Source organism: Plecotus auritus, assembly GCF_963455305.1.
Source record: "Plecotus auritus genome assembly, chromosome: 2".
NCBI classification, from domain to species: Eukaryota; Metazoa; Chordata; class Mammalia; order Chiroptera; family Vespertilionidae; genus Plecotus; species Plecotus auritus.
Window position 1 is genome coordinate 648,255 of NC_137771.1, and position 66,778 is coordinate 715,032.

The 66,778-nt window shown below is 64.2% G+C and overlaps 4 protein-coding genes across 11 annotated transcripts in view; 2 read left to right on the plus strand and 2 right to left on the minus strand.

The window, feature by feature from the left end:
* The first annotated feature begins 10,460 nt into the window (after positions 1 to 10,460).
* On the plus strand, positions 10,461 to 11,582 carry CALML6 (calmodulin like 6). Of its 2 annotated transcripts, XM_080656058.1 has the most exons (4): positions 10,461 to 10,956; positions 11,054 to 11,198; positions 11,280 to 11,380; positions 11,459 to 11,582. In XM_080656058.1, exons 1-4 carry the CDS (start codon positions 10,833 to 10,835, stop codon positions 11,503 to 11,505), a joined length of 417 nt encoding a protein of 138 aa, XP_080512184.1. In that variant the 5' UTR covers positions 10,461 to 10,832; the 3' UTR covers positions 11,506 to 11,582. The 2 variants fall into 2 exon arrangements, with proteins under 2 accessions (XP_080512184.1, XP_080512183.1); XM_080656057.1 differs by having other exon boundaries at positions 11,280 to 11,512.
* Positions 11,583 to 12,321: 739 nt separating this feature from the next.
* On the minus strand, positions 12,322 to 14,351 carry TMEM52 (transmembrane protein 52). The gene is made up of 5 exons (XM_080656059.1): positions 14,220 to 14,351; positions 14,095 to 14,138; positions 13,964 to 14,005; positions 12,995 to 13,170; positions 12,322 to 12,904 (listed from the first exon to the last, which is right to left on the minus strand). The coding sequence occupies exons 1-5, from the start codon at positions 14,286 to 14,288 to the stop codon at positions 12,726 to 12,728; spliced, it is 510 nt and encodes a 169-aa protein (XP_080512185.1). The 5' UTR covers positions 14,289 to 14,351; the 3' UTR covers positions 12,322 to 12,725.
* Positions 14,352 to 16,137: 1,786 nt separating this feature from the next.
* On the minus strand, positions 16,138 to 53,071 carry CFAP74 (cilia and flagella associated protein 74). 7 transcript variants are annotated; one of them, XR_013959925.1, is made up of 39 exons: positions 52,938 to 53,071; positions 52,399 to 52,578; positions 50,377 to 50,458; positions 48,075 to 48,156; positions 47,811 to 47,945; positions 46,649 to 46,744; positions 45,336 to 45,509; positions 44,715 to 44,825; positions 44,388 to 44,490; positions 43,684 to 43,841; positions 42,284 to 42,488; positions 40,971 to 41,138; positions 39,786 to 39,959; positions 39,263 to 39,381; positions 38,459 to 38,525; positions 38,084 to 38,173; positions 33,115 to 33,279; positions 31,770 to 31,890; positions 30,643 to 30,713; positions 30,032 to 30,154; positions 28,371 to 28,492; positions 27,532 to 27,660; positions 26,703 to 26,790; positions 26,054 to 26,227; positions 25,166 to 25,299; positions 23,107 to 23,383; positions 22,027 to 22,125; positions 21,039 to 21,175; positions 20,424 to 20,558; positions 20,141 to 20,250; positions 19,976 to 20,031; positions 18,953 to 19,072; positions 18,383 to 18,538; positions 17,977 to 18,106; positions 17,530 to 17,684; positions 17,202 to 17,330; positions 16,942 to 17,072; positions 16,626 to 16,760; positions 16,138 to 16,517 (listed from the first exon to the last, which is right to left on the minus strand). XR_013959925.1 is itself a non-coding variant. In XM_080656008.1 (39 exons), exons 2-39 carry the CDS (start codon positions 52,402 to 52,404, stop codon positions 16,416 to 16,418), a joined length of 4,773 nt encoding a protein of 1,590 aa, XP_080512134.1. In that variant the 5' UTR covers positions 52,405 to 52,578; positions 52,938 to 53,071; the 3' UTR covers positions 16,138 to 16,415. The 7 variants fall into 7 exon arrangements, 5 of the variants coding, with proteins under 5 accessions (XP_080512134.1, XP_080512135.1, XP_080512132.1 ...); XM_080656008.1 differs by having other exon boundaries at positions 17,202 to 17,334; XM_080656009.1 differs by having other exon boundaries at positions 16,140 to 16,517; positions 16,981 to 17,072; positions 17,202 to 17,334.
* Positions 53,072 to 66,221: 13,150 nt separating this feature from the next.
* The window catches only part of GABRD (gamma-aminobutyric acid type A receptor subunit delta), a 12,254-nt gene continuing 11,697 nt past the window's right edge, over positions 66,222 to 66,778 (plus strand). Inside the window, exon 1 of the mRNA XM_080655115.1 lies at positions 66,222 to 66,399. Coding sequence (XP_080511241.1) covers positions 66,332 to 66,399 — 68 coding nt within the window. The 5' untranslated portion in view covers positions 66,222 to 66,331. The remainder of the gene's footprint in view (positions 66,400 to 66,778) is intronic.

Genomic DNA, 66,778 nt, shown 5'->3' on the forward strand with positions numbered 1-66,778 from the left:
GCTCACAGCCACAGCCTTTGTGGCTGTCACTGTGCTGGGACTTGCACGTGGCTTTGCCACGAGAGGATCGCGGCCTCTCCTTAGTCCGAGGCTTGAACCTGTCCAAACGCTCGAGCCGCTCTCCGCAATGAACATCTGTTTTCAGTTCCTTTGAGCATTTGCTCAGGGGTGGGGTTGTGGGGTCTTTGGGAGCTCTAAGCCGAGGGACTGGCACACTGTCTTCCACGGCAGTCCCACTGGCCTACCCCCCAGCAGCCACACACTCGGTCCAGGTTCTTGCCAACACTTATTACTGTCTGCCTTTTATTTTTTTATTTTTGCATTCTTTTTTAAAAATATATATATTTTATTGATCTTTTACAGAGAGGGAGAGGGATAGAGAGTTAGAAACATCAATGAGAGAGAAACATCGATTCAGTTGCCTCCTGCACACCCCCTACTGGGGATGTGCCCGCAACCAAGGTACATGCCCTTGACCGGAATCGAACCTGGGACCCTTGAGTCCGCAGGCTGATGCTCTATCCACTGAGCCAATCTGGCGAGGGCTACTGTCTGCCTTAAAAATATATATTTTTATTTATTTATTTCAGAGAGAGATGGGAGAGAATCATTGATCAGCTGCTTCCTGCACACCCCGCCCCCCCACCACTGGGGATCGAGCTCACAACCCGGGCATGTGCCCTGACTGGGAATCGAACCGTGACCTCCTGGCCCAGCCACCGAGCCACACCGATGAGGCTGAATCTGTTTCTGATTGTGGTGGTTGTGGGCTGTGAGTGCTCTTGTGTACTCGGGACACTAGACCGGTGTCAGGTATGTGATTTACAAATATTTTCCTCCTGTCCCACCAGCTGTTTTTTTCACTCTGTTGATAGCGTCCTTGAGGCACAGACTTTTAATTTTGATCAAGTCCCATTTACCTCTTTTTCGTTTCTGTGTTGCTGTGGTTTGGGTGTTATATCTAAAAGAGCCATTGCCAGATCTAATTCTGGCTCCTTCATTTTCTTCTAAGAGTTTTATAGCCTTAGGTCTTACATCTGGGTCCCCGGTCCATGTCGAGTTGCTTCTGTGTGTGGGGCGAGGCGGGTCCCACCTCACCCTGTGGCGTGGCCGTCAGTCCTCCCAGCGCCATCCGACGAGGACGCTGTCCTCTCCCCGCCTCGGCCGTGGCACCTGCTTGGAAACCCTGGGCCCACGGGTGTGAAGGCTGATTTCTGGGCTCCGTCTGTCCCTCCGGCCTCTGTCCGTCCGTCTGTCCGCAGCGCCACGCTAGTGCCACACCGTGGCTTTGCCGCCGGTTTAATCAGGAAGCGTGGGGCCGCCAACTATGTTCTTTTTCAAGGTTGCTTTTGGCTGCTCAGGGTCCCTCGAGATTCCACGTGACGTATAAAATAAGCTGGAACACTCACTCTCCAGAGCTTTTTCTCAATCCTTTGAGAATTTGCTTCCCCAGCAATTGTTGTCAGTTTGGTTCAAATAAACTCATAAAAACTCTCACCTGGCTGGCGTGGCTCCTCGAGGTTGTGGGTTTGAGGTACGCACAGGAGGTAACCAATCGATGTTTCTCTCTCTCTCTCTCTCTCTCAAATCAATAAACGTATCTTTGGGTGAGGACTAAAAATAAAAATAAATAAAAATTATCTAGAGACTTGAACATTTTTTTGGGGGGGGATTTTTTATTGATTGATGGATTGATTTTTAGAGAGAAAGGAAAGCTGCATGGGGAGAGAAAAGACAGAGAAACAGACAGACATGGATGTTTGTTCCACTCACTGCTGCAGTCGCTGGCTGATTCTCGCAGGGGCCCTGCCTGGGGAGTCAGACCTGCCTTGGTCTGCGGGATGATGCTCTAACCAGCTGGCTGCCCAGCCAGGGCCGAGGTGTGGACGTGTTTTTTTTTTTAATATATATTTTATTGATTTTTTTTTTTTTTTTTTTTTTTTTTTTACAGAGAGAAAGGGAGAGGGATAGAGAGCTAGAAACATCGATGAGAGAGAAACATCGATCAGCTGCCTCCTGCACACTCCTTACTGGGGATGTGCCCGCAACCAAGGTACATGCCCTTGACCGGAATCGAACCTGGGACCCTTGAGTCCGCAGGCCGACGCTCTATCCACTGAGCCAAACTGGTTAGGGCGGTGTGGACGTTTTTTAAGTCCACATCACTGAGGCACATCTTGGGGTGGCTGGTTCTGAACCCCGACAGAGTCATGCGGCCAGGGCAGCAGGGACCAGCACGAGGTCCAGGGCTGGACTGAGGGGCACGTGCATCGTGGCCAGGAGGCAGGACAGGGCTAGGCCTTGAGTGCCGGGCCGGGGGCACCTCAGAAGGAAGGAGGGGGCCCTCTCTGTCCCTCACCTCCGCCCCAGGGCTCCTCCCCCAGGCGCCCCTAGCAAACAGAGCACCTGCTCACCCCACATGGCTGCCATCTTCCACTTCCCAGAGCCTTCATAGCTACCGGTGCCTGGTTTTGTCTGCAGAGCAGAGACACCCGCCCCCGCCCCCCCCCCCCCCCCCCCCGGCTCTGGCGCAGCCTGGAGAGGCTCTGGATATGGGGGCCGTGCCAGCTGCTGGGGGCACACGTATTGCAAGGGGTCTCGCTCCTGGAGGCCCCCGTGTCCCATCCTGCTGAGCGCCCTTACTTCCGTCGGACACCCAGGGACACTGTTCAGCCCGGGGTCCCCTCCTTCCGCTCCCTGCCTGGGGCGAGGCAGGTGACCTGCACCCTCTTGCCTTCTGAGCCTGCCTTCCTTCTGCCCTTTGCCCCACTCGGGACTCCAGCCTGTCAGGACCTAGGGCAGCCGAGCACCTCCATCCACCTTCGGAAATGGAGGTGGGGCCAAAACTTGGCTCAGTGGATAGAGCGTCCGCCTGCGGACTGAAGGGTCCCAGGTTCGATTCCGGTCAAGGGCACATAACTTGGTTGCGGGCACATCCCCAGTGGGAGGTGTGCAGGAGGCAGCTGATCGATGTTTCTCTCTCATCGATGTTTCTAACTCTCTATTCCTCTTCCTTCCTCTAAAAAATCAATAAAAAATATATTAAAAAAAAAAAAGTGGAGGTGGGTGCCAGGGGGCTGAGGGAATGTCTGGGTTCTGGTGTGGGCTGGGGGGGAGGGGAGACAGCAAATACCGGGGCCCCAGTGCACCCTGCAGTGTCCCTGTCCCCAGTCCCGGGGTTTGATCCTGCAGGGCCTCCACAGGGGACCTCCATCTGGACTTCGGCTCTCCCTGTGCTCCAGGGCCTGAGGGCTGTTTGTCCGGGATCCTGCCCCTGAGGCCCAGCCCACCTGTCACCTGGGAGATGATGCAAGGTGTGCCAGGAAGGCGCAACCCCAAGCAGGCAGGAATGGGGCCAGCCGACCCTGAGAGGGTGGAGCTAGAGGGGGTGGTCTCAGAGCTCGGAGGCTCTGTGGGCAGGAGGCCCGAAGGTGAAGGAGGAGGTGGGCCGGGACCCCAGGCAGCGGGGTGCTGGGTGGAGCTCGAAGCACCCCTGGTTCCTCCTGGGTGGCCGGGCCTGCAGGCCTGGGTGTTTTGGAAACCAGCGGTTGGGACCCAGGGGTGCTGCCTGGAGCCAGGGCCCCTGCAGTTCTCACTTTGACGTCAGCCTGGGACTGTGTCTGCTGTTCTCTCGGGGCTCACCCCCAGGGCTCACCTGCCCTGGGTCCCCCTGGGGGCGCCTGAGCCTGCCAGTCAGACTTCTGATTGGCCCCATTGCCTCCAATTGGCCCCTGGGGGCTGTGGCCGGGGTTGGGGTGGTGTCAGATCTTGGGTGGGCACTGAGGTGGGAAGACCTCTGAGGGAGACCACGGGGAGAAAGACCCGCAGAGGGTGCGGGGCTGAGGGTCACCGCTGAGGCGGGGGCCATGGTGCCCGCCCCTGCTGCCCGGCTCTGCCCACCATGGGCCCCGAGGCCAGGCTCTGCACAGAGGCAGGACAGGCAGCACCCCCCTCGGCGAGGGCTTCACCTTTTCCAGCCTCAGTTTCCCCTTTGTGCAGGACCGACCTCCTGGCTCCTGCCCCTGGAGCGGGGCTGCAGTCAGGCCTGAGGTTCTTGGTGCATTTAGACCAGCCGTGGGCAAACTACGGCCCGCGGGCCGGATCCGGCCCGTTCGGCTGTTCTATCCGGCCTGCGGCCTGCGGAGCCGAAAGAGCAGAGGGTTCTCTTGCTCTTCCCTCCGCTCCTTCACCAGCAGCAGTGTTAACATGGCAACGTCGGGAAACACGGCCGCAGCTCCTTCTTCTGAGTGGGCGGATTTATATCCCCATTCAGTAGAAGGAACAACCTCTCCATCTTCCAGAGGCTCCTTGGAATGCCCGCGGAGGCGTCCCCGACATCACCCTGGGAATGCGTAGACACGTTATCGTGGTGATGTAGGGAGACACGCCCCTGGAGAGCACAGTATCAGAGCATTAGCTAAAAAGGAGACCAACAACACTGTTCCCACTGAAGTGGATGTTTTAAAGACCAAAAACCTTTCAACCCAGTCTACATGGCCATCTACATCTACGTCCCGGGCATAATTTGGAAGTTGCACTAAAGAAAATGTTTAATTTACTGTTTACACATTTTGTTCTTTTCTATTTGTTTTGGTTTTAAATTATTTTATTATATTTAAGTTTCATTTGAAAGGCTTTTGTACCTTTCCTTTGTTAGGCAATTTTATTTTGCCTTTGCCATCTTCAATATAAGGTATGTTATTGTACTATGATTCCTCCATTTGTTGAAGTTTCAAATTATAGTAATTAGTGTTTACATTCTTCTTGTTAAAATGCTTGAAATGAATAAAACTATTGAAATAAAAAAAGAAAAAGACCGTACCCTTTTATGTAATGATGTTTACTTTGAATTTATATTAGTTCACACAAACACTCCATCCATGCTTTTGTTCCGGCCCCCCGGTCCAGTGTAAGAACCCATTGTGGCCCTCGAGTCAAAAAGTTTGCCCACCCCTGGTCCAGAACATGAAAGCCCCGAGACTGCGGAGGAGCAAGGGGCCCGGGGCCGGGCTGCTGGGGGTCCGCTGTGAGGGGCTGGGCCTGGACGGGTCGGGCGCAGCGCGGGTCCCACAGGCCCCTGGGCAGGCGGCGGGGCTCTAAGCACGCCCGGCCGGGGCCCCTGCAGCACAGCCGCCTCGGATGCAGCCGACCCCGGTCCTGCTCGCACGGGGTCCGCACGGGGGCCTCGGGGCGCACAGCGGGGTCGCCCGGGGGCTTCTCTGCGGGGTCCGCGAAGGTTCCGCACCTGCGCCGTCGGGCCCGCCCGCCCCCCCGCGTTCTGCGGAACCGGAGAGGGTAGTTGTTCCTGTTTTTCGGTCCTGGCGATGGTGGGAACCCCAAGCGCGGCTCAGAGGGCAGGGCTGGGAGCCGAGGCACCGGACGCGGCCGGGGCGGTGGACTCCGGACGGAAGCCCCGCCCAGCTCCGTCCCAGGGCGGCCGGCCTCCAACCGCAGACCCGGAAGTGCTGCTGGCTCCGCGCCTGCCCCGCGCCGCCCCGCCCCTGCCGGCTTCTCGCGGCCCACGAGCGCCGCCTGGTGCACATGCGTGGAGTGGCCGCCCGGCGCGCCGCTTTCGGGTTAGGGTTGAGTGACGGGGCGGGACCAACGGACGGAAAGGGGCGGGGCCTCGAGGGGCGGAGTCTAGCGAACCTGGGGGGCGGGGCCTGGCGACGGGGCGGGGCCGAGTGCCGGGCAAAACCTGAGACCGATTGACAGGGAATGAATGACAGGGAGGGGGCAGGACCCAGCGGTGGGCCGGGGCGGGCCGGGGTCAGGGTCAGGGTCAGGTGTCCAGAGAGGGAGAGGGCGGGTGTGGGTGAGGGCGCCTGGGGGAGACACTCGCCTTTGCCTCTGCAGGCGGAGGGCGGACATCGGCCCGCTCTGGAGGTCCCAACGGGACTCAAAGGCACGGGACGCCCCACGTGCGCTGCCGGAGCTGAGCCGGGGTTCCCTCTCCTGCCTTCGGACACGTGCGCTCTTGGCTCTGGGGCCATCACCGCCTGCTCACCTGGGCCTCCTGCTCGCCTGGGCCGCCGGCAGGTCCTGGAATCTCTTGGACTCCACAGTCACGTGAGCCAAGTCCCTAGGACAGTGGTCGGCAAATCGCGGCTCTTGAGCCACATGCGGCTCTTTGGCCCCCTGAGTGTGGCTCTTCCACAAAATACCACGGCCTGGGCGAGTCTATGTTGGAGAAGTGGTGTTAGAAGAAGTTGAAGTTTAAAAAATGTGGCTCTCCAAAGAAATGTCAATCGTTTGTACTGTTGATATTTGGCTCTGTGGACGAATGAGTTTGCCGACCACTGGGCCCTAGGATAATGAAATCTGTATGTAACTGGCTGCCTGTCCGTGGAGAATCCTGACTAGTACCACCTGCAATGATATTATCATCCAGCCTTAAAAAAAGAAGGCAGTGCCGAAACCAGTTTGGCTCAGTGGATAGAGCGTCGGCCTGCGGACTGAAGGGTCCTGGGTTCGATTCCGGTCAGGGGCATGTACCTTGGTTGCGGGCACATCCCCAGTAAGGGGTGTGCAGGAGGCAGCTGATCGATGTTTCTCTCTCATCGATGTTTCTAGCTCTCTATCCCTCTCCCTTCCTCTCTGTAAAATATCAATAAAAAATATATCAATAAAATATATATTAAAAAAAAAAAGAAGGCAGTTCTGACCCTGCGACGTGCCTGGATCTCGGGGTCCGTGACATTAGCCAGACTCAGAAGGACAGAGGCTGTGCGACTGCACTCCCAGGGGCCCCTGGAGGACCCAGGCCCAGGGACAGAGAGTAGACGGTGGTGCAGGGCTGGGGGAGGCGGGGTGAGTGCTGGAGGAGGACAGTGTCAGTCTGGGAAGATGGAAAGTTCTGGAGACGGTACCAGCTGCACAGCAATGTGAATGTGCTTCAAGTCCCTGGGCTGTGCACGCAGAAGTGGTCAGGAGGGTACATTTTATAGGGCGTGTTCTTTGGTTGTTGTTAATCCTCCCCCCAGGGAGAGGGAGGAGGAGAGGGTGAGAGAGAGAAACATCCATGTGAGACACAGCGTTTGGTTGCCTTCCAAAGGGGCCCCTCCCAGGGCCCAGGATCGAACCTGCATCCCAGGTACATGCCCTTGACTGGAAATTGAACCTGAGACCCTTTGGTCCTCAGGCTGACACTCTAACCACGGAGCTCACCGGCCAGGGCTATGTGGTGTGTTTTTATCACTAATAATAATAATAATCCTACCTAATAAAGAGGGAACATGCTAATTGACCATCACTCCATCACAAAGATGGCTGCACCCACAGCTGAGGCCAAGTTCCCATAAGGAGCCTTAACGAGCAATCAGCAGGGACCTGAGGCTACACCCTCCCCCACCCCCATGGGGCTTGATGGGGACCTCAGGCCACGCCCCCTGCCATAGCATCAGGCTGGGGGACCTCAGGCTGCTCCCTCCGCCCCAGCTCCAGGCTGGGAGACCTCAGGCCACACCCCCCACCAGGTGGGGCTTGACAGGGGACCTCAGGCTGCACCCCCCGCCCCAGCACTGGGCCAGGGGACCTGAGGCTGCACTCCCCTGACTGGCAGGGCTTGACAAGGGTGGGACTGGCTGGGTCTGGTACTAGCCCAATTGGAGGGGGGTGCTGGCCAGGTCTGGGTCTCACGCGATTTTGAGGCGCATGTGGGTGGGCGGGGACTTGACTCTGGGTCCCGTGGTGAGCCCCAGACTCTGACAGGAGGAAGGTTTTCATATACATTTTACTAACTTTCTTTCATCTCTGACACTTCTATTATAGAGAATGGGCAAATAGCAATATTAAATTATTTCCTCTAATTAATCCCCTTTTAATGTGCACAAATTTTGTGCACCGGGCCACCAGTAATAATAATAATATTGTTGTCCTGGTTGGTGTGGCTCAGTTGGTTGGGCCTTGTCCTGTGCACCAAAGGTCACTGGTTCTATTCCTGGTCAGGGCACATGCCCAGGTTGCAGGCGTGACCCCCAGTAGGGGGCGTGCAAGAGGCAGCCAATCAATGTTATGCTCTTGCATTGATGTTTCTCTCTCTCCCTCTCCCTTCCTTTCTCTCTAAAAAGAAAATAAAAATATTGTGGTATGTAATTAACGTTCAAGGTCCCTTCCCTTCTTGGGGTAATATTTTATGTCAATGTCACCACCGAATCAATAAATATGTGGGCAAACCCTGCACAGCTAGATCCAGACGCGTGCTGGGGCCAACGTCTGGGCGCCAGAGCCCCGCCAGAGTGAGGTGACGTGACCCCCACGTGTTTTCTCCTCGCCCGCAGCGCCCGCCCCGCCCGCCCCGCCGGGCTGTCTGCCCTTGGACTTCTGGATGCGGAGTTTCCCTGAAACCGGCGTTTCACTTCGGATTCCTGTGGTTTGGGGTTTTCAAGGGAGTGAGGTGGGAACGTCCTCTCAGCGTTGGGACGAGGGGACTCAGAGCAGGACTCCTCCGGCCCTGACCGCCTGTGACCTGGCGCCCGCCGGAGCCATCCTGTCCCGTCAGCACAAATCTTGTGGCCTCAGCAGTTGGCCTGGGCCTCGGTGGGAAGCCGGAGGCTGGAGCCAGCGTGGGGAGGGTGGGGGAGGGGAAGACAGGGCATGGCTCACCTGCTCAGATTCATCAGGCGGCCCCAGGCTGGGGCAGGTGTGTGTGTGCGTGTGTGTGTGTGTGTGTGTGTGTGTGTGTGTGTGTGTGTACGTGCGCGTGAGACTCTGGGGACCACACACCAGGTGGGATGGGGGACAGTGATGGGAACTAGGGTGGGGGCGCTGTCTGGGACTCTCCCTGGGGGCAGGGACTGGAGATGCGCCCTTCACAGGTCTTGTGCTCAGTTGAGGGGGGGACGGGAGACCTGGGCTGAGTTGTCGGGAGGCGGGTGGGTGGGTGCCTGTGACTCAGGGCTGAGCCCATGTATGCAGGTGTGTGTGCAGCTGTGACATCTCGTCACTGAACAGCCTGGCTCCCAGCTCCCTCGGGAGCCAGCTCTGCTGTTCTGTGTGGGAAGGAGGTCAGGTTTCCCCGAGAAGCCCCAGAATAGCCCCCGAGTGCCCGGAGGAGAACTGGCCTGGCCTCCTGGTGGCCGGTCTGGCCCCGGTCCCGTCATCCTGGCCCCTTACCCCCAGCCACGGGAAGCTGCCTCCTGGGCGGTGGGCCTCAGCCCCTGCTGCACGCGCAGCGGGAGGGGGGGGGGGGCGGGAGAGGCCTTCCTGCCCTCCCCATGTTTAGAGCACCTGCTGGCACCAGCCGGGCACGAGGGGGATGCTGACCGGGGGGGACACCCAACAGGAGCCCTCACAAATAGGTGACCACAGCCGCCGTGAGGGTCCTGCCACGGAGGGGGAGGCGGGTGACACCCAGGGAGGGTGGGGGCCTTGGCTGGGACCCAGGGTCCGAGGGGGGCTCCAGGGTGAGGGCATGCCCAGGCCGAGGAGAGCCAGGAAGGGGCCATGCGGGGAAGGGCCAGGCCTGTCCCGAAATAGGGCAGCAGGATCTCCTGGCCATAAAAGGATCCTGGAACCTGGGCCCCAGGGACCCCAGGCAGCCAGGTCCAGATAAAGGCGGCCACCACCTCTGCCCACAGCAGCTCTGGTGACCCTGCAGTGTCCTCTCGGCCGGCACAGACATGGTAAGGCCGCTCCCGGCGGGGTCCCCGGGCTGCTGGGTGGGGAGCGGGGCTGGGAGCAGTGCCTGGGGCAACCATGGACAGAGCCTCCAGGCGCAGGGATGGTGGGACCTGGAGCTGTGAGGGTCTCTCTGGGACCCGAGGAAGAAGCCCAGCGGGGCTGGAAGGGAGGGCAGAGTGGGGGGCTGGGACCGCGCCACCCTTTCAGAAAGCCGCCACGGAGGTGGCAGGCAGATGGGGCCAGGACCGGCTCGGCCATAAACCATGTCTGTGTGCGGCCGGAAGCCTCCCCCGCCCCCCCCCCACCCCCGCAGCCTCCACCCTGGTCAGGCTCCTCCCCACGCTGGTCCAGGTGCCCTTCCCCTGGTCTCACCTGTGTCCCTGCTGCAGCCCTGCTGTTCCCTCAGGTGCTGACCTGTGCGCTGGCCCCAGCCCAGGGCCTCCCCTAAGCTGCCTGGAAGCCACGCCCATCTCTCGAGACTCACCACTTGCCCCTCTTGTCTGGGAGCTGGCTCTGGGCTGGGGCCTCCTTTTATTTTTATTTTTATTTTTTTTCTTATATTTTATTGAATTTTACAGAGAGGAAAGGGATAGAGTTAGAAACATTAATGAGAGAGAAACATCGATCAGCTGCCTCCTGCACACCCCCTACTAGGGATGTGCCCACAACCAAGGTACATGCCCTTGACCAGAATCGAACCTGGGACCCTTGAGTCCGCAGCCTAACACTCTAGCCACTGAGCCAAACTGGTTAGGGCTCCTCCTTTTTACTTTTAATATTTTATTATTTTTATTTTTTAATCCTCACCTGAGGATATTTTCCATTGATTTTTAGGGAGAGTAGAAGAGAGAGGGAAAGACAGAGAGAAACAGCGATGTGAGAGAAACACATCGATTGGTTGCCTCCCGCACGAGCCCCGACCACGGCCGGGGTGGACCCTGCCACCCAGGTACGTGCCCTTGACCGGAATTGAACCCGGACCCTTTGGTCCGCAGGCTGGTGCTCTATCCACTGAGCCAAACCGGCCAGGGCCGGGGCCACCTTTCTAAACCACACCCTCTGAAGGGTGTCTGTGCCACGTGTCCTGGGGCCCCAAACCTCCCTGGACCGAGGGGCAGAGGCCCCTGTGAAGCTGGTGGCCTGTCCCCATATCCCGGCAGTCCGAGCGCCTGACAGCCGAGCAGATCAAGGAGTACAAGGGGGTCTTTGAGATGTTCGACGAGGAGGGCAACGGGCAGGTGAAGACGGCCGAGCTGGAGCGGCTCATGAGCCTGCTGGGCATCAACCCCACCAAAAGCGAGCTGGCTTCCATGGCCAAGGACGTGGACCGAGACAGTGAGGCGGGGCGGGGCCTGGGGCGGCTGTGAGGGGGGAGCGGCTGCCCCCCAGGCCCTCACGGGAACGCCCTGTGTGTGTGCCCCGCTCCCTGCAGACAAAGGCTTCTTCAACTGCGACGGTTTCCTGGCCCTGATGGGGATCTACTGGGAGAAGTCCCAGAACCAGGAGGGCGAGCTGAGGGCCGCCTTCCAGGTCTTCGACAAGGAGGGCAAGGGCTACATCGACTGGGACACACTCAAGTAGGGCCCGGCTGGGGGTGGGCGCGGGCGCTGCCCTGCGGGCTGCCACTCAGTGCGCGGGGGGCTTGGGGGGCCCTGCAGGTATGTGCTCATGAATGCGGGCGAGCCCCTCAATGAGGTGGAGGCGGAGCAGATGATGAAGGAGGCGGACAAGGATGGGGACGGGACCATCGACTACGAGGGTGAGGGGGGGCGGTCAGAGGGGGCCTGGAAGCCCATAGCCGGGCAGGCTGGGCACTGACCTGTCCCTCTGCTGCCAGAGTTCGTGGCCATGATGACCGGAGAGTCCTTCAAGCTGGTCCAGTAGGAGGGATGCCGGCCGGACCAGGAGCAGCTACCCCCAGCCCCACCCCCACTGCCACGCCTTGCCCCACCCCATCCCACCCACCTGCCAGGCCCTGCCCCACCCCACCCCATCCCACCTACCCACCCCACCTGCCCTGCTCCACCCACCTGCCACGCCCTGCCCCACCCCCATACCATCCCATCCCACCTGCCCACCCCACCTGCCCTGCTCCACCCACCTGCCATGCCCTGCCCCATCCCCACACCATCCCACCTACCCACCCCACCTGCCCTGCTCCACCCACCTGCCATGCCCTGCCCCATCCCCACACCATCCCACCTACCCACCCCACCTGCCCTGCTCCACCCCCACCCCATCCCACCTACCCACCCTACCTGCCCTGCTCCACCCCCACCCCATCCCACCTACCCACCCCACCTGCCCTGCTCCACCCACCTGCCGCGCCCTGCCCCACCCCACCCCATCCCACCTACCCACCCCACCTGCCCTGCTCCACCCACCTGCCCCGCCCCGCCCCGCCCCTCCTGCCCCGCTCAACCCAGCAAAGTAGCCAATAAAAGCGACCGCAGGACTTCCTGTGGCTTCACCGCCCAGCCTGGCGCAGAGGTGGGTCTGGAAAGGGGAGGGGTTTTCCAGAGGCACCCAGGCTGTGATACCTGACCCCACCCACAACCGCAGCCAGAGATGAGGCTGCGTGCAGGTGGGGCCCAAGCACTCACCCTGTCCCCCTGCCGGGGTTGCGGGGCGGGGGGGATGGGGGGGTGGCGGCCCGAGAGCCCCTCCCTGAACAAGCCCTTTCCTGCAGGCAGAGGCCACTTAGATACAAATTTTATTCTCTCCAAAAAGCTGTGGAGGCTCAGACCGGTGGGACTTCCTTTGGGCAGAGGGCCTGCTGGGCCTGGGCCAGGGGCTGGGGCTGGATGTAGCAACCTGTGTGTGTGTGTGTGTGTGTGTGTGTGTGTGTGTGTGTGTCTGCCTGGAGTTGCATAGCAACGAGGCCAGGGCTGCAGCAATGTGCTGGACGTCTGGCCTTCCCGGGGGAAGGATGGGGAGGGTGGCTGGGGGTCTCCTGGGAGCACAGGGTGGCTGGTGGCATTGGGAGACCTTCCCCACCCCCTCTGAGAGACACCAGGGTGACAGCTGGGGGTGCTGGGCTTGGAGGCTCCGCTCTCCCGCCCTTGGGGGGTCCTGGGGCCTGAGGCCCGAGGGAGTGGGGGGGACTACAGAGGAGGTGGCTCTTCCTGTCCGGGTTTGGCCATCCTGACAGCCTCGTCATAGGAGGGAGGCAGCTCCAGGGTGTAGACCGGGCTGTAGGCGGGAGGGGTCATGGCGTCCAGGTCCAGCTCCGGGAAGGGCAGGGGCAGCCGCATGCCCAGCGGGTGCTGCACGGAGCTGTAGGCTACGGGGAACCAGAGTGCGTGCGTGGGCTGGGCTGGCCCTCCCTGCCCCACCCCCAGCAGGCGGGGGCGCCCGGGGGTGCGGCACTCACAGGTCACGGTGCTGTGCGCCGGGCTGTCGCTGTCCCCGGGGAAGAGCGTCAGGTCGCAGGCCGGAGGTGCCGGGGGCAGGTGCTGGGCGTGGGCCCGCTTGCGGAGGCAGCAGAAGCGCACGCAGCTGGCCGTGACCCCGCACAGCAGCAGCAGCAGGACGGCGAGCAGGACGAGCCTGGGCAGGGGAGCGAGACCCTACCGCTGGACGCACCCCGCCACCGGCACCTGCTCCCCGATGGCCCAACCACGCGAGGCGGGAAAGTGGACGGGAAAAGGGAACCAGAGCCCGGCCGGGGTGGCTCAGTGGTTGGACCTCCTATGAACCAGGAGATCCGGGTTCCGATGCCCGGGTTGCAGGCTCGATCCCCAGTGTGGGGCGTGCAGGAGGCAGGCGATCCATGATTCTCATCATTAACGTTTCTCTCGCTCTCCCTCTCCCTTCCTCTCATCAATAAAAATATTTTTTAAAAGCATTAACAAAATCTATATCATTAAAAACACACACACACAAGCAAACAGAGAGCACGCCCCTCCGGCCAGACACCTCCTTCCTGGCGAGAGCAGGGCCGAGGAGCTGGGCCTGCGTCCGGGGCTGGCCTGGCTGCCTCCAGGCTCCACAAATGGCTTGGGCTCACTCCCAGGACACACTGTCCTGGGCCGCCTGCACGATCCAGTGCCCAGGCCGGTGACCATGTTCCAGGGGCCTCCCCCGGGGGTGGGGGGGGCGGGAAGGGGGAGTGGGACGCGGGCAAGCTGGCCAGGAAGGGGCAGTCCGCGCAGAGCTGAGGGTCCTGGGCGCTGGGCGGGGCCGGGCAGGACCCCAGGGAGCGCGCCCCCTGTGCGGGAGGCTGGAGGCAGGTCAGCTTCAGGGCTGCGGAGGCCCCGCGCCTGACCGCCAGCGCTGCGGGACCTGGCGCGCTTGGCCCAGGGAGACCGTCGGGCCGGCGGCGCGCCCGGCCTCCACTTACCCCACGTGCCACAGGCTGCTCCAGCGGGCGGGGGGCGGGCACCTGCGGGCACGGGCACCTGCGGTCAGCGCGCCGCCCAGCCTCCCCCACGGGGGGGGCCGGCCGCTGCCCCTCGCCGCCCCTGCACTTACTGGTCCGAGGGGTCGCAGCTGCCGGCCGAGGAGCCCGGCGTCACCTGCGGGGACAGGGGGGAGCTGGGCTCGGCGCGGCGCGCGCAGACCCGCCCGCGGAGCCCCGCCCAGCGCCAGCGACCCACCTGAGGCAGCGGCAGGAGCGGCAGCAGCAGCCGCAGGAGCCCGCGGGCGGCCGGCGCCCGGGCGAACATACTGGGCGCGGACGCGGAGCGCAGGCCCGGCCGCCCGCCGCTATATGAGGCCCCGCCCCGCGCAGGCCCCGCCCCGACGCGTGGCCCCGCCCCCAGCTTCCACCCAGGGTCCCGTGACCACTCCCCGGACTCCAGCCCTAAGGGGCCGCCCTCGGCGCGTTCTGGCCCTCGCCCGACCAGTCTGGCATCCCGTGGCCTCAGGGGGTGGGGGTGGTCTCGCTCTCGGCTCAGGTGCGGAGCCCTCGGCCTGTCCTGCCGCCGGGCTGGGAAGTGGTGGCCAGCGGGGATGGCACCCAGGACAAAGGAGGCCAGACCTGGCAACACCCCACAGCGCCTGCCGGCGACCACCTTGCAGGGGCGTTTTGCCTGAAAGCCATGCTCAGTCTGGGCCTGGAGGGCCCGCTGTCCAGTGGGCTGGGGAAGGCTGTGTCATTCCTTCCAGGAGGTCCCCCTAGCTCTCACCCCCCCCCCCCCGGACCAGGCGAGGCCCCCTAGCCTCATTGTGCCCCCTGCTCCCCCATCTGGTGACCAGGCTCAGGCGTCAGCAAGTGAGAGCAGCTCCTGGCCGGTCCATCGGTCCATCGCTGCACTCAGCTCATGCTCCACGGGCGTCACTCCTTCTGCAGGGGAAGTGCGGCCCCCTTGGGCAGGGTCTCGCTGGGCTCCCTCCTGCCAGGATCTGCCAGGCACCTGCCCCTTGATCTCTGACCTCTGCCGCACTGTCCCAAAGCTGTCCTGCACCCCGGCTGTAATGCAGCCCCCAGGGCCCCTCCAGCCAGGTTGCCCCGCCCTCTTCCCCCTCCTGCCTCACTGCCTTCCAGGCCCTTGGGTTCAGGCAGGACCTTGGCACTGAGTCCCAGGGCCCAGCAGGAGGGCCACACCAGGAGGCTTCAGGAGGGTGGCCTGCCCCTCTCGCGGGCGCCCTAGGAGGAGGCAGGAACTCACCTGCAGGGAGAACCTCCTGGGGCCATGCCCGGCCTGCAGGACCCCGGCTTCCCCTCTGGCCACCCCCCCTCCCCAGGAGGAGGCAGCTGGGGCTCCAGCTGGTTAGCCCCGTGACGGGGAGGAAGAAGCCTGGCTGTGCCCACCGGACAGGAGTCCTGCACAGTGTCGCTCTCGGGACACTGTCTCAGGCTTGGGTGAGGGAGGCGGCAGGGTTAGGGTGAGGGAGGCGGCAGGGTTAGGGTGAGGGAGGTGGCAGGCTTCCAGGCCCAAGGGCACCAAGGACCGGGCGAGGACGTGCTCCAGGCTGGCGCCCTGAGCCTCTGCCCGGGAAGGCTGCAGAGCCCTCCTGGTGCCCGGCACGGTGCTGGGCGGCGGGCACCATCTGGAGCTCCCGGGCACATCGCCTGGGCCAGGGTTGGGGGGCGGCTTCCACCTTGAAGGGCAGTGGTCCCCGGAGGCTGAGTCTGGACCCAGTTCAGAAAAGGGAACCCAACTCATGTGCTGGCTCCCCGGCCCTGGCGGGGTGTCTCCCCCATTAGCTCCCTCCTTGCTTGGGGTCACCTGGGATCCTGGATTTGGTGAGGAGCAGAGCGGCTAAGCTAAGCCCCCCCCATCCCACCCCCTCCCCGGCTTTGGCATCTCCTCCCCCTTCTCGCTCCCCCTGGGCCTCTCTGGGTCTGGTCCAGTCTGACCGCCAGCCCAGCCCTGCCCGGCCACTTGTCCCCCGAGTGCTCCAGGCACCACCCTCCAGGAGGCCCCCCACCCCCCCGCCGAGGCCCCTGGGAGCCGGCAGAGCTCAGGACTTGTGGGCTGCCTGCTGTGGCGGGCAGGGGCTGCCTCCCCAGGGCTGTCCCCCCTCACTCTGTGCTCATGTGAGTCGCCCCCACACACACCTGCACACAGTGTCACATGGAGGGTTTATTGACAGACCTGCCTCCCACTGGGCAGGTGTGGGCGGGGCTGGGGGCTGATGGCTCAGGCAGGAGCAGGCCGTGGGCAGGACCCGCCCAGCTGCAGGGAGCAGCCGTGCTGTGGGGCTGGGTGCCCTGAACATGGGGTCACACAGGGCTGCCCAGCAGGGGATACCAGTCCCAGGCCTATGGGTGGTCTGGTCTGGACCACAGACGGGGGGCTGCGAGGATGGGCAGGAGGGTTAGGGGCTCCGCAGACAGCCCTGTGGCTTCAGGGACCGGCCAGCACCTGGGCCACAAAGAAGACCTTGTACGTCTCCTTCACGTCGCCCCTGAGCTGCAGCAGGGCGGACGCCATGAGGGGGTGGTCGGGCTGGAACGAGAGGGGCGAAGGGGGACAAACAGCCAACTGAGGCGACACCCAGCGGGCCCAGGCCCACCCTGCAGCCCTCCCTGGGCCCCCGCGGTCGGAAGCACCTACATCGAAGTCGGCGGGCGGCACCCAGGAGATGCTGAGGGTCCTGGTCTGGCCGCGCTCCACGGAGCCCCTGGAGGGCTCGATGGTGAAGCCCTTGTGCTGCAGGGACGCCAGGCTGTCCAGGCTGAACTCCACCGTCTGCGGGCAACGGGGCTGCTGGGCCCGGCAGGTAGGGCCAGGGCTCGGGGGAGGGCGCCCAGCTCCACCCGCCCTCCCAGCCTGACCAGCAGGCGTCCACCCGCCCATGCAGGGCGAGGTCATGAGGGCGGGGCTGCCCAGCAGGGGTGCTGCAGGGGGGGCTGGCGCAGTGCGGGGTCACCTTCTTGGGGGACAGCTGGGTGGTCCGGATGCAGCCCACCTGCAGCTCGCGGGTGGCAGGGGGGGGCGGCGTGTCAGTGTCCAGCTGAACGTAGTCCAGGGTCACCAGAATGGGCTTCAGCTCCTCAGGTTCTGGCGACGGAGGCGCTGGTTGGGGGCTGGTGGGGGGTGCAGCCGCGGGGGAGTTGGGGACAGAGGGGGAGCCCTCCTCCGTGTAGCAGGCCCCCCCCCCGGCGGGCGGAGGGACCCTCAGCGGCTCACCCTCCCTGCGCTCCGGGCTGGAGGAGGGGATCGTCGTCAGCGACTCCACGGGCACGTCCAGGGGGTCCCCGCCCTCCACGAACATCATGTGCTCGCGGGCCGCGCCCCTCAGGAGCATGTCCTGGGACACTTTCTGGGACAGAGCACAGCAGCCGCGCTCGCTCGGTCGGGCCGCCCAACGCGGCAGGACGGGGTGCGGCCAGTGGGACAGGCCGCTGGTCTCCCCCCCTGACACCCCAGGCTCGGGGCCCCCTAGCTTAGCCCCCGCCTCCCAAGTGGGGCAGTGCCGGGAGGTGGGGGGCCGGACCGAGGAAGGGCCACCGCGCACCTTGTCGAAGAGCAGGACCTGCAGCCGGTCCGAGAAGTACAGGCTCTCGTGGTCGGGGCTGAAGGTCACGGTGAAGTCCTGCGCGGTGCCCGGGTCCATGACGCCCGCCACCGGGACCACGCTGAACACGCTCTGCCCGTTGTGATTCTGGGTGCCTGCCGGGGAGGGGGCGTGGCCGTCGCGCGCCCCGCCCACAGACCCCGCCCCCAGCAGGCCCCCGCCCCACCCCGCAGTCCCATGCCCCGCCCCGCGCGCCCCGCCCGACAGGCCCCGCCCCAAACAGACCACGCCCCCAGCAGTCCCCCGCCCACCCACGCGCCCACCCCCGCAGGCCCATGCCCCGCCCCACGCGCCCCGCCCCCGCAGGCCCCCCCACCCAGGCCCAAGTCCCACCCCCGTGCGCCCTGCCCCCGCTGGCCCCCTGCCCGCCTCCCCCCAGCAGCTCACCCACGACCTCCGTCCTCTGGGCGCGCGAGGTGAGGAACCGCGGCAGCTGCTGCAGCTCCTCGCGGCGGGAGCTGGAGAGGCTGGCCAGGCGCACGGAGAACTTGATGGGCAGCGAGGAGTTGTTCTGCAGCTGCGGGGACCCCAGGGCAGCCTGTGAGCTGCCCCCCCCCCCGCCCCAGGCAGTGTCCCAGGGGGCCGCTGGCAGAGGCCCCGAGGACCCGAGCCCGAGGCGGCCAGGGCAGTCAGGGCAGGGCCGCCTTCCAGCCTCCTGGTTGGAGGGCAGTGGAGGTGGGGCTGCGGGGTGGGGGGCTCGCACCCCCCTGGCTCCCTGACCCAGGCGGGCCTGACCCCGGGGTGGCCCTCTCCCCCCCCACCCCCCCATCCTGGGCCAGGGCAGGGCGGGCACCTTGAAGGTGGAGGAGACGGACTCCCTGGCGATCACGTAGCCCATGTTCAGGACGTCCCCTGCGATGGAGCACGTGATCATGGAGGCCACGCCGGTGCCCAGGAGGGTCAGGGAGAGAATGCCCCTCTTGGTGATGATGTCCAGCGTCTCCTGGGCCTGCGGACACCGGGTCCCTCAGCGGGGAGCAGACACCGGGTCCCTCAGCGGGGAGCGGACACCGGGTCCCTCAGCACAGACACCGGGTCCCTCAGCAGGGGGCGGACACCGGGTCCCTCAGCGGGGAGCGGACACCGAGTCCCTCAGCGGGGGGCGGACACCGGGTCCCTCAGCGGGGGGCGGACACCGGGTCCCTCAGCGCAGACACCGGCCAGGGCCCTCGAGGCGGGCGGCCTGTGCTGGAGCCGAGACTGCTCTGACGGCCCTGGTCACTGCTGCCCGCCCGGGAAGCCGGGGCCCGAGGGTCTGGCTGGCCCTGGAGCCCAGCGGCAGCTGCAGGCCTGGGCACAGGGTGGGCTGGGGGGGCGGGGGGCATGGCGTGTGGAGAGGGGGCGAGGGGCGGCCAGGACTCACCAGGGTGCTCTCGTGGGGAGAGAAGGACAGCACCAGGTCCTGGGTCTCCCCGGCAGGCAGCTTGCTGATGGGGTTCAGCAGGTGGAAGGGGCCATTGGGGTGCAGTACAGAGAAGTCCACCTGAGGGCCCAGAGTCAAGGGGAAGCCAGAGGCCGGGCGCAGCCCCCCACCCACCCCCACCCACCGCATAGGCCCCCCTCTCCCACCCCCGCAGGCCCCCCTCTCCCACCCCATAGGCCCCCCTCTCCCACCCCCGCAGGCCCCCCGCTCCCACCCCATAGGCCCCCCTCTCCCACCCCATAGGCCCCCCTCTCCCACCCCATAGGCCCCCTGCTCCCACCCCATAGGCCCCCCTCTCCCACCCCATAGGCCCCCCTCTCCCACCCCATAGGCCCCCCTCTCCCACCCCCGCAGGCCCCCCTCTCCCACCCCATAGGCCCCCCTCTCCCACCCCCGCAGGCCCCCCTGCTCCCACCCCATAGGCCCCCCGCTCCCACCCCATAGGCCCCCCTCTCCCACCCCCGCAGGCCCCCCTCCCACCCCCGCAGGCCCCCCTCTCCCACCCCCGCAGGCCCCCCTCTCCCACCCCATAGGCCCCCCGCTCCCACCCCATAGGCCCCCCTCTCCCACCCCCATAGGCCCCCCTCTCCCACCCCATAGGCCCCCCTCTCCCACCCCATAGGCCCCCCTCTCCCACCCCATAGGCCCCCCGCTCCCACCCCATAGGCCCCCCTCTCCCACCCCATAGGCCCCCCGCTCCCACCCCATAGGCCCCCCTCTCCCACCCCCATAGGCCCCCCTCTCCCACCCCCATAGGCCCCCCTCTCCCACCCCCGCAGGCCCCTCTCCCACCTCTTAGGCCCCCCTCTCCCACCCCATAGGCCCCCCTCTCCCACCCCCATAGGCCCCCCTCTCCCACCCCCGCAGGCCCCCCTCTCCCACCCCCATAGGCCCCCCTCTCCCACCCCCATAGGCCCCCCTCTCCCACCCCCGCAGGCCTGCGCTGAGCGTGGACAAGGATACGGACATGTCCTCGGAGGAGATGTTCTGGATGGACACCTTCTTTGTGCTCCGGTGACCTGAAACGGGGCCAGTCACAGCCCCAAGCCCCAGGGGGCATGGGGGCAGGTGGTTCCCGAGGCCTGGGATCCTGTGGGTGTGGGGGGGCTGGGCCCAATGAGGACTCACCTACAGCGACGTCACCGAAGTTGGAGATGGTGTTGCCTTTGTCAGACACCACGATGATGGACGGAGCCACCGCCGGGCACCACAGCTCCAGGAACAGGGTGTTGTGGGGGCTGGCGGGCGGGCAGGCGTGCTGATGGCCCTGTGCCCCGGCCCCCAGTCCGACCCCAAGCCCTGGTCCCACCCCCAGCCCTGACTCTGGCCCTCCGGACCTGGGTCTGGGTTGGGAGCGGAAGAGGAAGAGGGACCTTTGACCGGCCACCCCCCCCAGGCCAGAGCACCACACCTGAAGCTCAGGGGCTCCGTCCCCTTCCTGTCTTGGATGTCGCCACTGGCAACGACACAGGGGACCACGATCTTGTCAAACCGCCCCTGGAACGTTCTGGCCAGGGTGGCCCGGGCCACCTGGTACTCCTCGGAGCTGGAACAAGGCCGGCCGATGGCGCCTGCGCCAGTGCCCCCCCCCCCCCGCGCCCCCAGCCCCACCCTCCCCACACGGGGCACCTGCTCGTCAGGGCTCGGGCCACGTGGGGCCACACGGGCTGTGCCAGTGTCGTCCGACCAGCTGACTGCCCACCGTCCCTGATTGCGGTGGGGTCTCCCCTGACCCCCAGGTCCTGCTCAGGCGCCTGGCCAGAGAGCAGGTTCCTGGAGCCGTAGGCAAAGGCCAGGCTGGCAGGGGAGCCAGGCCCGCTGAGCTCTCTGGGGCTCACTCTCCCCGGCTCGGCACACACCCAGGGAGGCAGCCCGGGGCCGCGGCAGGGCCTGGACGCAGCGGACGTAGGCCCAGGCCTGGACTTCCAGTGTAGGAGTCTGTGGGGGAGTCTGAGGGGGCAGCGCGGGGTCCCCTCGCAGGGGCCTGGAGGAAAGCGGGGGGCGGGGGGGGCGGGCTCATGCCCACCTGAACTTGAGCTCCTGCTTCTGCTGCGGGGCGGTGTGGGCGGAGGCCCGGGAGGGCCGCTCCCGGCTGTGTATCCGCAGTAAGGACATGGACAGCCGCCGCCGGTCCCTCCTGGGGGTGACCGGGTCCCTGTGGGACTGGGAGGTAAGGGGCCGGCTGAGGGGCTGCCCCACCCTCAAGGCTGACCAGTGTTTGAACCCGGGGGGCAGGAGGGGGATGGGCGTGCGGGGAGTGGCGGCCCACACCCCAAGTGGCTCCCTCAGGAGGACGGGCAGGGGCTGGAGCAAGAAAGACAGGCGAGTGTCCGGACCACGGCCCCGTGCAGAGCCCCTGGCCTGTGCACCAACCGCCCGCTGCCCAGGGAGCCTGAGGCTCCATGAGGGCACAGCGCCGCCAGGAGGGGTCAGAGCCAGCGCTCAGGACACAAACAGCGCCAGGGAGTGCGTGCGCCCAGGCCCGTCAGAGCCCTCGGGCAGGTCCTCCTGCACCCCTGCAGGTCCGCTGGCGGCCTGACCCTGCGCTGGACCCCGGGGGGCGCGTCCCTCTCTCAAGGTCACTCTCAGCCGGCGGCCCCTCGCCTCGTGCTGTCAGAGGCTGCGCTGTGGACCCTGCTCCTCTGCTGTGTCCAGGCCTCCCTCTGGTCAGACTCGCAGGGGAGGCCCCACCTGCTCCGAAACCACCTCTGGGGGTCCTCCCTCAGGGGGTGCTTTCTAGGGAGGAGGGAGGAGGGAGGAGGGGGGAGGGGGGAGGAGGGAGGGAGGAGGGAGGAGGGAGGGAGGAGGGAGGAGGGAGGAGGGAGGAGGGAGGAGGGAGGGGAGAGGGGGGAGGAGGGAGGGGAGAGGGGGGAGGGGGGAGCGGGGAGGGGCCTCCCAAGGACAAGTTGTAGCCCCTGGGAACCGCAAACATCTGCCCAGCGCTCCTGGCCTGGGGGCCTGGCCCAGGGCCTCGAGGGGAGCGGGAACGTTCCGGAGCCTGAGTCCCCACGCACCACTTTGACCTCCCCGTCTTTACTCTGGGCGTGGAAGGCTTGCTGGCGGATCAGTTCGTTGGACAGCACGGGCCGGAAGGCCACCTGGACCAGGCATCTCTGGGGGGAGAGGGTCGAGGGCAGAGCCGGCCCTGATGGCACCCTGCCCGCCCCAGCACCCGCTGCCCGCCTTGCACCCGCTGCCCCAGCTCCCTGGCTCCCCTCCGAGGTCCTGCGACACTCCTGGTGTGCGCCCATCTCCCCCTGGGGTTTCAGGGTGGCACGCCCCTTCCGGGAAGCCCTCCCTGACCACTCCCTCCTCGAAGGCAGGGTGGGCTCTGTCCCTGTGGGTCGGACCCGGCCCCCCACCCACGACATGGATGAGGAAGGAAACTCTGTCTCGGCCTCTGAGATGTGGGGTGAGTTCCTGCACCCTGACCTGCCCATGGCCAGCACAGCCGGCTTTCCAAAGCTCAGCGGGCTCCCTGGGCCCTACAGCAAAGGTGCTCGGCCATGTCGGGCGGGGGGTGTGGCGTGTGGGGGATGAGAGAGAGAGGGGGAGAGAGGAAGAGACCGGGGAGAGAGGGGGAGACAGGGCGGGGAAAGGAGGGAGACGGAGGGGTGCCCTGTAATAACCCCTTGCGGGCCACTCCTTAAGCAGTATTGTACAGTTAACGCAACGCGTTGTACATAACCCTCCTTTCTGGAACCCGGGGGGCCCTGCACCCCCGCACCTCCATGTGCCCCTCACGCAGTCCTCTCAACAGTCCCCCTACCTTCCTGAGGTCAGGAAGTAACTCAGAGAGGCTGTGAGGACCTGGGGGGCGGAGTCTGGGGGAACCCTGGACCAACCCAGTGGACAGACAGACACCTGTGCTCCTGGTGACCGGGCCTCTGGACCCACCTGGCTGCCCTGCCCGAGCCCAGCCCGGTGCCTGGGGGACAGCGTGGTGCCCCTGCCGGGCAGGGCTGGCCTCTTCCTGGCCGAGCTCGCTGGCCACCGCGGCCCCTGACCTGCCTGGGTTGCAGGGGGCAGAGCCGACCCCACCCCTGCTGCGTCAGGGCGGGCAGAGCCAGGCTGTGGTGCCAGCCCACACCCACCTTTCCTGGCAACACAGTCCCCACCGAGGGCGAGATGGTGATGGGCGAGTCGGGGGGCAGCAGGAACTGGAAGGACGTGGGCCCCACGGGGCAGGTGTCCTCGGAGCCGATGCGGGGCACGGAGTGCGTCAGCGAGTTCATGCTCAGGTGGGAGTTGATCACGTACAGGGCGGCCACCGACATGTCGTACAGGGCAGTGGCCGAGAACCTGACCTGGTAGTGGGACAGCTGCAGGGGCGGGTGGACGCCCACGGCCCGGCACGTCATTTTGAAGCACCTGCAAGCGACCGGGGTGCGCAGGGTCAGCCGGGCACCCGGCTGTGGCGTTGGGTCCCTCTGCGCCTGACCAGGTGGCTCTGAGTGTGGGTGGCTCGGCGCAGGGCGCCCAGGACAGACGCAGTGTCACAGGCTGCGCACGGCCCCAGCGTGAACTGTCATGCACTTAGAAGCCGCCGTGCAGCTCTGCCCGCCCCCCCAGTCCCCCCCACCCCGGGCTTCCACACAGAGAAGCCGCCATCTGTGGCTCCCCTCGGCCTGGCCTCACTGGCTGATTCGGGTCTGTGCCCTGACCAGGGATTGAGCCCCACCCTTGGCGTTCCGGGAAGAAGCTCTAACCAGCTGAGCTACGTGGCCAGGGCTCTGTGCGCCGTCAAGTGGACAGTTAAATGTCAGTCACAGGGTACCGAGGCGGCCACTGCTGGCTTATTCGGTTCAACGTTTGCTGACGTCGAAGGCAATGAGGCCGAGAACCGCTCCTTGGGTATAAGCCAGCCGTGGGCAAACTACGGCCCGCGGGCCGGATCCGGCTGTTCTATCCGGTTCTCTTGCTCTCCCCTCCGCTCCTTTACTTTGAATTTATATTAGTTCACACAAACACGCCATCCATGCTTTTGTTCCGGCCCTCCGGTCCAGTTTAAGAACCCATGGTGGCCCTCGAGTCAAAAAGTTTGCCCACCCCTGGTAAGCACAGGGACCTGTGCGGCGCAGCAAGCGGAGAGGTGCGGGCACTTGGGGCTTTCACCCCGGAGCTCCGTCCGCATTTCCCCTGCGCGGCGCCCACCGCCGGCCCGGCTTCCATCCGAGCGCGGAGCACCCGATGCCCGTGCGAGGGCGATGCTGGCTGCCCGTCGCCCTCGCGGTGACGGGGACGCGTCACCCACCAAGGCATTGCCACGGGGCCTCTTATGCCCACAGTCCCGCTCCCCGAGGCGCTTATTCGGACCCAGGCCGCTGAGAAGCGGGGTGAGCGTCAGAGCGCCACGTGTGACATGTTCTCCTTCCAGGAAGGCGGCCGGCTGCTGCCCCCCGCTGGTCCAGGTCCCGTGACTGACGTGTGGCCTCATTCCTCCCGGGGAACAGGGTGCCCCCGGCGTCACCCACCCTGTGAACGCCTTTCTTTCGCCAAGAGCTCACATGCAGCACGCCTCCCGACAGGATTTGGGTTGTCCGCCGCTGGCAACTCACTCAGGCCCTCCGTCATGCCCACACGTGCACTCACACGCACCACACACATGACCACATACACTCACATACATGTGCATAAACATGCACATCACACAAACTCACACACGTCCACACACACATGCCCACCACACACATACGTACACTCAGACACATGCACACTCACATGAACTCACACGTGTGCTTACACATGCATGTCACACAAACTCACACACATGTCCACACACTCACACATGCCCACCACACACATATACGTACACTCAGACACATGCACACTCACATGAACTCACACGTGTGCTTACACATGCATGTCACATAAACTCACACACATGTCCACACACTCACACATGCCCACCACACACATATACGTACACTCAGACACATGCACACTCACATGAACTCACACATGTGTCTACACTCACATGCATACAGGCACACCAAACACTCATACACATGTCCACACACGCACACCCACACTTACCCTCAAAGGCCCCTGGGTCCCAGGCGTCTGTGCCAGGTCTGAGGAGCCCGCAGCCCCAGCCCCCCTCGGCCCCTCGGCGCCCCCCCGACCCCCCCCGCCCCCCCGGCCCCGGCTCACCGGTTGATCTCCGACTTGCAGACGAGCTCGAAGCTGTACTCCTTGGCCTTCGTGGGCTGGAAGATCAGGTCGAGCTCCACGGTCTCCAGGGGCAGGATCGTGCCGAAGCCGTCGTTGGGCTGGATGTCCACAAACTGCACGGCACCCCGCACCGAGGAGAACACACAGCGTCTGCTGGAGCGTCATGGGGACGGCGGGCACGCGTGGGGGTGGCGCGGCAGTGGTGATGTGCATGTCAGTGTATATGTCAGTGTGCGAGCATGTGTGCGTGCATGTAAGCACATGTGTGTCTGTGTATATGTGAGTGTGTGTGTGCATGTCTGCATGTCTGCGAGTATATGTATGTCTGTGCATGTGAGCGCATGCTTGTGTGTAGGTGAGTGCATGCATGTGAGCACATGCTGTGAGTGTGTCTGTTGCATGTGAGCACATGCTGTGTAGTGTGCATGTGTCTGCATGCATGTGAGCACATGCTGTGAGTGTCTGCGTGCATGTGAGCACATGTGTGTATTGTGAGTGGACGGTGAGGTCTACAGAGGGGCAGCTCCAGGAGGGGACGGGCAGCCAGGGAGAGGCCTTGTCTTGGCTGCCCTGCGGGGCCAGGCAGGCCAGAGCTCTGGCAGGAAGGGGGGCAGAGGGGTCTGGAGTCCGTGGGTGCAGCGGCCAGAGAAGGGGAGAGAGGAGGGGCTGAGAAAGGCGGGGCGAGGCAGCGACAGGGGCAGGAGGGACGGAGAGAGGGACGAGCAGAGAGAGCCGGGCAGAGGAGTGGAGAGGGAGGCGGGGAGGGGGGTGCGGCTTGGACTCTGGGTCAGCAGTCACCTGACCTGTGCCCAGAGCTTCCTGACTCAGTCCCCGCCCCCACGCCCTCCCTGCCCCCACGTGACGCACCTTGGGGACCCCGACGAACCCGAACTCCTGGGGCAGGAGGGAGAGGTTGCAGACGCTGATCGGGGCCCTGATGGCCTCGTAGATGGTGCAGTAGCCGAAGTCCACCTCCAAGGGGCTGAGCTCCAGGTCTGAGGTGGTGACGGTGGCGTGGACGGTGAACTCCACGGGCTTGACCTGACGGGCAAAGGGCCAGTGCCTCCGGTCACGGACCACCAGGAGCCTCGCGGCGGCCGCGGGGCCCTCACGGACACGGCTCGCCCTTCGGAGAACCCCCTCTCCTGCCACCCAACCTGCAAGGACGTGGATGCAGCTGTAACCGAGGTGCCAGTGGGAGACGTGGGACTGAGTACACACGTGTGCACACACGTGTGCGTGTCCTGAGGATGTGCCTGCCGCGCTCTGCGGTCTGAGTGTGAGGTCAGTTGCGGGTGTGAGCGTGAGCGGTGTGTGAGTGTGTGGCACATGGGGTCTGGGTGCTGGGACCGCCCGCAGCCTGGGGAGCGCCGAGCCCCACTGACCACACGCCCCTCCTGCATCTCCTCTGCAGGGGCTGCCTGGTGACGCCTGGTGACTGAAACCTGCCGGGGGCCCAACTCCCGGGGCAGCCCCTGCTCCCCAAACACCAGCATTCCCGGGGGTCCCCACCGACCTGGTCAGCCACGCGGATGGTCAGCGGGGCCTCCAGGATCCTGCTCTCCCTGTCGAAATACTTGCCTGCGTCCTCGGGGAGAGAGTGTCTGCAAGAGACCGCGCCACTCGCATGAGCTCCTCTCGATTATATTTCGGGAAACAACAGTGAGGCTGACCTGAGTGGTGCGCACACACACACACACACACACACACACGCGCACACGTGCACATGCGCATGCACGCTCTCTCTCTCTCTCTCACACACACACGTGCACATGCGCTCTCTCACACACACACACACGCACACGCACACATGCACGCACGCACGTGTGTGTATAATTGATTCCGGAGAGGAAGGGAGAGGAAGAGAGAGAGAGAAACATCAGCGATGAGAGAGAATCACCAATTAGCTGCCGCCTGCACGCCCCCAAAACCCGGGCCTGTGTCCTGATGGGAACTGAACTCGGGACCCTTCAGTCTGCAGGCTGATTTATTTATTTTTTATGTAAATATATATATATTTTTAAACCTGAGTGGTGCTTTTCAGTCCTGCAGTTAGCCCTGACTGGTAGCTCCGGTGGTTAGAGCATCGTCCCCATCCGCCAGGGGTGCAGGTTGGAGCCCCGTCAGGGCACAGACCAGAAGCAGCCAGTGACGGCAGCAAGAAGGGGAGCAACAGCGCCCTCTGCCCTGTCCTCTCTAAAATACAGTCAACAAGCCGTGCAAGAGCCACGGGGCGCAGGAAACAGGGCGTGCGGAGCGACGGGGCACCCGCCCCTGCTTTCTGCCTGGGACCCCCCGCCCCCCCCGCCCCCCCCCCCCCACCACCAGCCCGTGCCGGCGCTCACCGCGGCAGGAACTTGAGCTGCACTGAGTAGGACGACAGGGCCTGGATGTAGCCCGTCTCCGGCAGGAGCTCCATGTGGCCCCTGAGCTCCTTGCACACCTCGAACTTCAGACGCAGGGCTGCCTTCGACCTGCAGCCAGGAGCGGGGCCGGGACCGTGGGGTTAACTGCCCGCAGGGCCTGTTAGCCCTCACCACCCGGCCCCGGGGCGCTCGGGGCACCTCCACGCCAAGCTGCGCCTTGACGTCACTGCCAGGGTCTCCCCAGCCCTGCCTCTCGGGGGCTAGCCTTCCCGCCCCGCAGTCAGGTGAGAAATCTTGTGAATGAAAACACCACGAAGGTTCTCAGACACCTGAGGGCAGGCGCTGGTGCAGGGCCTGGAGGCGTCGGGGTGATGGGGGGACCCTGTCTGTCTGGCCTCTGCCCCCCTCCCGCCCAGGCACAGGCTCGGGGCAGGCTGGCCCTGCATGCCCGCTGGCAGCTTGGGACTCCTGGATGGCCAGGCCGTGGTCCGTGGCTGCAGGTCCGTGAAGTTCTGTCCCTCCTCCCAGCTCAGGACCAGCCAGAGGGGCCGAGCACGCCCACCCCACCCCACCCCGCGGGCGCCATGCTGCGCGACGCCCCTATCACCCCCCATCACGGCTGGTCCCTGGAGCCCCCTCTCCCCAGGGCTCCCCGCCCCTGCTCCCCCACGGGCCTCTCAGCTACAGGAGGAGGGGCTGTCCCGGTGGGCGGGACCTGTGACCTGGCCCTGGGACCCCTGGGCCCTGGAAGAGCTTCCAGAAGCCTCCCCAGGCTTCTCGCCGACCCAGCGGGCCCTGAGCCCACGGCGCACACTCACCGCGTGTGGACCTGGATGGTGTCCTGGTACAGCCGGTCGAACATGCATATCTTTAGGTCCACGATGGCCTTGGGCACCCAGACCGGCACGTCGACCGCCACGCCGATGACTCGGAAGTGCAACTGGACGGGAGGGTGAGAGTTCAGCACGCGGCTCCAGGGCAGCGGCACCGGCCCACGCGGGGACAGGCGGCACTGGCCATGCCTGGGTCCCGGGCACTTCCCAGCGTGCGATTGAGAGAAGTCTCTCTACGGTGAGAATCCCGACCAGCCCGGCCGGCGCGGCTCAGGGGCTGAGCGTCGCCCTAGGAACCAGGAGGTCAGGGTTCGATTCACAGTCAGGACACAGGCCTGGTTGCGGGCTCGATCCCCATGTGGGGCGTCAGGAGGCAGCCGGTCAATGATTCTCTCTCTCGTTGATGATTCTCTCTCCCCTTCCCTCCCCTTCCTCTCTGACATCAATAAAAACATATTTAAAAAAAGATTCAAAGGGATGACCACAGGGTGGCTGTGCTGGGGGGACAGAGGGGGGGCAGGGCCCCAAGGACGGCAGGCGCAGCACAGCACGGCGCAAGAGGGAGTGGGTGGGCCTGGGAGCGGCACAGCGCGTGGTAGTGAGCGAGCTCCCTCGCACAGGGCCTACCGGAGCCGGGGGCCGCCTGTGGAGATGCGGGGCCGACACGGGGAGGGCAGGGAGGGAACCGGGGAAGGGGAATGGGAGTAACCGGCCAACAGATCTGCTCGTCGTCTTCACAGTCAACCTCACCTCTCGTCACAAACAAAAAACTTAAACAAATTAAAAGAGAGCCCTGACCGGTGTGGCTCAGTGGATAGAGCGTCGGCCTGCGGACTCAAGGGTCCCAGGTTCGATTCCGGTCAAGGGCATGTACCTTGGTTGTGGGCACATCCCCAGTAGGGGGTGTGCAGGAGGCAGCTGATCGATGTTTCTCTCTCATCGATGTTTCTAACTCTCCCTTCCTCTCTGTAAAAAAATCAATAAAATATTAAAAAAAAAACAAATTAAAAGAGAGAGCGAGTGCACGTTATATTATCTGAGCGTAATTCCATAGACGTAAAAACAAATGATGAAAAGTAATGAAAGAAAATTTAACCACTTGGAAATTAAGAAAGACATTTCTAGTGAGTGAGAGCAAAGGCTGTGTGCATGAACACACACACGTGTATGCATGCATGTGGACATACATACACGTGGACACATGCACGTGACTGTGTGCCCACAAACGTATGTCCATATGTGTGTGGACATACACACATGTGGACACATTCACATGACTGTGTGCCCACAAACGTATGTCCATAGGTGTGTGGACACACATACACACATGTGGACACATTCACATGACTGTGTGCCCACAAACGTATGTCCATAGGTGTGTGGACACACACACACATGTGGATACATGCACGTGACTGTGTGCCCACAAACGTATGTCCATAGGTGTGTGGACATGTGCGTAGGTGGACGTACACCCATGTGGACACGTGTATGCATATGCTCATGGACATGCGTGCAGACATGTGTCATAGTTGGCTATGGGTGCCAGCTGTCCGTGCCACCACCAGCCGCCTGAGTGTGGAGGCGTGCTGCCGCATGGCGTGGGCAGGGCGCCCCGGGAGGCGGCTGTGCTGCAGGACACTCACCGTCGGGCACTGCTGGTTCTTGAACGTGACCTGGAACCTGCTCTGGACGGTGCCGGGCGTGACCGGGGAGAAGATGACGGGCACTTTGATGGAGCTGAAGGGGCCGATGTAGCCCTCTGTGACCTGCACGGGGACGGACGCCGGGGCTCGGGCTCCATGTCCACGAAGGCACCTCCCAGGCCTCCTGTGGGCGTCCGAGGGGAGTGGGGGCAGCACCACAAAGCCTGGCCCTGCCCTGCCCTGCCTTACGGGCCCAGATCCCGGCCGAGGGGTGGGAAGGGCTGGCAGGACCCCCCCCCCCCCCCCGCCGCATGCTCCCCCAGCCCAGCACTGTTCCCCTCGATGACTACAGGCCTTGCACACGCTCACACACCCACACAGACATGCACACGCGCGCACACGCCGCCACAGCTCAGCAGGCCCTGCACCCACAATCCGGCCGTCGCTGCCCTTGTTCTACCAGACCCGCTCGGGACGGTGCTGGTGGATAGCACTGCCCAGGGGCTCCCCCCCCTCCCCCGCCTCCCGCGGCCCCAGAGAAGGCCGCCTTCCTGGTGGGCCCGCAGACCGGGAGGCGGCTGGAGGCGGTGGCTGGGCGGGGCCTGGCTCACCTCTCCCAGCGTGATCTCCGTCTGCTCCTCGTTGGAGAACATGTGCAGGACGGTGGTCACATCCTCCGATTCTGGAAGAGGAGGCGCTTCAGATGTGAGGACTGGCCAAGCGGAGGGGACAGCTGTGCCCACCCCCGAGACACGGTCACCCCGACCCTTCCTGCTGACGCCGGGGGGCCACGGGGGCTGGTGTTGAGGTGAGACCCTTTCCTGCTCTGCGTCACCTGCTGCTCTGAGCGTGGGGGGCCCGCCTTGGGAGCAGGAAGGGGGCGGGGAGGCTTTGCCCAAGGCCCCAGTGAGGGGGAGGTGGGCGCAGCAGCCTGAGAGGAGAGAGCACCCAGTCGGCCTTGGGGGTTCACTTCAAGCAGAAGGGGGGGCAAGGACTCGAGGGGGTTTGTGTTGAGATGAGCGAATAGCAGGGTGTGTGCTGAGGAGCATGGCCGGCCGAGAGGGACGCTAGAGCAGGGGGAGGGCGGGCTGCGGGCTGCGGCCAGGGGCAGGGGTGCCGCCCAGGGCCCAGGCGGGGCAGCGGCTGCCCACCATCTTGGAGACCAACCCCCCCGCCCCCGCCATGCCTGCCATTGCCTGGTGACCTGGTGGAGCGGAGGGACTGCTGAGTCGGGAAGAACTGTGAAGGGAGGGGGGGGGCCACTCTGCAGGGTCAGCCTGCAGGGCGCTGTCCTTCCTCAGCGCAGGGCTGGGCCCCGGGCCAACGCCACGACTCCCGACCCAACTGCCACGTGCTCTCTGCACCGAGCCCCCAGGGGCTGTGCCTCCAGCGACCCCACCAGAAGCCCCGAGGCCTCCCCTCTGTCCCCTCCTTCCCCTCCATCCCCTCCGTCCCAGGCTGCACACCCCTGGGCAGGGCTCCCCATATGTGCCAGCGAGGACCCTCCAGGGAGGTGAGGAGACAGCTACAGCCACTTCCGTCCTCCCACCGCCACGGCTTCCTGTGGCCGAGAGCTAACCCTGCACATTCCACCACAGGCCTCCGGGGCGGCTCCCCCGAGGGGGTCTGCAGTGCTGCTGGCGGCCACCGACCTGCCCGCTCCCCTGGGCTGCACCACGGTCCCGCCCCCCGCGTCCCCCTCCCCCCCCCCCCGCCACCCTGTGCCCACTCCCCTCACCTGGGCTGCGCATCGGGTCCCGCTCCATCAGGGAGGGCTCATTGCCCTCCGCCCGCTGCTCGGAGATGTTGGGGAGGCCTTTCTCGTACATGCTCCTCTCGTCGTAGGTGAAGACGCTGCTCTACGAAGAGTGCAGACACCCGTGCTGGCGCGTTGCCCCTGCCCGGCACTCACACAGGAGCCCGGCCCAACCTGGGCGGTGCTGCCGGCTCCTGCTGTCCGATGGCGTGGCTCGTGCCAGCCCCAGCCCCCCACGCTGGTCCCGGCTCCTCCTCGGAGCCCACAGGCACCGGTGCCCATCCTGGAGCCACTGTGTGCTCCCCCCGCTCCCCGCCCCCCACCCCCAGCTCAGGCTGCAGGCCCCTCTCCTGGCCCAGCCCCACCCCTGCTTCCCACCCCCAGCTCACTGCCCCCGCCCTCGCTGCTGTGCGTGCAGCAGGGCGACAGGGCGATAGACAGAGGGGCACCACTGGGGGGAGCTGCTGCCAGGTAGACAGACACCCGCTCGGAGAGCACAGAACTGGTGCCAGGAGCACCCCGAGGGCTGGGCACGTGCCCACCCAGCAAGCTGGCCTTGTGCCCTCATCACCCACCGTCCCGGGGCCTTGCTCGGGCGGGGATCACACCCGGCGCCTCCCACCTCTGCCCAGCAGCCGTCCACATCGCTGCCTGGACATCCCTCCCCGCCCTCCCTGGGGAGACTTCGCGGGGACCCCTCCCCACGGCCGACAGAGCTGCAAAGTGGGCGCACGCTGCTGCCGCTTTCTGTCTCTCGTTACTCCGCACACGAGGATGTCTCTCCCACTGATTTCTTACAAGGAGCGGGAAGGAGGCGGGAGAGAAGCATCGAGGTGAAACACATCGGTCGGTTGCCCCTCCCACACGTGCCCAACCTGGGCCGGGGATCCAACCTGCAACCCAGGTACGTGCCCGTGGCCGGGAATCGGACCCGTGACCTGTCAGCGCCAGGGCCGGCGCGGTGCTTCTTGTAGGAAAGTGTAACTAATCCGGACGAGTGTTTTAGAAAGGCAGTTCCCCTCCCCCATCCGCACCCACCATGCGCCCAGGGAGCTGGGGTGCTGGGAGCTGTCTGTGGCCCCCACTGGAGGCCCATCTGCACAGCCTCTGGGGCAGGGAGGCCCCCACCGGGACTGAGAGGCGCACGTGGGAGGCTGGGCTCTGGAGCCCTTGGCCACCGCAGTGCTGCCCCCTGCTCGAGCGGGGACTGGCCCTGTGACCCCACATCCTTCACGGGGCGTCTCCTGCTCAGAGCAGGAGGCCCCGCCCCTCCAGCCCCCCTGCACCCCGCTGCTCTCCCGGGTGCCCGGGGCAATGGGACACTCACCACTCTCATGACCGACTGGCCCAGCTCCAACTCGCAGGGCTCGGACTCCAGCTGGACCCGGAACCCGGTGCCCAGGGCCCCGGTGTTGGACAGGGTGATGACCCGGGATGCGGTCTCACCCACCACGTAGCTGCCAAAGTTGATGAGCTCTTTGTCCAGAGACAGCTGCCGAGAGACGCCAGGGGGAGGGTGACTGGGCCAGGCAGCAGCCCGGGCTGAACCCACCTGTCGTCCACAGCCCTGGGGGAGCAGCCCTGGGGGAGCAGCTCTGGGGGAGCAGCTCTGAGGGAGGGAGCAGCCCTGGGGGAGCAGCTCTGGGGGGAGCAACTCTGAGGGAGGGAGCAGCCCTGGGGGAGGGAGCAGCCCTGGGGGAGGGAGCAGCCCTGGGGGAGGGAGCAGCCCTGGGGGGAGCAGCCCTGAGGGAGGGAGCAGCCCTGGGGGAGGGAGCAGCCCTGGGGGAGCAGCTCTGGGGGGAGCAACTCTGAGGGAGGGAGCAGCCCTGGGGGAGCAGCTCTGGGGGGAGCAGCCCTGGGGGAGCAGCTCTGGGGGAGCAGCCCTGAGGGAGGGAGCAGCCCTGAGGGAGGGAGCAGCCCTGAGGGAGGGAGCAGCCCTGGGGGAGGGAGCAGCCCTGAGGGAGGGAGCAGCCCTGGGGGAGGGAGCAGCTCTGAGGGAGGGAGCAGCCCTGAGGGAGGGAGCAGCCCTGAGGGAGGGAGCAGCCCTGGGGGAGTGGTCCTGTGGGGAGCAGCCCTGAGGGAGGGAGCAGCCCTGGGGGAGTGGTCCTGTGGGGAGCGGCTCTGAGGGAGCAGCCCTGTGGGGAGCGGCTCTGAGGGAGGGAGCAGCCCTGTGGGGAGCAGCTCTGAGGGAGGGAGCAGCCCTGGGGGAGCAGCCCTGGGAGAGTGGCTCTGAGGGAGGGAGCAGCCCTGGGGGAGCAGCTCTGAGGGAGCAGCCCTGTGGGGAGCAGCCCTGAGGGAGGGAGCAGCCCTGAGGGAGGGAGCAGCCCTGAGGGAGGGAGCAGCCCTGTGGGGAGCAGCCCTGAGGGAGGGAGCAGCCCTGAGGGAGGGAGCAGCCCTGAGGGAGGGAGCAGCCCTGAGGGAGGGAGCAGCCCTGGGGGAGGGAGCAGCCCTGAGGGAGGGAGCAGCCCTGAGGGAGGGAGCAGCCCTGGGGGAGGGAGCAGCCCTGAGGGAGGGAGCAGCCCTGGGGGAGGGAGCAGCCCTGAGGGAGGGAGCAGCCCTGGGGGAGGGAGCAGCCCTGAGGGAGGGAGCAGCCCTGAGGGAGGGAGCAGCCCTGAGGGAGGGAGCAGCCCTGGGGGAGCAGCCCTGGGGGGAGCAGCCCAGGACGCAGGCCCTGCTTTCCTCCTGCTCAGGGTGTCTGGCTCTAGGCAGGAGCGGGGGTGGGGAGCGGGGGCGGTCTGCACACACCAGGGACCTGATCACTTCCTGGAAACAGGTCCCGGGCTGGCCATGACCTGGGGAGCCCGAATCCACCTCCTGAAAAGCCAGGCCGTCCAGAAAGAACCGCGCCCTCACGGCGGGAGCCTAAATGCATCTCGTCAGGAGGAAGAAGCTGACCTGAGAGGCCACAGCCTATGCGCCCCCAAGCACGTGACTTTCTGGAGGCGGCGAAACTGAGATAAGATCAGTGGCTACACACTAATGACAGGCCCAGCACAGCCGGAGGGGCCGCGACGCTGCCTCCGCACCTGAGCAGAGACCACCCACCTGCGCACGCCACGTGACACTTGACGGAAGCGAAGGGAGAAACAGCCCTAGGACCCTCCTCTCCCAGGAGCCGACAGGGCCCTGGCGGAGCCCAGAGGACACCAGAGTCGGAGGAGCTGAGCAGCAAGACAGACAGCGAGACCTGACAGACAGACAGACAGACAGACGCACAGCCCACACCCAACAGCCGCCTGTCCTCCAGGACAGACCACACGTGAGGTCACAGACGTGGAAAACCTCCCACGTGGAGAGATGGGTGTCCGCCAAGCGCGTCTCCACCCACAGCTGGAGTCCGTAACAAGCACAAACCGGAACGTTCACAACATCGTGGAAAGGAAGCGGCACATCCTTAAGCCGCCGCGGGACAAAACGCGGAACGAGGAGACGTAGGGACGGAAGAAAACGAGATGCGGCGACCAGAGCTCGCGGGAGGCGGAGGAAGTGGCGCCCACGGGCGACTCAGCCGGAAACGCGGACGGTGGCGAACGAGCCGGCAGCCTCCCTCCGACCTAGCAGCCATCGCCTGCCCACAGGCTGGGTCCCGGGAGGAAAGGGGCTCCCTCCTGCACGCCAAATCACACGCAGAAAGGAGACCCACGTAGACCTGCGCGTGGTGAGGAGGGGATCGGAAGTGAACGTGTGGGTGCGTGCGAGTCCGTGTGCAGGGGTCAACGGCTGCGCAGGGGGCGGGCGGGCAGGTGACCTGTCCCCAAGCTAGAGGCTCCAGACGCTGAGACGCCACAGGGAGATAGAGGTGCCGCTGTGGCCGTGCCCGGGCCCCGCCCGCCCGCCCTGGGAAGGGGCGGGCGTGCTCTGTGAGTGGGAGCAGCAGCAGGTGCGTGGGCACATCGGGGTGGCACAGGGCTCCGGGGACAGGGGCCACGGCCACCTCTCCAGCCGCTCTCTCTTCCTTCTCACGGCAGAGCCCGATTCAGCCGGACACGGCACTGCCCCGGGAAGGCGGCACCCCAGCCTTCCGAAGTGAGGGAGAAGCAAAGACGCCCCCCCGGTCTCAGAAAGAAGCGGGGGGGGGGGGAGTGGGGAGGGGGATGTCCGTGACGACGGGCCGCCCTGCAGGACACGCTCGGGCAGCCGGCTGGAGGGCCGTTCCCTGGTGATTCAGGACCCACAGCCTGCCACGGGAAGCACGTCTCCGCCTGAAGGCTAGTGCTGCGGTCCCTTTGGCTTTAACCACGCCGTGTTTCTGCGGAACCGAGAGACTAATGCACGCACAGGAGGGTCAGCGCATTGGGGGAACGCAGGTTACGGAGGGGCCGCTCACAGGGCGGGTGGCTGTGCGGAGCGGGTTCTGCGGCCACGGAGGGGAGACGCCAGGCGCCGAAATCGGGGCCAGGACGTGAGGATGCTAAATGCAGTCCCCATGGCAACCACAGAGAGAGAGAGAGAGAGAGAGAGAGAGAGAGAGGAGACATAAGTGAAAAGGAGTTAAAACATGTCAGCACAGAAGCCCAGTGAACACGGAAGACAGCCTGCAGGACGAGGGATGCCAGCCGGGGCGCAGAGGACGTGGGCAGGGACTGCAGGCTGCCCATCGCTGCCCTGGGAAGGCAGGCAGGCCTGTCACCTGCCCCAACACGGGCGGGCCCTGAGGCCACGCTGCCGAGCGGGGCAGGCCAGTCACAGGACAGACACGTGTGGTGCCATTACATAAGGTCCTTGGAGCGGCCGGTGCACGGAGGCCGCGCAGGCGGTGGGCCCGGGTTGCGGGGAGGCGGAAGGGGGGGGGCGAGTGCTCACTGGGGACAGTTTCCATCCTGCGGAGTGGAGCGGGCCTGGGGGACAGTGAGGGCCGCACAGGTGTGAGGGCCGCACAGGTGTGAGGGCCGCACAGGTTTGAAGGATGCACAGGTGCGAGGGCCGCACAGGTGTGAGGGCCCCACAGGTGTGAGGGCTGCACAGGTGCGAGGGCTGCAAAAGTGTGAAGGATGCACAGGCGTGAGGGCCGCACAGGTGTGAAGGATGCACAGGTGTGAAGGATGCACAGGTGTGAGGGCCGCACAGGTGTGAAGGATGCACAGGTGTGAGGGCCACACAGGTGTGAGGGCCGCACAGGTGTGAGGGCCGCACAGGTGTGAGGGCACTGCCCACCCGCTGGGCCCGGGGGAGGCTGCGAGGCTCAGTCCCCGCGATTGTTTCCGCGATGAAAGCCCGGAGGGAAGAGGCGGCCTGGGCACCAACAGCAGAGGGGGCAAATGTCGCCGCGGGTCCAGGGGGGTCACCGATGGGCCAGGGCAGCGCTCGCTCTGCTGCTCCGGGCCTGGCATCGTCCTAACCAAAGCGCGTCAGCTCTGCCCGGCCGAGGAACCGCCAGCCGAGCAGAAAGGGCCCGGGGGCGGGGGCGGCGCGGGGCCACTGCCCAAGACACCCAAAGGACGCATACAGCCCAGCACGTCCCCAAAGGGGGCACACGGGTGGCAGGAGGCACGTGACAAGATGCTCCATGTCGCCCATCATCCGAGACGCAAGTTAACACCACAACGAGGTGCCACCCACACCTGTCAGAATGGCGGCACCGGCTGGCGAGGAGGCGGAGAAAGGGACCTGGGTCCAGGTGGTGGGAAGGCGACGGGGCAGCCACCGTGGACAAGCGTGGCGTTCCCTCAGGAAGAGGGAGGTGGGCTGCCTCAGGCCAGCGGCCCCGCGTCTAGGAGTTTGTCTGGAGGAGATGGAATCAGTGTCTCGAAGAGATGAACACGCCACGTTCACCCCAGAATCATCACACGGATGCGGGGCGGGGCGGGGCGGGGCGGCCAGGTGCCCGCGCAGCCGGGGCTGAACTGGAGGGACGGCCGCTCAGTCGGAAAGGTGGGGCCTGGAGGGCAGCGGGCCCGCGGGGAGTCCCACAGAGACAGGGCGGGCGGGTCTCACTCTGTGGGGTCCACAGACACGGACCACAGAGCAGGCTGGCGGCTGCTGCGGGGGAGGAGGGGGCGGCAAAATGGGTGAGAGGGGTCCAAGGTGTGAGAAAGACCAGGCGTGCATGTGGGACGCGGCAGAGGCGCGGTGACTAAGTGGGGGGGGCCCCAGGGCTGCAGAGTGGACGGCCTGAGGGTTCCCCGACCCTGGGTCCTGGGTCTGGGCTCTGCCCAGCATGGGGCGTGTCTGGCGTGGACCAGCACGTGCGTGTCTCAGGGGCGGGGGGGCGCAAGGGAGACACCCCCCCGCCCCCTGCCCCAGGGCCTTCCCCCCTCCCCCCCCCCCCCCCCCCCCCCGCTCAGCCCGGGACGCACGGAGCACTGCTTGATGGAGCACGTCAGCGGGATGGAAAACCGGCCCGTCTGCGCCAGAAACCAGATCCTTCCCTCCAGGTCCTTCTCCACCTGAGAGAGCCCGAGCAGCACGCACGTGACTCCCCGTGACGCCGTGACGTCCGTGCACAGCGGGGCCCCGAGGGCGGTACCGGCCAGGCTGGGGGACCCCCCAGCACAGACCCCAGACCCCAGACCCCAGATCCCAGAGGGCAGGGGCTCCCGCCCGCCCGGAGGAACGTGAGCGGCGTGTTTGGGAAATAACAGCGCAGAGGGCCTGCGGGAGCCGACCGGGGCCGAGGACCAGCAGGGACACGCAGCGCCCGCCTCACTCCCTCGTCCAGAGCCGACACTCACCATGGGCTTGAAGGTGACCAGCACTTCGCAGGACATGCCGGCCGACATGGGACCAGGGGGGTCGAAGCTGCAGGCACAGACACAGGCACGTCCGCGATTAATCTCCCCGCACGTGACCGCCCGCAGCACCCACGGGGACGGCGCTGGGCTCCCTGAGGGCGGCCCCTGCGGGGACCGGGCCCCTCCCGCCGCCGGGACCCCTCCCGCCTGCCCCCAGCGCTTGCCCGCGCCTCCCAGGACTCGCCCACAGGGCGCTCCAGGGGTGAGCGGGTGGGTGGGTGAAGGAGGAGGAAGGAGCCGTAAGAAAAGCCCCCAGGGGCCGGGGCCGAGGGGACCGCGTGAGGTGGCAGCGGCCACAGCCCCCGCTGCCCTGGGGACGTGCCAAGCCCAGACCGAGGGCCCAGGGTGAGGGCGATGCCAGGGAGGGAGCCCCATGTCAGGGAAAGTTCCAGAAACAGGGCTGCAGCTGCTCAGGGGACGTGGAGTTGGCGCCCTGGCCTGGGTCCTGGTGAGAAAAGTCTCCCCAAGAGTCGGGACGGGGTCTGACCAAAGGGCCCTGCGCAGCGGGTCCCAGCCCCACCGGGGAGGGCAGGCCCCAGGGGTGAGGCCGAGCAGAGGCCGGGGCAGCAGGACCAGGCAGCCCGGAGCCTCGGCCGTGGGATCACCGCCCACAGGAGCGAGCCACGGCGTGGGCCCGGGACCGGGCGCGGGGACGGGCGGCAGAGGCCCTGGGTGAGCAGCTGTCCGGAGACCTGGACCCGGGAGCCGTGGGCCTGAGGGAGCGGGACGCCCGCCGCCCCTCACACGATGCTGATGAAGTCCCGGAGGTGCTCGTCCACGCCCTCCAGCTTGCAGTAGTTGATGGTGTAGGTGGCGTTGATCAGCGTCATCCTCTTTTTGTACACTTTGCCGATGTCGAAGTCCTAGGGACACCGAGCGTCACACTCGCGCCCGGGAGACCGAGCTGGCAGGTGTGGGGCGGTTCCCCCTCGCCCCATCCTCCCCCTCGCCACCCCCGCTGCCCCTCTGTGGCCCGCGCAGCAGGGTGAGGGGTGCCGGGCTCGCATGGGTCAGAGCAGGAAGCAGCTTCCTGGGGACCCCAGGGGGAGCTTGGGGGGCGGCTGGACAGCGTAGGGCCCAGGGCTGGGTACATCCTGGCACCCACAGCCCCTCCCCTGCAGAGATGGACGAGGCCTGCCCTCTCTGCCTTTGCAATAGGACACGCAGAAGCCACACGCCGTCGAGGGCGGCCCGAGCCGGTCACCCCTGCACCTGTCACCCCTGCACCGGACGTGGGCGCCCTCCCCTCCGGCCGGCCCCGGCTTGCCTTGAAGTGGATGAGCTTGGGCTTGCTGTTGAAGGGGCAGCCTTTGAACTCGCGCCCGGACGCCACCTGCTTGTGGACCACGCCGCTCCGCAGCCGCTCCATGGTGCGGGCCAGGATGTCCTTCTCCATCTTCGTCCCCCTCACGGGCTTCCGGTCCACGTCCTCCTTGGGGCCCTGTGGGTTCACAGGGAGGACAGAGCCTGGGCCAGAGGGAGGTGCACCCCGGGCAGGGGTCACCAGGGAGCCCCAACGTGAGCCAGGCGGGCGCCTCGCTTCAGAGGAGGGGAAGACAAGACTGGCCAGGACCCCAGCAGGTTTGGGGAGATAGCGGCCCAGCGGCGTTTCCTACATCAAACTCGGGGCCTCCTGCCTCGGGGACCGGGCCAGCCCCGGGGCCGCCTTCCTGAAAGTTCTGTGCGTCCCGGCCGAGGAGCTGGGTGTCCGGCTGCCCTCGCCGCCCTGGCCGGATGGCCTGTCCTCAGGTGCCCAGCGCCTTCCTGGGCCTGGCTCCGGCCCCGCCCTCCTGTCTCGGGGCCCCCCCCTCCGCCCAGCTTCCCCGGAACCAGCCTGGCTTTGCCTTTACGGCAACGGCACCCATCTGTGTGCGGCCTGGCCTTGGCCGGCCGGCGCAGGGACAGAGCCACGGCGGTGGCCACTGTCCTGGGAGCGCCCTGGGCACTGGCTAGCTTCTTGGCCCATCAAGTTGTGTCTGCTCCTCGGGGTCAGGATGCCAGGGCTCTGCACGGAGCACATTTCTTGAAAAAGGCTTTCAAGGGACATTCTGAACCAGCCGTGGGCAAACTACGGCCCGCGGGCCGGATCCGGCTGTTCTATCCGGTTCTCTTGCTCTCCCCTCCGCTCCTTTACTTTGAATTTATATTAGTTCACACAAACACTCCATCCATGCTTTTGTTCCGGCCCTCCGGTCCAGTTTAAGAACCCACTGTGGCCCTCGAGTCAAAAAGTTTGCCCACCCCTGTATCTGAACTCATGCCTTTTCTGGGAGTTCTTTCCCGAAGACCAAGCGGAACAAAATGAGGAATCGTCCCAGCAGCGAGGCCCTCACCGCATCCCTGCGGGGCCACCACGGAGGCCAGCCGCGAGGGGTGAGGAACGGCGGGGGGGGGGGGGGTATGGGGATGAATGACACAGTCTGTGAGCGACCTAACGCCTGAAAGCAGATACCTGGTGAGACTCATAGCCCTTGTTCCAAAGGCCGGAGATTTCCGGCTCCGCCAGGGTCTGGTCTTCCCAGCTGTGGCTCCTGAGGCTCCTGGAATCGCCCTGGATGGACTCGCTGGAGGTGGTTTGCATCAGCCTGGGGCGCTCGAGGAGTGGAAGGCTGTCGTTCTCCTGTGGGGGGCGGAGCACAGCGGCCGTTGCAGGGACAGGGGCCAGGAGCAGGAAGGACATGGGGTCAGGGACCCGGCCGACCAGAGCCCCCTTTTGCAAGTTTTTCCGTTTAAAGGGAACGTGTGCGTCTACACTGCTGTGCGTTTCCCCCCCCCCCGCCCCCGAGGCCCACGAAGCAGCCTCGCACTGGGGGCTGCGCCTGTCCCGCCAGACCCTGAGCTGCTGGCATCTCTGGTTTTCCCGGAAAACGCCACCCCCGGAAACGCCCCGGTGGTAACGGGACAGAGCTGGGGCTCCAAGCCAGACAGAGGACGTCCGACAGCGGTCAGGATGCAGATGGAGGGCCCCGGGCGGCTGCGGGAGGGGATGGGGGCAGGTGCGGGGGAGCCCAGACGGGCCTGGGAAACAGGAAAAGACCTAAAATGCACGGAGGGAGGAAGCCTGAGGGTGCTGCTGGCAGCGGGTGGGTGAAGCCAGTGACCTTGACCTTCAGGTACTGGGGTCACAGCGGTCACAATGCAGAATCGAAAGTGCCCGCCAGGCTCAGGCAGGACTCCCGCCTCCCTGGCCCCTGCCCTGGGAGAGGCAGGCAGCCAGCCCCCGGTGTGGGGGGCCGGGGGGGGGGGGAACCGAGAGGAAAGCTGCGTCTCGATGGGCCGTCTTCGGCCCCAGCTGGTAACCTGCGTGTGGGAGATGGGCACACGTCGGCCCTGGCCCGTGACTGACCTTCCGTCTTGACCTGTAAACTGGGGAGGGGAGTGGCCCGAGCCGTGGCTCCCGTGGCTGACGGGGTGCCGGTCCTGGGTCCCGCCCCTCACCCCTGAGCCGTCGCCCAGGCCAGGCCGGCTCCCGGGTGAACACACGTGGCCGTTGCCCCCCTGCCGCGGAGCTGAGCCCTGAGCCGCTCAGAGGGGACCCCGAGGGCCATCAGACTGCCCGGTGCGGCTGCCTGGGGCCCTGGGCTGCGTCAGCGAGGCTGCATCAGGCCCCCCGCCCCCCCCACCCCCGCCTCGGGAAGAAGCGGGAGAACCGGGAGCGGGAGGCAATCCTTGGCCTGGGTTCACGCACGGGGAGGTTCCACCACGACCCCAGGACGCCGCCCCGACACCATGCGCACTGGGCCCTCTGCTCCCCGCGCGGCTCACCGCCAGGCCGGGGGCCCGGGGCGTCCGCCCCTCGCTGAGGTCGGCCAGGTAGTCCCAGGTCTTGTTCCTCAGGGAGGGCCGGGCGGTGGCCGCGGCCGCGGCTGGCGGGGACGGCGGCCGCTTCCTCTTGCTCTCCTCGGCCTCCTCCTTCAGAAGCCGGCCCACGATCTCGTGCTTCCTGACCGCCTGCTCCTCCTCGAAGGCGCTGGGGGACGCGGCGGCGGCGGCGGCTCAGAGCTCAGAGCAGGCGTGCGGCTCGGCCTCCCCGCCCTCCCCGAGCACAGGCCCTGCCCGGCCGTCCAGGCCTGGCCCCCCTGCTCCGGGGAGCCCAGGACTCGGACCTCCACCCAGTCCGGTCCCCACAGCACACAGGGCCTCAGTCCTCACGAGCTTCCTGCCGGCACAGGGGTGCCCCTCGGAGGTGCACACACAGGAGGCCGCCTCAGGGCCTGAGCTCCCCGCTCGCTCACTCCAGCCGCTCCTCCTGCCCCTCCCCCCTTCTGCCCCGACGAAGGGACTGGGGGCGGGCAGACTGCTCTGGGCCCCACCAGGAAGGGGTGATGCTCAGGCCCCGAGAACCTGGACAAGAGCCGCTGTCCCAGGGAGCGGACCAGGAGGCCACCCCTGGGCAGATGCTAGCAGCTGGGGGGAGGGGGGAGGGGGGAGGGGGGAGGGAGGAGGAGGGGAGGGGGAAGGGGGGACAGGCAGGAACCCGGGCCTGAGCGAGCACTCCTGCAGGGTCCTGGGTGGGCAACCCGTGGGGCCACCTCTCAGGGCCGGTGCCCGGGAGCTGTGGCGGGGACCTGGCAGGGCCCAAGGGCTGTCTCAGGGTGAATGACAGCCGCACTGAGCTATGGTCTGGGGCGGGGGTCGGCAAACGGCGGCTCGCGAGCCACATGCGGCTCTTTGGCCCCTGGAGTGTGGCTCTTCCACAAAAGACCACGGCCTGGGCGAGTCTATGTTGAAGAAGTGGCGTTAGAAGAAGTTTAAGTTTAAAAAACTTGGCTCTCCAAAGAAATGTCAATCAGTCGTTGTGCTGTTGATATTTGGCTCTGCGGACTAAAAAGTTTGCCGACCACTGGTCTGGGGGGACCGGAAAGGGATGCCCAGAAGCTGAGCACTGAAGGTGAGCCCGACGGCCTCAGCCCAGGAGGGGACAGAGTGGGGTGGGGGGGCTGGTGCCGGGAGCAGCACCCGAGAACCAGGCAGGAAACTGAGGGCAGAGCCCAGCACACGGGTGGGAGGGGCCGGGCCCTGAGCCCAGGGGCCTGGGCAGGGGGCAGGGGGTGGAGGGAGGGCCTGGCAGTACCAGGGCGGAGAGGGGGCCTGGAGCCTCAGGCTGCATCCCACAGGCCTGTCCTGGGAGGGCTCGGGCAGGCCGGCACCTCCGGGGGCCTCACCGTTTCTGGGCCTCCAGCTCCTGGCGCCGGCGCTGATGGAAGAGCAGCTTGAAAGCGTCCCCGCCTCGGGCCAGAATCGCCTGCTTCTCCGCCTGGGCCTTCTGCGCGGCCAGCTCGGCCTTGGCCTGGCCCCACGCCTGAAATTTCCGGAGCGTTTCCTTGGGAACAGAACACGCAGAGGTCACAGCATTAGCAGGGCGCGCACACCTGCACACACGTGCACGCATGCACACACGTGTGCACACCTGCACACGGAGCCCCCTCCTGCGTCCTCGGGTGGCTGTGTGCCTGCCCGCTCACCTCCGTGCCCGTGTTCTTCCTGCCCCCCTGCCGCCCCCCTGCCGCCCCCTAGTGCTCGCTCCTGCCTCTGAGCCTTCACAGAGGCCATCCCCCCACCCCCGCTTCCCTGGCCTAACTGCACCTGCCGAGCCCCAGGGGGTCACCTCCTCCAGGGAGGCCCGACCCCTGGAACCTGGTCACTGCCCTCCCCACAGGCCAGGCCGGTGGAGGGCGGCCACGCTGCTGTCCGCTGGCCGACCTGTGTCTGACCAGGAAGCCGGACGGACGCTGGGTGCGTCCCCGGGGAGCACTGAATCCCGAGACGACGTGGGGGGCACTTCTGGGGGGCCGGAGGCAGGAGGGGGTTCGGGAGGGTGGGCAGGGGTGAGGCTGGAGGGCGGCGGGATGCGGTGGGGGGCGCCTACCCGGTTGGCCGTGATGCTGTTCTTCAGGGCCAGCACCGCGTCCATGCGCCTCTGCACGTGCTCGCGGGCCGCCCGCTCCTGCTCCCGCTCCCGCTCCCGCACCCTGGGGAGTGGGCGCGGTGAACAGCCACGCCGCAGGGAGGCATGTGGGATGAAGGGGAGCTGGGACGGAGGCCCGTGCCCGTGGCCCTGCCCTGGACACAGCTCGCAGCGAAACGTACACATTCATTCCCGTCCGATGATGATGACGAGGCTCCATGACAAACGGAGGCCGTGCCGCCCCCACGCAGGACCCCCCCCGCCCCGCCCGCCGGGAGGAGGCGCTACCTGCCCAGGGAGGCCTTCAGGAACGTCACCGCCACCCGGTGGTTCCGCCTGGCGTCCTCCACCAGCTTCTGGTGCCGCAGCCCGTGCTCCTTCTGCAGGTGCATGGACTTCCTGCGAGACAGGCACGCTCCAGCTCGCCCGCCGCCCGGCCCGGCAGGACGCAGGTCCCTGAGCGCCGGGGAGCCCCGGGGGAGCCTGGATCTGGGCTGAGGGAGCCCAGCAACCAGGACCACGTAACGTGGGTGAGGACCTGGGGCCTTAGACCCCACCCAGGCGGCAGAAAGGTGTGGCCTAGGGGTGATTTTTAGAGAGAGTGGGGGCCCCTGGATGGAGGCAGAGCCGCTGAGTGATGAGGGGGGTTCACACACACACACACACACACACATGCACACGCACACGCACACGTGTGCGTGCACAGGGGCCAGAGGAGGACGCGCATCCTTCAGGTGGGGTGCGGGGTCCCTGGCTGGGACACACCTGGGGATGCTCTCCCTGCCTCGGAGCCCAGGGGCGGAGCCTCGGGAGGACGGGGAGCCTGAGGGGAAAGGGGGTCCAGGAGGGACATCGATGTGAGGCCGATGAGAGGGACTCGGGCAGGGGCAGGGCCTGCGTCCAGCCCACCTGACCCTCAGCAGCCGGTTCCGCTCCGTCTTCCCCCAGGCCTCCTTCTCCTTGCAGAGCTGCTGGGTCGCCTGCACCTGCAGGCTCCTCCCCGACGCCTCCGGCTCCTCCGGGGCCGCCGGCTGCAGGCCCTCCATCTGGCCCTCCAGGACGGGCATGTGCCACGTGGAGTTCCTGGAGGAGGAGGGCGCGGTGTGGGCGTGGCCACCTGTGGGCGTGGCACCCGTGGGCGTGGGCACCTGCCGGCAGGAGCGCCCACTCGCTCGCTCGCTCTCCCTCAGCAAGGCCGGGACTATGTCCCTCCGGGTCTCCGGGACGTGGCCGGAGGCGGCCCACGGCTGCACCGCACAGAGAAGAAGGACAGGACGGAAATGCGTCAGAGCCGGGTCCCCGAGCGCCTGGCGGCCATGCACCCTCTTAGGCTCAGCGGTGCCTTCGCCTGGCCTGCCATCCCCGCTGAGACCCCGGCCCCCCGCTCCCTCCCTGTGGGCCTCCCGCTTCTCCAGGCGGGGCCGTTCCCCGCCGCCATCCCCTCGGAGCGGCAGGCCCACGGGCTCGGGGCAGGAGGAGCCGGACACTCGGAACGGCAGCGGCTGAGCGCAGCTGTGGGCTGCGGGCTCTCTCTTCCCTGCCCTCCGGCCGCTGCGGCGCCTGGACGCCAACCCAGAGCCCAGCCCTGGTCTCAGATCCGAAGATGAGCAGGTGGCGGGGGGGCAGGGGGTGGGCGGCCGAGACCCCCGCGTGGCCTCTCACCCAGGCAAGCCCAGCCCCGAGGGCCGCCCCTGCCCCTCCCTGCATGTCCCAGGACGCCCCTCTCTCCGCCCACAATGCTCCTTCCAGTCTCTTGTCTGTCACTGGGGTCCCAGCCGGGCGTCACCTCCTCAGGGAGCCCTGCCCTGTCCCCCTGCTTCCGAGTGACCGTCCGTCTGGGCCTCCTGGCCACCGGCTTCCTGCCCTGTGACCCCCAGACGCCCGGAGTCCGTTCGGGGTCGTCCGCCTCTCACACGGCTTTGTTGTTGTTAACCCTCACTCACCCGGGCGTATTTCCCGTCGATTTTTTTAAAGAGCGTGGAAGGGAGGGGGCGAGACCGAGGGAAACACCGATGGGTTGCCTCCCGCACACGCCCTGACCAGGGCCGGGGATCAAGCCGGCCACTGAGATTCATGCCCTTGACCCGAATCGAGCAGGGACCCTTCAGTCTGAGGGCCGATGCTCTGTCCATGAGCCACCCTGGCCAGGCCATTTCGGGGAGCGGCGGCTTGTCTGCCCCGTGGCCCTGCTGCCCGCCCCCCGCACGGAGCCCAGGACGTACACGTGGCTGGCCTCTCGCTCCGTCACGGCCTTGGCTTTGCCTCTCTGCTGCCGGGTGATGAGGTCCACGCGCTGGCGGGAGGCGCGCAGCTCCCCTCTGCAACGGGGAGGCGGAACTGGGTCCCGGTCTGGAGTGCGGCGTGGCCTCCCCCTCCCCGCACCTCCGCTGCTGCCCGGCCTCCAGAGGGGCCCCGAGGGGCGGGGGCCGGGGCCGGGGCCGGGGCCTGCTGTGCCCGCAAAGGGGCTGCTCCTGTTTCCCGAAAACCCCGCCGGGAGCCCCGTGTGACCTGTGCCCACAGGGGGTGACCTTGAATGGGAAGGGCCACGGGGCACCGGGGGCACAGGCCTCAGACCGCCCGACAGCCGTGCCGACGGGGCCGCGCCGAAACGGGCTCTCGGGCCGCTCTGTGACGCGCCGGTCGCCTCCGTTAAAACTCCAGAGCCAGACCCCGGGCACCGGCTCTCACGGCCCCGGGACACGGAGCCCGCCCCACGAGGCGTCAGGTTTTCTCAGGGGAAGGAGGTGCTGTGTGGCTCAGCGGATCGAGCGCCGGCCTGCGCACTGGGCGGTCCCGGTTCCCTTCTGGTCCGGGCACGCGCCCCCGGCTGCAGGCTCCTCCCCGGCCCGGGCCCTGGTTGGGGCGCGTGCGGGAGGCAACCCGTCGATGTGTCGCGCGCGCATGGATGTTTCTCTGTCTCTCCCCGCCCTCTCCGCGCTCCCTCCACGTCAGTCAGTGGAGATGTCCGCGGGGAGGCTTACAAAGAGGAGCCTGTGCGCTGGGGGACACGCCGGGCCGGGGAGGCAGCGCCCCGCGTCCTCACGTCCCGGTAATGCGGCAGGAAGCCTCTCAGACACGACACCTGACACGCGGGACGAGCGGCCGGAGGCTGACGGTGGGGTGGCGGCCGTGCGAGTGTTTCCAACGTTTATGCGTTGGAGACGTTTCCCCACGGACGTTGGGGGACATGCGGTGGGGAGCAGCGGCTCTGCTGCTAAGCTGGGCGGTGGCCGGGCAGCCGGGAGGCCGAGCCGGCGGGACCCAGGGCGGGATGGGCAGCCGAAGCCCAGAGGCCTGTCCATGGAGGCAGCCGGGTCCCAGCCCCAGCCTCCAGGACCTCCCCCCTCCTCCCCCCCCCCCCCCCATCACCATGGCCAGGCTCACCTCGTTCTCTGGAGGAGGTGGTCTTTCTCTTTGGGCAGCTGGTCCGGGTGGCTCAGGTCCCTGTGCAGCTGCCACGCCTGGACCCCGTCCGGGACGGGCCTTTCACCGGCCTCGGCCTTCGGCTCTCCCCCTGGGCTGAACGCAGACGGCACCACTGCCGCTGAGCAGCCAGCACGCCATGCGGGACGCAGCCCAGGCCAGCGCCCCGCCCCCCCCACCCCGCCCCGTCCGAGGGCCTGGGGTCCCCCGCCCCCCAGCACCTACCGGCTCCCCAAGCAAGCACCGCCCTCAGCCCCTTGAGGAAGGGGCTGCACCTCGAACTCGGGGTCCTCCAGCTCATCTCTTTCTAGAAATCGAGGTGAGAGTCAAGACGAAGAAAAGCAGACGTAGACGTTCAAGTCGGAAGTTCTAGAACAAATCTGGACAAGCTCAACGCGGACACAGTGGTGATGGCGTCCAGGAGGGCGATGGTTCTCACCGCGCGGTCCCAGGAACCAGGGGCCTCCCTAACCTCTGTGGGGTGGCGTCTGCAGAGTCACAACATTTTCATCACAACACCCAATGCATGGTCTTCCCCACGCTTCTTGTCGCTGCTGTTCATCCTCACCGAGATATTTTCCCAGTGACTTTTAGAGCGTGGAAGGGAGGGGGAGACGGAGCGAGAAACAGCCACGTGGAGAGAGACACATTGATGGGTTGCCTTCGGCACGCGTCCCAACCAGGGCCGGGGATGGAGCCTGGGACCGAGGCCCGACGGCCTGTCCACCCAGCCAGCGGCCAGGCCCCTCCCCACCGCCCGCTCCCCCCCGAGTGTGCGGGGCAGTTTGCAGAGGCCACATCGCAGCTGTCTCCGCTCAACCACGCTTCCCGAGGGCTCCTTAGTGCTATTCTAAGTGGATGACACGTGCCGTGTTCTCAGCCTTAGTGTTTAATGCAGGAACCATCGGAGGTTATAACTGACGTCAGCAGAAGCCCTTTGGGGCCGGGGGGTGGGGGGGGTCTTCAGCAGTAGTTGGGCAGGTAAGGGTTGTCTGACAAGAGCAGCTAGGGCAGTGGTCGGCAAACGGCGGCTCCCGAGCCACATGCGGATCTTTGGCCCCCTTGAGTGTGGCTCTTCCACAAAGTACCACGGCCTGGGCGAGTCTATGTTGAAGAAGTGGCGTTAGAAGAAGTTTACGTTGAAAAAATTTGGCTCTCGCTCTGACCGGTTTGGCTCAGTGGATAGAGCGTCGGCCTGCGGACTAAAAGGTCCCGGGTTCGATTCCGGTCAAGGGCATGTACCTTGGTTGCAGGCACATCCCCAGTAGGGGGTGTGCAGGAGGCAGCTGATCAATGTTTCTCTCTCATCGATGTTTCTAACTCTCTATCCCTCTCCCTCCCTCTCTGTAAAAAAAAAAAAAAAATGGCTCTCCAAAGAAATTTCAGTTGTTGTGCTGTTGGTATTAGGCTCTGTTGACTGATGAGTTTGCCGACCACTGGGCTAGGGAACCACTTGCAGGCTCCGGGCAGAGCATGGAGACTGACTCCGCTCCTTCGAGAATCTGCACAGAGCGACGGGGAGGGAACTAGCGGGGAGGGCTCAGCGGGGAGGGAAGGCAGCTGGGTCTCGGGAGGCGATGGGGGCAGAGCCGGAAGGGCGCGGGTCAGGGAGGGTCGGCCCAGCTCAGCGCCCAGCGGGCCGGCGGGTGGTGGGCCGGGAACCCACGTCCTTCCTGGGGCCCAGCAGTGCCCCCCCCAAACCTCAGACCATCAGAAAAACAATCTAAAAGTCTCCGGCAGAAAAACCCAGCCACAACCAAAACAACTCGGCCCCACTCCGAGGCCTGGCGTGGAAGGGCCTTGGATTCCTCCGTGGGGACGTCGGACACGGAAAGGCAAATGCCTGCCGCTTTCAAAACGCGCGGACGCAGCTTCCCTGTGTTTCGACTAAAGACAGAGTAACAGGCCGAAGCCGGTTTGGCTCAGTGGATAGAGCGTAGGCCTGCGGACTGAAGGGTCCCGGGTTCGATTCCGGTCAAGGGCACGTACCTTGGTTGTGGGCACATCCCCAGTGGGAGGTGTGCAGGAGGCAGCTGATCGATGTTTCTCTCTCATCGATGTTTCTAACTCTATCCCTCTCCCTTCCTCTCTGTAGAAAATCAATAAAATATATTAAAAAAAAAAAAAAGACAGAGTAACAGGAGCTCCCCCTTGGGGGAAAAAAAAACGCGTTTCGGAGACTTACATCTCGCCTGGCTGGTGGGCTCGGCGGTTAGGGCGCCGGACTGCACCCCGAAGGGCCACAGGCTCAACCCCGGCCCCGGTTGGGGGCGCGCATGTGAGGGGTCATCAATCGCTGGGTCTCCCTCACACGATGTTTCTCTCTCTGTCTCCCCCTCCCTCCCTCCCTTCCATTCTCTCTAAAAATCAGTGGGAAAAATATCGTCAGGTGAGGATGAACAAAAAAGAAAGAAAGAAAGAAAGGAGATTACTCCCTCTGTAAAGAACCGGAGGAATCGAAGGGACCCTGAAGCGCGTCCCGCCTGCGGCTGCTGAGCGCCTGCCGCGGTGACCAGGGCTTCCTCACCGTCCTCCACGTGCGGGGCGTCCAGAGGCTCCACCTCGGGAGACACAGAGGCAACGCTCTCCATCGCGGGGGCAGGAGTCGGCTGCAAAACACGATTACAAAAAACAGACGCACAGGATCGCAGGTCTTTATTTATTTATTTATTTACTTACTTATTTATTTAAATATATTTCTTTATTGATTTCAGAGAGGAAGGGAGAAGGAGAGAGAGAGAGAAACATCAATGATGAAAGAGAATTATTGATTGGCTGCCTCCTGCACGCCCTCCACTGGGGATCGAGCCCGCAACCCAGGCATGTGCCCTTGGCTGGAATCGAACCCGGGACCCTTTGGTCCGCAGGCCGACGCTCTATCCACTGAGCCAAGCCGGCTAGGGCGCGACCGCGGGTTTTTAAAAGTCACCTAGAGTTGGCTTTCACAAGAACTAACAACTTCTCTTGCAAGAAGACATTAAGACGATGAAGAGGGCCCTCGCTGGTGTGGCTCAGTGGACAGCGCGTCAGCCTGCGGACCAAAGGGTCCCAGGTTCGATTCGATTCCAGTCAAGGGCACACGCCCGGGGTCGCGGGCCCGATCCCCAGTGTGGGGCACCCAGGAGGCAGCCGATCCATGATTCTCTCTTATCACTGGTGTTTCTCTCTCTCTCCCTCTCCCTTCCTCTCTGAAATCAATAAAAATATATTTAAAAATATATAGTGTTAGTGATCTTGAAGAGTAAGGTTTTTTTTTTTTTTAAAAAAAAGACGACGACGAAGAGGTGTTCCGTGGACTAGGAAAAACACGCCCCGCACAGACGTCTGACATGGGGCTCGCGTCCGCAACACGTCTGGAGCTCCTAAACTTCAACAAGACAGACAGCCCAGCCCTGACCGGTGTGGCTCAGTGGATAGAGCGTCGGCCTGCGGACTCAAGGGTCCCGGGTTCCATTCCGGTCAAGGGCATGGACCTTGGTTGCGGGCACGTCCCCGGTGGGGGGTGTGCAGGAGGCAGCTGATGGATGTTTCTCTCTCATCGATGTTTCTGACTCTCTCTCCCTCTCCCTTCCTCTCTGTAAAAAATCAATAAAATATATTTAAAAAAAAAAAAAAGACAGACAGCCCAAACCTCACGTGCAAGGCGCAAACCTCCAGGGACAGACACAGGGGAGACACGCCAACTGCCCGCTGGGAAACCGAGGTCAGGTGCCTGGTCCCACCCCAGGGGACCGGCTGGTTAGGCCTCCTGAGGTCAGGGACGCTGATGATGCACCCGGCCCGCCCGCGTGGCTCAGTGGTTGAGCATCGACCTATGAACCAGGAGGTCAGGGTTCGATTCCCGGTCCAGGGCACGGGCCCGGGGTTGCAGGCTCCATCCCCAGTGGGGGGCGTGCAGGAGGCAGCCCATCCGTGATTCTGTCTCATCAGTGAGGTTTCTCTGTCTCTCACCCTCTCCCTTCCTCTTTGAAATCAATAAAAATGTATTAAAAAAAAATAAAAGTGTCTTTTCCAAGAAAAGAATCCTGCTAGCAAAATAATAAAATAAAATAAAATAAAATAAAATAAAATAAAATGAAATAAAATAGCAAAAACCGGTGTGGCTCAGTGGATAGAGCATCAGCCTGCGGACTGAAGGGTCCCAGGTTCGATTCCGGTCAAGGGCATGTACCTTGGTTGCGGACACATCCCCAATGGGAGGTGTGCAGGAGGCAGCTGATCGATGTTTCTCTCTCATCGATGTTTCTAGCTCTCTATCCCTCTCCCTTCCTCTCTGTAAAATATCAATAAAATATATTTTAAAAATAAATAAAATAAAACAAATAAAATAAAATAAAATAAAATAAAATAAAATAGAGTAAAAGACCAAGCTAAAGACAAGATCTTACCAAACTGGATTAAAAACTAATCACAAAAAATGGAACTCCACGCCCGCGTTTTGAAAGCCAGGAAAGGCGGTGCTGTGTGCAAAGGGTAACCCGCAAGCCCGGGGGCGTTGCTTAGAAACGGACCAAACGCTTTAGGCAAAGGTCAGTAAGGGGTCACTCACGTCCATCCAGACGCCCAGTGGCCCCAGGAAGGCGCGACAATTCTGGGTCCAGGACAGGAGCGCGTGCCGTGTGCGGGGAACAGGTTCCCAAGGGTCAGGGGCGCCCCGCAGGCGCTTGGTTCTCGGACGCTTCGGGAAAGGACTTCCGCGCGAGGGTCAACGTGCCACTTCCACGGAAACCTGGGATCGTTCAAGAATTGGGAAAAGCGTGCGCGCCGTGCCCACGGACGCAACTTCCGCCAGGTGTCCGCGCCCCCAGGCAGGTGTGCGTTTAAAACCAAGTGGGGGGACGTGGGAATGACCCAAGCGCGCCCCCGCCCCCTTCACCTGCCCAGACGCCTCGGGTCCCCCTGACAGCTGGGCTGAGCTCTGCTCCATACTCCCCCGCCCCCTGCGCGGTGACCACACGCAACTCCGCGCCAAGTCCGAGCAGGACCCGCGGCCGGGCTCCCGCAAACCGCCCGCGGAGGCGTCGGTCCCGCCTGGGAGGCGGCCAAAGCCCCAGCGCCCAGCCCCAGGCTCCGGGCAAACGGACCCACCTCTGGGCCGACCTGCCTGGGGTACGGGTGGCGCGGGATCTGGGCGGAGACACCCCGACAGCGGCGCCTCACGACGGCGTTCCCTCCTCCGGTCCCTTCTCCGCGGCAGCGCGGCACCGGCTCCCCGCGCGTGGCTCTTCCCGCGGCGCGGTTTGGAGCAGCGGCTCCAAGGCAACGGACGGAGCTCCCCCGCTCGCTCGGCGATGGCTCCGTCCAACGGCAGCGCGCCCCCCGCCCCGCGCTAGGCGATGGTTTGGTCCAGCGCGAGTGCCCCTGGATGGCAGGTTGGATGGTGGCGGGGGCTCTGGCCCGCGCCCCTGCGCCCCGCACCCCCTGCGCCCCTGCGCCCCGCGCCCCCTGCGCCCCTGCGCCCCTGCGCCCCGCGCGCCCCGGGTGGAGGCCACGGCCGGGAGGTGGAGGGTCTGGGGTGGCCCCGCCGTTGCAGAGGAGCCCAGTGCCGCCCAGCGGCCGGACACCAGGCCTGACCGCTCTCTGGTTTGGCCCAAGCACCTGAAGTTTGCATTAGTTGCCAACTTGAGAGATTGGAGCGTTGGCGTAAAATCAGGACTCCCACTTCTCTTTCCAAGGTGGCGGGTTGGGCTACCAACCAAGGGTGGTCGGTGTCACGTGAACCCTAAGAGGAGCCCCGGCTTGGGGGTGTGGTGAGGAGGGAGCCCTCCCTGCAGACAGCTCAGTTGTGTAAACTCCCGCCGGCTGTGGCACAGCCCAACGGTGTGGCCGCTCAGCGGCACCTGCCTGGGTTGTGGGCTTGATCCCCAGTGTGGGGCGTGCAGGAGGCAGCCAATCAATGGTCCTCTCTCATCATTGATGTTTCTGTCTCCCTCTCCCTTCCTCTCTGAAATCAGTCCTATCTAATAAAAGAGTAATAGGCAAATTGACTGTCATTCCAACACACAAGATGCTGCCCCCATGTGGACACTACATGGCTGCCACAAGATGGCCGGCAGGGGAGGGCAGTTGGGAGGGACCAGGCCTGCAGGGGAGGGCAGTTGGGAGGAACCAGGCCTGCAGGGGAGGACAGTGGCGGGGACCAGACCAGCAGGGGAGAGCAGTTAGGGGCGATGAGGCTGGCAGGGGAGGGCAGTTAGGGGTGACCGGGTCGGCAGGGGAGGGCAGTTGGGGGGGCCAGGCCTGCAGGGGAGGGCAGTTGGGGGCGATCAGGCCTGCAGGGGAGGGCAGTTAGGGGTGACCAGGCCTGCAGGGGAGGGCAGTTTGGGAGGACCCAGGCCTACAGGAGAGGGCAGTTGGGGGGGGGACCAGACCAGGGGAGAGCAGTTAGGGGCGATGAGGCTGGCAGGGGAGGGCAGTTAGGGGTGACCAGGCCTGCAGGGGAGGGCAGTTAGGGGTGACCAGGCCTGCAGGGGAGGGCAGTTTGGGAAAAACAGGCTGGCAGGGGAGCAGTTAGGCATCAATCAGGCTGGCAGGGGAGTGGTTAGGGGGTGATCAGGCTGGCAGGCAGAAGTGGTTAGGGGCAACCAGGAAGGCAGGCAGGCGAGCAGTTGGGAGCCAACAGTCCTGGATTGTGAGAGGGGTGTCCGACTGCCCGTTTAGGCCCAATCCTACTGGGATGGGGCCTAAATGGGCAGTTGGACATCCCTCAAGGGGTCCCAGATTGGAGAGGGTGCAGGCTGGGCTGAGGGATAACCCCCCTCCGTGCACGAATTTCGTGCACTGGGCCTCTAGTCTATGTATATAAAAGCCTAAATGACTGTTACAACAGAATGACTGGAACCACCAGTTGACCAGTTGCTATGGCAAGCACTGACCACCAGGGGGCAGATGCTCAACACAGGAGCTGCCCCCTGATAGTCATTGTGCTCCCCACCTCCCGCCGCAGGCCTCTAGTAAAAACATATTAAAAAAAAAAAAAAAAAAAAGGGACAGAGTGTACGCCCAGAGCTGGGCGGGGAGCTGACTTATCTAGACAGAAGTCCCCACCTCTGATCCCTGATTGGTCCATCCTCATGCATATGAGGACTCTAAATCCTCCAAGTTTGATTGGTCCGAAAGATACTGTCCTGATTGGGCAGAATGGAACCGCTCCGATTGGTAGGTGAAGATGCTGAAGGGAGGTGTTATGGCTGCACAGCTCTGATTGGGTGGGGAGAGCCTCAGTTCTATTGGTTGAATAGGATTCTGGGAACTCCTTTATAAGGGCCTCGCTCAGCTGGCAGGAAGACGGCAGACAGGCCCTAGCTGGTGTGGCTCAGTGGATAGAGCATTGGCCTGTGGACTGAAGGGTCGCAGGTTCGATTCCAGTCAAGGGCACATGCCTGAGTTGCGGGCTCGATCCCCAGTAGGGGTCGTGCAGGAAGCAGCTGATCAATGAGGCTCTCTCGTCATTGATGTTTCTGTCTGTCTCTCCCTCTCTCTTCCTCTCTGAAATCAATAAAAAAATATATATATATATACATTTTTTTTTTTTTAAAGAAGAGTGCAGGCAGGTTTCTCCACGAAGGACAGTAACTGCATGAGAGGCCCCTGTGCAGTGGCTGCTAGGCTTGGCTTTAAAAACACCTTTTTGCCCTAAGCGGGTTCGGCTCAGTGGACAGAGCGCAGGCCGCCTGTGGACTGAAGGGTCCTGGGTTGGCTTCCGGGGGCTCCATCCCCAGAGTGGGGCGTGCAGGAGGCAGCCGAGCAATGATTCTCTCTCATCATGGTTGTTTCTGTCTCTCTCTCTCCTTCTCCCTCTCTCTCTGAAATCCATAAAAGTCTATAAAAATATATTTTAAAATATACATATTAAAAAAATCTGAGCCCCGTCAGCCACCAGGAGCTCTTAGTAGGTTTCTTCTCTCTCGGGGTCCACAGGGCACAATATGCCCACCTGGTCCGGGGCTGAACGGAGCTTCCCCAGTGCCTCCTCCGGTCGCCACCCGTCTGCTCTTCTCACATCATGGTCCTGCGTGGCCTTGGGGCGCGGGGGCGGGGGTTCCCTCTCACCTGGCCACTCAGGGCTGGCACAAGAGTGAGGGGGGCGTGCCCCTGCCCTGGCAGAGCCTGGCACCTCTCAGCACCCTGCTGGCCACTGGCCGGCCTGGACCTGAGGCTTCAGTGCCACAGCGAGGCCTGGGAAGTTTCTTGGTGTTTTCCGGGGATGGTCACCCATCAGAGCCATTAAACCTGGCAAAAAGCGCCTCCCCTGGGAGAACTGGAAATTGCCAGTCACACCACGTCGCCTCTGTCCTGTGGTGTGCCCCGGTCTTTCCCTTCTCGGAGTTTGGGACTTGAGGAACAGACCGAGTCGCCGTAGTACCCCATGGCCGTTTTTGTGAGTGAAATTACACTTCCCTACCCCTTCCCCTTCCCCACCGAAGTATGGGGCTTCTTCCTTATCAGCTTGATTGATTCTCTGGGCCTCTCCCTGTGGATGGTTAATGCGGGCCTGCTACGGCGGGGAAGGAGGCCCTGGGCCAGCCATGGGCAAACTACGGCCCGCGGGCCGGATCCGGCCCGTTTGGCTGTTCTATCCGGCCCGAGGAGCAGAAAGAGCGGAGGGTTCTCTTGCTCTCCCCTCCGCTCCTTCACCAGCAGCAGTGTTAACATGGCAACGTCGGGAAACACGGCCGCAGCTCCTGCTTCTGAGTGGGCGGATTTATATCCCCATTCAGTAGAAGGAACAACCTCTCCATCTTCCAGAGGCTCCTTGGAATGCCCGCGGACGCGTCCCCCGACATAACCCTGGGAATGCGTAGACACGTTATCGGGGCGATGTAGGGAGACACGCCCCTGGAGAGCACAGGATCAGAGCCTTTCTGAGGTAAGATGAAGAGCTCTACTCAAACACAATTTTTTCCTGTTCCCACATTCTGTACGTCACAATGACTTGTTAATAAAACAACAGAGACTTTCAGCTTTTAGGGCTTGTATCCACTGCAGTTTTTTTTCCCACTTCGGACGCGCGCAGCAGGGAAAAAGACACACAGAGGACATGTCACACTAGCCATGCTGCGGCTGCATTGTTTTGCTGATACGGATGTGGTATCAGTAACACTACCGTGGCCACTAACCGCATTTACTGTTTACACATTTTGTTCTTTTCTATTTGTTTTAGTTTTAAATTATTTTATTATATTTAAGTTTAATTTGAAAGGCTTTTGTACCTTTCCTTTGTTAGGCAATTTTATTTTGCCTTTGCCATCTTCAATATAAGGTATGTTATTGTGCTATGATTCCTCCATTTTTTGAAGTTTCAAATTATAATAATTAGTGTTTACATTCTTCTTGTTAAAATGTTTGAAATGAATAAAACTATTGAAATAATAATAAAAAGAAAAGACCGTACCCTTTTATGTAATGATGTTTACTTTGAATTTATATTAGTTCACACAAACACTCCATCCATGCTTTTGTTCCGGCCCTCCGGTCCAGTTTAAGAACCCATCGTGGCCCTCGAGTCAAAAAGTTTGCCCACCCCTGGCCTGGGCAGTCGGCTCCGTTGGTTGGGCGTTGCCCCGTGCACCGAAACGTCACGGGTTCCATTCCCGTTCGGGGCATGTGCCCGGGTTTCAGGCTCCGTCCCTCGTAGGGGGCGTGCAGGAGGTGCTGCTCTCTCGGGCCCATGTTTCTCTACCTCTCTTCCTCTCTCTCTAAAATCAACAAAGGTATAGTTAAAACCAGAAGGGAAGGACAGCAAAAGACCAGAACCGGCCCAGAATGGTCTGATAAGGCAGGTGGTGAGATGGGATCGGTGACCGGGTCACTCGCTGGCCGGCTGGCCCCGAAGGGCCCACCTGGGCGGGAGGCACAGTCAGCTCTCAGCTCAGGTCCTGGGCAGGGTCTGTGGCTGAGTGCTGCTCGCGGGAGGAAGCCAGCTCACCCCTGGCTCATGTGAACAGGAAGTACGCCCTAAAGCATGCCATCCGCGTCGTTTCATCCGTGCTGGTCTTCGAGGACCTGTGGTGCGTGGACGCCGCCAACAGGGAGGCAGCCCGTCGGTAAAACCTTCACCACCAGCAAACTGGGAGAGCATGGCGGTACAGGATGGGGAAGGAGGACGAGGGCGGGGCATCGGGGGCAGCGCGGGGCCTGGCTGAGTCTCGCTGACACCCTAAGTGTGAAGGCCCCACCTCCTGGGGGAGCGGAAGGAAAGGCTGGAGCCAGGGCTGGCAGGTGGCGAGCTGAGCTCTGCAGGGGTTGGATCTCAGTGGAGGTGCATGCACTGGCCCCGGTCAGGGTTCAGTCTTTCCATCATGTCGTTTCCCATCTCAGCTCAGGCGGCCGAGACCCTTCGGTGCAGGGGCGGGTGCCCTACTGCGCCACACTGGCCACACTGTGCCACTCTGGCCACACCGGCCACACTGCGCCACACTGGCCACACCGGCCACACTGCGCCACACTGGCCACACAGGCCACACTGCACACACTGGTCACACTGGTCACACTGGCCACACTGGCCACACTGGCCACACTGGTCACACCGGTCACTCTGGCCACACCGGCCACACTGCGCCACACTGGCTACACTGGCCACACTGCGCCACACTGGCCACACCGGCCACACTGCGCCACACTGGCTACACTGGCCACACTGCGCCACACTGGCCACACTGCACACACTGGCCACACTGGCCACACTGGCCTCACTGGCCACACTGTGCCACACTGGCCTCACTGGTCACACTGGTCACACTGGTCACACTGTGCCACACTGGCCACACTGGCCACACTGGCCACACTGGCCACACTGGCCTCACTGTGCCACACTGGCCACACTGGCCACACTGGCTACACTGGCCACACTGGTCACACTGGTCACTCTGGCCACACCGGCCACACTGCGCCACACTGGCTACACTGGCCACACTGCGCCACACTGGCCACACTGCACACACTGGCCACACTGGCCACACTGGCCTCACTGGCCACACTGTGCCACACTGGCCTCACTGGCCACACTGTGCCACACTGGCCTCACTGGTCACACTGGCCACACTGGTCACACTGGCCAGGGCTCGCCTGGCTCTGGACGTGGCTGGCGTTTCCTCCAGGACAGACGGGTAGGTCCCCGCTCGCAGGCTCCCTCCCGGAAAGGCCCTCTGGCTCACACCCCTCCTCGCAGGGCTGCACTGAAAGGCTCTTTTCTTTGTTTCCTCACCGACTGCCTGTTTTCTCCTTCCCTGAGGCCCAGGGGGCGGGGCCTTTACTGTCTTGTTCACACCAAACAGCTGGGGCAATACTTGGCCCATGGGGGGGGGGCGATAACTACACACACACCTGTTTAGTGGGTTTGGACCCGTGTAGGGGCTCTTCCTCTGCTTCCTCTTCCTCCTCCTCTTCTTCCTCTTCTTCTTCTTCCTCCTCTTCCTCTTCCTCCTCCTCTTCCTCCTCTTCTTCCTCTTCCTCCTCCTCTTCTTCCTCTTCCTCCTCTTCCTCCTCTTCTTCTTCTTCCTCTTCCTCCTCTTCTTCCTCTGCTTCCTATTCCTCCTCTTCTTCCTCTTCTTCTTCCTCCTCTTCCTCCTCTTCTTCCTCCTCCTCTTCTTCTTCCTCCTCTTCTTCCTCTGCTTCCTCCTCCTCTTCCTCCTCTTCCTCTTCTTCCTCCTCTTCCTCTTCTTCCTCCTCTTCTTCTTCCTCTGCTTCTTCCTCTTCTTCCTCCTCTTCCTCTTCTTCTTCCTCTTCCTCCTCTTCTTCTTCTTCCTCCTCTTCTTCCTCCTCTTCCTCCTCCTCTTCTTCCTCCTCTTCCTCCTCCTCTTCTTCCTCTTCCTCCTCTTCTTCCTCCTCTTCTTCCTCCTCTTCCTCCTCCTCTTCTTCCTCTTCCTCCTCTTCTTCCTCCTCTTCCTCTTCCTCTTCCTCCTCTTCTTCCTCTTCCTCCTCTTCTTCCTCTTCCTCATCCTCTTCTTCCTCTGCTTCCTCCTCCTCTTCCTCCTCTTCTTCCTCTTCCTCTTCTTCTTCCTCCTCCTCTTCCTCTTCTTCCTCCTCCTCTTCCTCCTCTTCCTCTTCTTCCTCCTCCTCTTCCTCCTCTTCTTCCTCCTCTTCCTCCTCTTCTTCCTCCTCCTCTTCTTCTTCCTCCTCTTCTTCCTCTTCCTCCTCCTCTTCCTCCTCCTCTTCTTCCTCCTCTTCTTCCTCTGCTTCCTCCTCTTCCTCTTCTTCTTCCTCTTCCTTTTCTTCTTCCTCTTCTTCTTCCTCTGCTTCCTCCTCTTCCTCCTCTTCCTCCTCTGCTTCCTCCTCCTCCTCCTCCTTCTTCTTTTAAATATATTTTTATTGATTTCAGAGAGAAAGGGAGAGGAAGAGATATAGAAACATCAATGATGAGAATCATTGATCAGCTGCTTCCTGCACGCCCCACACTGGGGATCGAGCCCACAACCCGGGCCTGTGCCCTGACCTCCTGGTTCACAGGTCGATGCTCAGCCACTGAGCCCCGCCGGCCGGGCTAGGGGCCTTTCCTGAAGAAGTTTAAGGAAAGTATTCCGTTATTCCGTGACGGAGCATTCAGAGATGACAGCCCCTCTGCTTTTCCCTCTCCAGCACCCTGCACCGAGGACAGGCAGCCAGGACCGGAGGGCGGCATGGGCCCTGGGCTCTCCGCAGAGGGCAGCCCGCCCCCCGGGCGCAGCGACCCCGGTGCACGCAGCCTTCTGTAGGAGTTCCAGGCTGTCACCCGGTTGTCGCTTCTGAAGGAGGATGTTTTTCTCACTTGATTGACAGCCCTTTGGTCAGGAATTGTTCATTTGCGTGCAACATTTTCTATCACATCGAAGAATTCAAATTGCCACGGGAAAACACATGAGATAGGACTCTGACTTCTCCACGTGAACCGTGAGCAATTGCACTTGGGCATCTAGTTAATTCGTGGAGAAAAAAATGCTCCGAGTGGCCAAGGATATGGGTTCTGGGGCGCGGGGGGGTGTTGATTACTAAAAATGGCAACAACGCTAAGCCTGTTTCCTGGTGACTGGCCCCCTTGTTTACGGAGCGGCTGATCTCCGGCTGCTGAAAGTATTCCGTATTCCGTCCTTCCTGCCAAGCTCCCCCTGCCTCTCCACGGAATGGATTCCATCTGAAAGTCACAGGATTAATACCGACACCGCCAGCTCCAGGAAACGCTGTCTGCCTTCGTCCTATTTGGTCCATGTCCCCCGGAAAGGAAGAAAGCACCTCACACACACAGAGCAGCCGCGCTGCTTCCCCTCCAGCTCCCCGAGAGTCACCTCTGCCGCCTGGGGCGCGTCCTGCTGCCCCGATGGACTCGGGCCAGCCCTCCGCCCGCCCGGCCTTGGCACCAGCCCTTCCCTTGCGCTGCAAGCTCCTGGCAAAATGCTGAACCAAAGAAACGATGCAGAAGGGGCTGCAGCTGAGGGCCGCAGGACCAGGCAGTCCTGCAGACCGAGTGTGTGTGTGTGAGTGTGAGTGTGAGTGTGAGTGTGAGTGTGAGTGTGAGTGTGAGTGTGAGTGTATGTGGGGGCTTTCCCGCTGCAGGACCAGGCAGACCTGCAGACCGAGTGTGAGTGTGTGTGTGTGAGTGTGAGTGTGAGTGTGTGGGGGGGGTTTCCCGCTGCAGGACCAGGCAGACCTGCAGATCTAGTGTGCGTGTGCGTGTGAGTGTGAGTGTGTGTGTGAGTGTGTGTGTGTGTGTGTGTGAGTGTGTGTGTGAGTGAGTGGGGGGCTTTCCCGCTGCAGGACCAGGCAGACCTGCAGACCTAGTGTGTGTGTGTGTGTGTGTGTGTGTGAGTGTGTGTGTGTGTGTGTGTGTGTGTGAGTGTGTGTGTGTGGGGGGGTTTTCCCGCTGCAGGACCAGGCAGACCTGCAGATCTAGTGTGCGTGTGAGTGTGAGTGTGAGTGTGTGGGGGGCTTTCCCGCTGCAGGACCAGGCAGACCTGCAGATCTAGTGTGCGTGTGCGTGTGAGTGTGAGTGTGTGTGTGAGTGAGTGGGGGGCTTTCCCGCTGCAGGACCGGGCAGACCTGCAGACCGAGTGTGAGTGTGAGTGTGAGTGTGAGTGTGAGTGTGAGTGTGAGTGTGGGGGGGGGCTTTCCCGCTGCAGGACCAGGCAGACCTGCAGACCGAGTGTGAGTGTGAGTGTGAGTGTGAGTGTGAGTGTGTGTGTGAGTGTGGGGGGGGGTTTTCCCGCTGCAGGACCGGGCAGACCTGCAGACCGAGTGTGAGTGTGAGTGTGTGTGGGTGTGGGTGTGTGGGTGTGGGGGGGGCCTTTCCCGCTGCCCCCTGGGGTGCTGCTGTCCACAGCCGTGCTGTTGTCACTACCGGGGCTCAGGAAGCACTTGCCATGCCTCCCAGGGCCCGGTGCATGCCGGTCCTGCTCGGGGCCACATGGGGAGCGTGACACCTGCCCGCACTGAATACAGGCTGGCATGGCAGCCGCTCCCCGAGCCCAGATCCCCGGGGCTCTGTGGGTGTCCTGCCTGGCGGACAGCCACCTCCGGCTGGTCATTCGGGACAAGCTACGGCGTCACCTGGTCAGATATGCGCCTGGTCTGGTCTGAGAGGAGGAGGCGGCCTGCCTCAGGGGCCGTGGGCACGAGGGGCGCGAACTGGCCCTGGCAGCCCTGGCCGGTGTGGCTCCGCGGGTAGAGCATCAGCCTGCGGACCACAGGGTCCCGGGTTCGATTCCGGTCAAGGTCACGTAACCTCGGTGGCAGGCTCCTCCCCAGCCCGGGCCCTGGTCGGGGCTCGTGCAAGAGGCAACCCATCGATGTGTTTCTCTCACATCGGCGTTTCTCTCTGTTTCCCTCTCTCTTCCTCTCTCTCTAAAATCAATGGGAAAATATCCTCAGGTGAGGATTAAAAAGAAAAGAAAGAAAGAAACGGCCACGGCTGGGGGTCGTGCGGGTGCTTGGTCCAGGGCCAGAAGAGGGGGCAGCGAGGGCCTTTGATACGCTGGTGAGGACCCCAGAGCTCCTTTGCCACCCGTGCTTCGTGGTCGGGGACCAGGCCCCCTGTCCGGGCTGTCCCGACTGCCAAGACCAGGGTGGGGGGCCCAGGTGGCCGGTGGCAAGCACAGACCTGGCCTGAAACAGGGGCCTCCCGCCAGCAGAGACCCGCTTGCTATTCTGAAAGTTTCACCGAAGTCGCACTTGGAGGGCGGGGTTCTCCTTTCCCCCCAAATAATCGGAGAGGAGTGAGAAGGATAGGGGCTCTCCGAGGGTCCCCGGAGAAGGGGGTGGCGGAGACGCCTGCCAGTTAGACGGGGTTTTCCGGGAAAACGGCCTGTTATCCCGAGTCAGGAAACGCCAGCTGCCCCTCTCACGCCCGCCCTTCGCAAACGAATCAATGAAGCTGGCCTGGCCGGTGTGGCTCAGTGGTTGGGCGTCCGCCCCCGGCACCGGGAGGTCGCCAGTTCGATTCCCTGTCACGGCACATGCCCGGGTCTCCAGCTTGATCCCCAGTGGGGGGAGGTCCGGGGGGGGAGGGCAGCTATCGATGCTGATGTTTCTCTCTCATCAATGTTTCTATCTCCCTCTCCTTTCCTCTCTCTCAAATCAATAAAAAAAAAAGCCGGGAAAAGTCACTTGTGAGGCCGCACAGCCAGGTGGGAGCAGAGCCGGCAGGACGCGTGCCCCACCCTGTCCCCGGGGAGGTGCGGTGTGTTCCTTCCAGGAGTGGGCCTGCAGGGTCAGGGCGGGGCCAGGACGGGGGCTGCTTTCCGGGCTGTGCTGAGGCCCCGGGGTTGGTCCTCCCCGTCCTGGAGCGAGTCTGGTGGAGCTGATGCCGGTGGGACGAGGCAGGCTCAGAAGCAGCCCCCGGCTCGAACACCTTGGAGAAGGAACCAGGAGAACCCCATTCTCCGGATCCCAACGGAAGCCGGCCAGGAGCCACACGGTGCCCGAGAAGCCCGCACGCGCCCGGGAAGAGAGGGGCCTTTGGATTTCGGGGTCGCCAGCATCCCGGTGTTCCGGGAGCGAGGCTGCTGCTGCTGCAGGGGGCTCCTTATTTTAAAAATAGGTTTTTATGGATTTCAGGGAGGAAGGGAGAGGGGGAGAGAGAGAGAGAGAGACATCAAGGATGAGAGAGAATCACGGCTCGGCTGCCTCCCGCACGCCCCACCCTGGGGGTGGAGCCTGCAACCCGGGCGTGTGCCCTGACGGGGAATCAGACCGCGGCCTCCTGGTTCCTAGGTCGACGCTCCACCTCTGAGCCACGCCGGCCAGGCAGCAGGTGGCTTCTTGACCTCTCCCTCTGCTCGGGCTTGGAAGGGTGTTTGCCTCCAGGCCGGAGGGAGAGGAGTCGATTTGACGTCAGGTGTCCACCCTGGCCCTGCAGCTGGGTTCACAGCCCACTCCTTTCTGAGAAGGTCCCGGCCCTGGCCCAGTAGCTCCGTGGCTCAGAGCGTCACCCCGATACGCCAAGGTTGCGAGTGTGATCTCTGGTCAGGGCACATACAATAACCAACCAAAGAATGCATAAATGAACCAACCAACCTCTCTCTCTCTCTCTCTCTCTCTCTCTCTCTCTCTCTCTCGATTTTCTTAAAAAGTAAGTAAATGAAATAAATACTGAGAAGGTCCCGGTGCTGACAGCCTCCGAGAGACGCCGGGACCAGGGCAGAGACCCACCGTCCGGCACGGGGCCCAAAGCTCGGGACGGAAAAGCAGGAGGAAGTGACTGCGTGGGCCGGGCAGCCGAGGGGCCCATCACACCTCTGCGTTGGCTTTGGGGACTCTGAGCCCGTGTGTTCCTGCGTCTATTCATCGCCTCGTCACTGCGCCTAGTGTGTGCCGGAGGCGTGGACACAGGCGGCACCCCGACGAAGCAGGCAGACAGGGTGCCTGTCTTCGGGGGGGGGCGGGTGGATGACGGGGACACTCGGGGACACTCACAGCACTCGCTCGGAGCCTGGCCGGACTGCGTTTTGTTTGTTTTTCATGAATTAATTCCTCTACTCCCCCCGCAAAGCCAGGCAGATGGACACATGGTTACGAGGCCACGTGGCCACAGGCACACACTCGGATGTGCTGCCCGTGGGCACCTCGAGCCCAGGGCTTCTGGACCGGAAGGACCCAGGTCAGCAAGGGCGGGAGTACCCCCCTCCACGGAAGGCATGTCCCTGAGACCTGGCCGGCGTTCTTGGGGCCTGTTTCCGGCTCGGGGGGGGGGGGGGATGGAGAGAACTGGGACTAGCCCTCCTTCTGTTCCTGGGGCACTCAGGGTTGGGGTGCAAATGTCCAGCAGCACAGCCTGCCCGCACCCCCTCCACCCCCCCTGGGCTGGCTGGGACAGGCTGCCCAGGACCGCTGCCCGTTCTCCTGTCCCCACGAGCAGCTCGCTGTGTTGGCAGCTGATATCGAGTCCAGACATGAATAAAGGCCTGAAGTTGGGGATCAGCTTTTTTTTTTGGGGGGGGGGGGGAAACTGCTGCAGAATTTTCTGTTCAAAGGAACTGAAATAGGAAATGTGCCAGGCCTCGGCTTCCTCAGCGTCTTGGGGGGTGGGGAGGGTGGATGCCCCTGAGGCTGGGGCCCAGCCATCTGCACGGCTCCTGGAGGGTGTGGCCAGATGTGGACAGGTGTGATGGGGCCTGACCGCCTGGCAAAGAGGTCCCCCACCCAGGCTGTGGCCTGAGCAGGGCTGTGACCACAGAACCCTGGCCAGGGGAGCAGCGACACCCCACCTTTCCCCTCCCGTCTGCTCCTCTGGGGTGGGCAGAGCTGTCCCGGGGGCTACCGCTCTGGCACTGTGTTGACAGGTTTTTAAAAAATATATAATTTTATTGATTTCAGAGAGGAAGGGAGAGAGAGAAACATCAATGATGAGAGAGAACCACTCATTGGCTGCCTCCTCACGCCCCACCCTGGGGATCAAGTCCACAACGGGGCCTGTGCCCTGAGCGGGAATCCAACCCAGGAATCCAACCGTGACCTCCTGGTTCCTAGGTGGGCGCTCAACCCAGACTGTGTGGAGCGTTTTGGAAGGAGGTGCTGGTGGGGTCTCCCCCAGGAGAAGGCGACGCCGCCGTCACCCCCACCCCAAGCCCCGCGCCGCCCCAATCAGCGCCTCTGGCCCGTGAGCTCCACAAACTGGTCAACTCCGCCTCGGAGACAGGTCCTGCCGCCCGTCCGTCCGAAGGCCCCGAACCGGGCACGGGAGGCCGCCTCCCCCGGGACCCGGTTGGCCGCCACCAGCGCGGGGACTGCCGAGCCAGACCCCAGGCCGGATCCGCGGGAGCCGGGGCGGGGGGGGGGGGGGGGCGGTGCTCGCGGCTGCGGGGCGGGTCGGGGGGAGGAGGAGTCGGCGGACTCGGAGCGGGCGGGGCGCCAGGTGGGGCGGCTCCGCTTTGCGCTCCTCCGCCCTCGCGCCCGCCCCGCGCCGCGCGCCCTCCCGCCTCCGCCCGCCTGTGCGCCGCCGCGGCCGCCGGGGAAGCAACTTCGCGAGCGCCCGCGACCTGCCGGCCCCCGGCCCCGCGTCCCGGCGCCCCGAGGCCATGGACCAACTGGCCTGGCTGCTGCCCCCGCTCCTCCTGCTCTGCGCGCAGCAGCCCCGCGGCACCAGGTGAGCGCGCCGCAACCGAGCCGGGGCGGCCGGAGGGAGTCGGGGCGAACCGAGCTTCGCCCCGTGTCTGCCCTCCCGAATGCCCCCGCGCTCGCGCCCTGTCCTACCCTCACCCCCGTGTCCGCCCCCCAATCCGAGTTCGCCCAGTATTCCCTGCCCCCCGCCCCGTCTCCCAGTGCGGGTCCCCCTCTTCCCCAGGACTCCTGCCCGCAGGGTCCGCGCGCAGGGCGCTGTCCGCCGTCCGGGTGCTGAACTGGCGCTGCGGGGCGGGAGGCGGGCGGGAGCTGATCCCAGTTCTGCCCGGAGCCCCGGCACTTGGCGGGGTCCTTGCATGGCGGGTCCCCGGCTGGAGGGTGCCCTTCTAGGCGCGGGCTGCGCG

Bases quoted from the DNA above. Each gene is read 5' to 3' on its own strand.
- CALML6 (XM_080656057.1), top strand. From the start codon at position 10,833: ATGTTCGACGAGGAGGGCAACGGGCAGGTGAAGACGGCCGAGCTGGAG. The intron at 10,957-11,053 runs GTGAGGCGGGGC...CGCTCCCTGCAG, and splicing joins CAAGGACGTGGACCGAGACA to ACAAAGGCTTCTTCAACTGC. The intron at 11,199-11,279 runs GTAGGGCCCGGC...GGGGCCCTGCAG, and splicing joins ATCGACTGGGACACACTCAA to GTATGTGCTCATGAATGCGG.
- CFAP74 (XM_080656006.1), bottom strand. The intron at 26,228-26,702 runs GTCGGTGGGGAC...TTTGCCCGTCAG, and splicing joins CCATCCGCGTGGCTGACCAG to GTCAAGCCCGTGGAGTTCAC. The intron at 20,032-20,140 runs GTGAGTCCTCAT...GCCCCGTTTCAG, and splicing joins CTTCGGTGACGTCGCTGTAG to GTCACCGGAGCACAAAGAAG.
- TMEM52 (XM_080656059.1), bottom strand. From the start codon at position 14,288: ATGTTCGCCCGGGCGCCGGCCGCCCGCGGGCTCCTGCGGCTGCTGCTG. The intron at 14,139-14,219 runs GTGGGTCGCTGG...CTGTCCCCGCAG, and splicing joins CGCTCCTGCCGCTGCCTCAG to GTGACGCCGGGCTCCTCGGC. The intron at 12,905-12,994 runs GTGAGTGCCGCA...GGTTCCCCGTAG, and splicing joins GGCGCACAGCACCGTGACCT to CCTACAGCTCCGTGCAGCAC.